A 72,089-nucleotide genomic window follows, 5' to 3' on the forward strand; every position below is an offset into this window, starting at 1 on the left:
GAGCTCGAGCTTGGCTCGTCCCTGAATGAGATGAGCTGAACATGAGCTCGATGGTGTAAAAACATTTCATGTTATTTATACATGGAATATATATATATATATATATATATATATATATATATATATATATATATATATATATATATATATATATATATATATATATATATATATATATATATTACACTTAAAATATATATTTTTATATATTACACATAATATTTCATGTTTTATGTATATATTTTTCATTTATCCTTTTCTTTTTATATATATTTTTTGCATTCTTTTTTATATTTTACACTTAAAATATATATTATACATAAAAAAATTTATCTATAAGAGACGAACCGAATGACCTGTGTTCGGGCTTGAGTAGTTTAAGCTACATGAGATAATGGTGGCTCAGCTCACCAACCATATGAACCGATCACGAACGAGTTCATGACAAGCCGAGTCACGAGCTGCTCAGTTCGTTTATCAGCCCTACTTGCATTCACAGGCACATGACATTGTTTAGCTCATTTAACAGATCCTTTTGAGTGGTATTCAAGGTATACGGACCTAAATGACTCGAAACAGCTACCAAAGTCCAATTGAGATAGGTGTTGAGTCTAAATATAGCCAAACAAGTCTAGCTGATCCATGCAATGCCGTGCCCTACTTGAGTCTTTAACATATTAGGCTTCAAAGTCATTGTCCTCAAATGGGACAAATTGAAATGAACTTACCACTCAAGCACCGGTACAAGGGAAGTCCATTTAAAATGTAGCACAATTGTATTTTTTGTTGAAAAAATCCTAATTCTTTTTAAAGCTACTCACAGTTCTATAATTTACAGAGTTTGAATGTAGAGAAAAGAAATTTTTTTTATAGGCAAGCTGGGGTTAGGCAGATCCCTTCCAGTTATACAACTATAACATTGGGTTTTGAACCTGCAACGTCCTAACACAAGGTGACGTGCACTAGCTGCTCCTACCAGACAAGCGGAGCCCCCATTGGTAAAAAAAAAAGAGTTGATCAGCAGTAAGCCCCAACTCAGCTTACATGTGAGTGTGCATGTGAACACAATTAACAATACTAGAACACAGTCATGGAAATAAATCAGTTAAGGTATGGGGATTTACTTGACATGAGTTTGGTTCTGCTCGATGTCTCAATTCATTCTCATACAACAATTCAATTATTCATCGATTTCCCACCAAGGACTAAGGATGATAATAATCATGTTAGAGCATGTGAGAGTCTGCAGGCATCCTATAGGATCCAAATGCAAACATGATCCACAAATTGCTCTCTTTACAAGTCAACATATTCCCTATAAATACTGAAACAAGGAAGCCTCTGCTTTGAAAGACTTGAGTGAACATTATCACTTCACTATCAGTAATAGCAGCAGTAGTAGTAGCATCATGATCATCAACATCACCGCTAACGCTACGGCCTATACTTTTGCAACTACCACCACTACAACGATGGCTGTTGTTATTATGATAATTATTTTATTTTACTTTATTTTGTTTCATTTTATATTTTTTATTTTACCAAGAGCCACTGGATGTAAACCAAGACTGACTGATCTTCCAGTCTGAAAATCAAGAGGGACACATCCTGATAACTACAATAGGCATTAACACACTGATCTAAAGTTTGTTTTTTGTCATATCACTATCAATTGTATCTCCATATGATAGTTGTCTTATCTTCTCATCATGGAGGGCAAAACCATGCTACCTTGAAGCATAAGATGCCTGTCCATCACGTAATCCCGTTTTTGCTATGAAAATGGCATCTTACTTTACAAAATGCACAATGTGGACATTTTCCAACATCAAGTTGAGGGCCCCTTTGACAACTTCAAGTGTATACTAACTCAAACTCGATGTAAAGTAGAATAGACCAGAAGTTCCAGTCAAGCATCTACACGTGGCTCCACACCCATGAAAAATTTATATCAATGTGCAGTTCATGCACATAGTTGGTCATCATACAGGTGAATTTATTGCTATAAAGTGAACTTTTTCCACGAATAGGACCTCTTTATCACCAATATTGTTTCAATAAATTTCTCTGATAAATTACACAAAAAATCCAAAAATTACTTAGGGTTCAACATGGAAAAGCTCAGATTATGTTTACAACACCCTTAAACAGACGGGCCATTCTATTATTCTAGTCATCACACTGGGATGATGCAATTTGTGTTGATAATACTGAAAATGACAGCATTTACTTATACTCCTGAAAGTTAACATGTCCTGTTGCTTGTGCATGCTCCACAGCTTCCTGTAATTTTGAAAGAAATGATAAGTAGAAGAATGATTCAAGTGACAGATGCAGATACCAGGTTTGGATGATATAGCAGAACCTTTTGGCCAACAACTCCAATTTGGCATACACCACAACGCAGTGTAAAGTTTGAGGTGTCAGTATAATTTCGCTTCCTGAAGTATTAAAAACAAAGAAAAAGTGTAACCATATGAGAGAGAGAGAGAGAGAGAGTGGTGGCAAGCAGTATCAAAGCATGTATAAAATTTTAGTCAAATAAGGCAATGTTGATACCATTGCTGAAACTTATCACTGTGAAAAATAATCATACCAGAGATTGCAGAAAATATAGAAAAGGAAGCAATGAGTTAAATCATGTACAAAAGAAAAACATTAATAGAAGATCTAATGGCCCAATCCAGTAGTCAAAAATTGCAGGGCTCTTGTAAGCTTGACCAACTCAGGTCAAGCTGCTGAATGAGTGCCAAGGTCAAGCTGCTGAATGAGTGCCAAGCTGAACCAAGTGATGGATCTCGACTGCACCCAGTTCATTATTTCTATTTCTGTAATTTATCAGAGAATAGAATGGCTCCAAAAAAATTTACCTTTGTGATTCCTTGACAAGATTTAAAGCAAGTTGTTCAACCGGACCAACAGTGCGATCGTTATAAACTTTAAAAATTGTTTGGTCAAATTCTTCAGGAGCGTCATCAGAGGGTGACATCTGAAAGACAAAAATAAGGAGTCAATGCCCTACAAATGCATAGGAAAAAATATAGAAACATAAAAAAGCTGTTCTTATATGCATAAGATGTAGTTAAAAGCCATTCAGTTGCATCCATCTCAGGGTCCACCTTCTGTGGTACCCCACTTTCCCAACTTTCCCTTTTAAAAGTTGCAGAAAAAGAGTGGCTGAGGTTGGGAGTGTTCAATTCTCTTTCCAGATTCATCTTCCATGGCATCCCCATCAGCAGAGAATGACTCGCTGATGCAAACACCAACTCAAGGCCTACATTTTGATGCTATTCAGACAAATGTAGATGACATAAAACTTCAAAGTGTTTATAATCAACATACAGCTAGTGCATCATAATGCAAACCATCATAAATCAGCATGACCCTCTCTTTATAGTATTTATCCTGTTCCAACAATCCAGTAAAAAAAATCAATAGAAAATAAACACTTAATAGCACAGACTCAGCAATTTTTTCATGAAAATAATCAGAAAAAATGATAGGAAGTACAGCTACAGACCTGACCATACACATCACAGCGTGTAGTTTGTATATCATACGCTGCAATTTCACGTCCATAATAATCCGCTAATATTGAAAGCTCAATAGCACCTTCAAGAAATATGACCACATTAATGACATTAGAGGTGATCCTTTTTCTAAAGGGCATAAAGTCCCACTGGTAAGTTGTACCACAAAGAAACTGCACCTAAAGCATCAACTTCATAAATTCAATATAAGTTACTATAGAAGAGGATGTAATTACGGGTGTATATGCAACAGACATCTAACTTCCAAATCACATCAGCAGAGACCACAGAAACTAGGTAGTGTCATGGTTCAAAAACCCAAAGACTTGGCAGACAACTCATTTAGGTCAGACTCAGGACTCAGGCAGGTCAACCAGGTGATAAGGTTTCATTAATCACATATTAATAAAGAAAAATGTGTATAAGGGTAATGACACAAATGTCTATAGCATCAGAGACTAGTATTAAACTAACAATCAAGCAACATGTGATGTTATAACTTGCATCAAGCTATTGAACACTATAACTGGGCAATTGGACACTGTATAGCATGAACCAAAGAACACATGAATGTTAAGTTTATGAAGCTATTAAGCATAAATTATCAATGTAATTGATCATGGCATCAAGATGTTTGAATCCAATTTAAGACAATAATATCACAATTTCACAGATTTACCAAGTTTTGGGTCCATTCACTGGGCAGAGCAGTAAATGGACAATGTAGGCCAACTCAAGTACCTCAATGCATTGAGTTGTCAGTTTTTTTTTCCAACCACTGATTTTTTTATCACCGAGCTCATTATCATCATCATCAAGCCTTATCCCAACTGCATGGGTTCAGCTTTATGAGTGTCTCCCCATACCTTCCGATCTTGAGCTACAACCTGAGTTACAATTTAATGTCTGGTTGGGTTGTGTATGTTTCTTAAAAACCTGCACACACACACACACACACACACACACACACACACACACACACACACATGTTAAAATGTATCTGCTCCTAAAATCGTTGATGTAAATATAAATATATATACTTATATATACTTAGAGATACATATACATATAATATTTATATGTATATGTATCTCTATATATATAAGTATATATATTTATATATTCTTTTCTTTTTGTTCACCCGATAAGGGTATTATTGTAAATTTCCTTTTTGCGCATATTCCAATAGGAATATGTTGTATCTTTTCTTTTTATTTTTTATCCTTTTTATTTTTATTTTTTATTTTTTATTTCTTTTCACCTTTTCATAAAAGGTGCATTGGGGATCCCCCAATAGAGTCGTTGGGGGGTCCCCAACGGTCACAAAAGTGACCGTTGGGGGCTCCCCAACGACTCCTTTGGGAGCCCCTTTGCACCCTCTTCTTCTTGTATAAATAGGGGTGATCCCCTCTAGTTTTTCCTAAGCTTGAGAGCCTCAAGCATTCGGTTCCTTCTATAAAATACATGCCATTGTGCATGTTTATTGTTTTTGCGTATTTGTTCAAGTGTTGTGAGAGTGCCTTCGTGCACATCTTTTCCATATTTTTTGTGCTCGTATGCGTATTGTCTTTTCATAGACAATTTTACATGGTATCAGAGCAAGGTTGATTATTGAAGATCGTGGGATTCTCCTTTTTTTTGAGTGCCTCGAAAAACGTGCCTTCCGATCCTTAAAGATTGAAGTGGTAGATCTTTCTTCTCAAATATTTTAGAAGAATCTTGTGCAAAATTGGTGTTGGAAATATTGTGTTGGTACGCTTTTTTCTCTATCTCTCTTCTCTCTAATGGGCGAAAAAGAGTCTCATTTTGCTCTTGGTTTCAAATTAAATGGGTCCAACTATCATGTTTGGGCCGGGAATATGGAGGCTCATATAAAAGGGAAAGGCCTATGGGGATATATTCTTGGCACTATTCCGGAACCGGAACCCAAGATTACAATAGTAAAAGAAGGCGAAATCAAGATTCTTGAGGGAGAAGAAAGAACCAAAGCTCTTGAAGAATACTCCAAGAAATACGATGAATGGGAAATGAAGAATTTCAAGATTCTTTCATGGTTTTTCTCATCCGTAGAAACCAAGATTAATGCCAACATTATTAAATTCAAAAAGGCATCGGAAGCTTGGCATTATCTTGAAAAAATGTACACCTCAAGGGATCTCTCTCATAAGTATTACCTTCAAAAGAAGGCTATCTCTCTCTCCCAAGGTGAAATGATGATTAGGGAATACTTTGCCGATCTTTCCTCTATTTGGGATGAGCTTGCAATGCTTGAACCAAAATGGAGTGGAGAGGCAATTGAGCTCCGTCATAAGCAACTTGAAGAAGATCGGTTCTTCAATTTCTTAAATGGGCTAAGGCCCGAATTTGAGCAAATAAGGTCATCTCTTCTCTCCTCTTTCACTCCCCCTTCTCTTGAAGATGTTCTCACCAAGTTAAGTGGTGAAGAGACTCGTATGAATTTATGTAAACAAGGACCAAATGTCCTTGCGGTCCCTTGTAATATTGAAGAACATAGTGAGGTCAATGCCGTATCAAGACCCGAAAACAATGTAAAAACCTATTGTCCCCCTCACTTTAAATTCCAAAATCAAGGTGAAAATGGTGGTCAAAAAGGAAGAAGGGACTATAGCAAAACTATTTGTCATTTTTGTAAAGAACCGGGACACATCAAACCCGTATGTCCTAAATGGAAGAGACTTCTAGCTATGGCTACCACTGGTGTACCACAGAAGGATGAGGCATCTTCAAGTGGGACCCTTTCTATAAATCAAATAGTGGAAGCCCTTCAACCTCTCCTCAAGGGATCTACCTTCGGTGCGGCCGTATCCACTTCTTCTCCTCTAGGTAAAATCTCTTGGCTTTTGAACTCTGGTGCATCTTTTCATATGTCCCCAAACTTTTTGTCACTTTCCGATTATTTGAAAAACCGTTCCCCATCTTATGTCTCCACTGCTGATGGAACCTCTCTTGAAATTAAAGGAATAGGTAATTTTGAAACTCAAGAGTTTTCTATTCCGAAAATCAGATTTATACCTAAACTTAACTTAAACCTCCTCTCTGTTTCTCAACTCACGGACCATGGCTGTGATATTAAATTCTCTTGTGACAAATGCTTAATACAGGATCGTCAGTCCGAGAAATTGATTGGGGGAGGCTTTAGAAGAGGAGATCTATACTATATGGAATCTCTTCAAGTTCCAAAAGTTTTGTGTAATGTTGTCCGACATAAGGATATAAATGTATGGCACAAAAGACTTGGTCATCCTAATATCACCAAGTTATCATATTTACATTTTGCAAAAGACCTATGTAAAAGCTCTTTTTCTTGTAATGACTGCATTCTCGGAAAAATGCGCAGCTTACCTTTTGAGCAAAGAACTATGTTTTCTTCTAAAACTTTTGAAATTGTTCACTCAGATGTTTGGGGACCCTCACCTGTTGTTTCAAAAGGAGGTTTTTCGTATTATGTAATATTTGTGGATGACTTTTCCCGTTACTCGTGGATATATTTTCTTAAGTTTAAACATGAAGTGTTTTCATGTTTTAAAAATTTTCACTCAATGATTAAGAATCAATTCAATAGCAACATAAAGATTTTTAGAAGTGACTCTGGGGGAGAATATCTCTCCAATCAATTTAAGGAATATCTTGAAGATCACGGTATTATTCACCAAAGGTCTTGTCCTAAAACACCTCAACAGAATGGGTTGGCTGAAAGAAAACATAGGCACATTATTGAGACCACTAGGACTCTTCTTATATCTCAAAATATTCCTAAAAACTTTTGGGCCGAAGCAGCCCTTGCTTCTGTTTATTTAATAAATCGCCTACCATCTAGGTTACTAGGTAAAATATCTCCTTTTGAGATATTACATAAACTTGAACCTGATTATAATAGGTTAAGGGTCTTCGGATGTAAGTGTTTCATACTTACGGATAAGAATGACAAGCTTTCACCCAAGGCTATTCCTTGTGCTTTTCTTGGTTATTCCGAAACTCAAAAAGGGTTTCGTTGTTACGATCTTCGAGAGGATAAGCTATATGTCTCTAGAAATGTAACCTTTTTAGAAAATGATAGTGGTTTTGAAAAAAATGTTTCTCAACAAGAAAATTTTGACTACTCCTTATTTGACTTGTTATCTAGTAATGATGACATATCCAGTGATGATGATGTATCATTAAACCATGATGAGGAAAATGATGAAGATATTGGTGAACATAATGATCCAGAAAGTAGAGTTCCAAGTGAGCCTATTACCTACTCTCGTAGAAACCAAGACACCTTTAGAAGTGCTATTGATCAATATAGTGAGCTTTCCACTCCTCTTGACCATAGAAGATCTGAAAGAAATAGAAGACCTCCAACTCGCTTTGTATCGTTTGATTCTTTTTCACCCCGATATAGGGCTTGTCTTAGTGCTATTCACTCTTATTTCGAACCAAGAAATTTTGCAGAAGCTAAAAAATGTATAGAATGGCAAGAAGCCATGCAAAGTGAACTTAATGCTCTTAAAAGGGCAGGAACTTGGGATTTTCAAACTCTACCTATAGGAAAGAAAACTATAGGTTGTCGATGGGTCTTTAAAGTTAAAACTAAGAGTGATGGTTCTTTAGAAAGGTATAAAGCTCGCTTAGTTGCTAAAGGGTATGGGCAAGAGTATGGAATTGATTACGAAGAAACCTTTGCCCCTGTAGCTCGGATGGTTACCGTTAGGTGTCTTATTACTATTGCATCTATTAAAAATTGGAACATTTTTCAAATGGATGTTAAAAATGCCTTTTTAAATGGTGATCTTAACGAAGAAGTATATATGGATGCCCCACCAGGCATGATAATTCCTAAGGATAAAGTTCTTCGTCTTCGAAAGGCTCTCTATGGCTTAAAGCAGGCCCCCAAAGCCTGGTATGATAGATTTACCAGTATAATGTTGGAAAATGGTTTTTCATCGTGTTATACTGACACTGCTTTGTTTACTAGAAAATCTAATGCAGGGATTGTAATTTTATTACTTTACGTTGATGACATGTTAATAACAGATGATGATGTTCAAGGAGTCAAGGGTATTAAGTCCGTCTTGACTTCAAAATTTGAGATGTCAGACTTAGGTTTTCTGACATATTTTCTTGGAATTGAGGTTGCCTATTCGCAACGTGGTTATTTTCTATCTCAATCTAAACTTGCCTGCGAGATTATTGACAGGTCAGGTATTTCTGATGACAAAGTATGCGAAACTCCTGAAGTTGTGGGAGCAAAAATGAAGATTGACGACGGTGTTCCTCTAACCGATCCTACTCCTTACAGGCAGTTGGTAGGGTCTTTAATGTATCTTAGCATTACTCGACCTGACTTGTCACATGCTATACACATCGCCAGTCAGTTTCAGCATGCTCCTACAACCATTCATATGAGTGTTGTGCTCCGCATCATCAGATATTTGAAGGGAACGGTAAATAAGGGAGTATTTCTATGCTCTTCCTCTGAATTGAAATTGCTTGCTTATACTGACTCAGATTGGGGAGGTGACCCTAGTAACCGTCACTCCACCACTGGTTTCTGTGTTTTCTTAGGTGAGTCCTTGATCTCATGGCGATGCAAAAAGCAACAAAAGGTCTCTCTGTCATCCACTGAAGCCGAATATAGAGCCATGGCATCTACCACCATGGAAATTGTATGGATTCGAAGTCTTTTGGAAGATATGGGAGTGTTTATCAGAGAACCAACAAGGTTGTGCTGTGACAATAAAAGTGCAATTTATATTGCCAAGAATCACACCTTTCACGATCGAACAAAGCATATAGAGATGGACTGTCATTATGTCAGAGAAGAATACTTGAAGAAGGTCATTGATCTTCCATACGTAACGTCTGAGTATCAGCTTGCTGACTTCTTCACCAAAGCTCTATGTTCGCCCAGATTTCATTTCCTCCTTGGCAAACTTGCGGTTATCACACCGTAAGTTTGAGGGGGGGTGTTAAAATGTATCTCCTCCTAAAATCGTTAATGTAAATATAAATATATATATTTAGAGATACATATACATATAATATTTATATGTATATGTATCTCTATATATATAAGTATATATATTTATATATTATTTTCTTTTTGTTCACCCGATAAGGGTATTATTGTAAATTTCCTTTTTGCGCATATTCCAATAGGAATATGTTGTATCTTTTCTTTTTATTTTTTATCCTTTTTATTTTTATTTTTTATTTTTTATTTCTTTTCACCTTTTCATAAAAGGTGCATTGGGGATCCCCCAATAGAGTCGTTGGGGGGTCCCCAACGGTCACAAAAGTGACCGTTGGGGGCTCCCCAACGACTCCTTTGGGAGTCCCTTTGCACCCTCTTCTTCTTGTATAAATAGGGGTGATCCCCTCTAGTTTTTCCTAAGCTTGAGAGCCTCAAGCATTCGGTTCCTTCTATAAAATACATGCCATTGTGCATGTTTATTGTTTTTACGCTTTTGCGTATTTGTTCAAGTGTTGTGAGAGTGCCTTCGTGCACATCTTTTCCATATTTTTTGTGCTCGTATGCGTATTGTCTTTTCATAGACAATTTTACAACACACACATATAAGAAAATGGGTATGTGCTTAATGCATTGGTGCTGAACCCGTGCATAATTGCGCGTGTTGATGGATGGTCAGCATGGAAAAAAGCAGAAAAAAAAAACGCTAAAAAGCTGCAGAACACGCAAAAAAATCTTTTAGCGGCACTCAAAACCGCCCTTAAAGGGTCACAAGGACACGTGCGGCATTACAAATTTCTAATGCTGCGTGTGTCCCTGTGACCATTTAGCAGCGCTTCAAAAGCGCCGCTAAAAACCCTTTTTTTGCATGTTTTGGCACTGTTTAGCATTTTTTGACGCAAATTTTTTTTGCTCGCTGAATGTCCATCAACGCAGGTGATCGACAGTCAGTGCAATTAAGCGCAGGTTCAGCACCTATGCATTAAGCACCTACCCATCACTCTCTCTATATATATATAGATAGAGAGAGAGAATAGTGAGTAGGTGCTTGAATGTTAGGTGCTTGATGGGTTTTTCGGCTTCTCCGGTGCTTTTTACAAGGTTCCGGCCCTATAAATGTGTTGGGCATGGTCAATTTACCAAGAATCCACACCTGGATCAAGTGTTTTAGATGGAAAAAATGATGTTTGGAGAATCGAAAATTTACAAAGATTTTGGACCATTGATTTTTCGAACCTTATAAAAACCGACCCATGTGTCGGAATCGAACACTTCAAGAGCTGATCCCTATAAAATCAAGTACATAGATCACATCTGTACGGTCAGAATTTAAAAATGAAATGAAAAAAGGCTGAAAAACCCATCAAGCACCTAACGTTCAAGCACCTACTCACTACTATATATATATATATATATATATATAGAGAGAGAGAGAGAGAGAGAGATGGTTTTCCTATCCAAATGGTACAAACAAATAAATGATGCAGAAAATTTATTTAATGGCTGGTAGCCAAAAAGGATGAAGAGCAATATTTTGTTTTCTTGTGATTCCATCCATGTATAGCACAAAAAAATTAAAATTCTATAGTTAGTTTGGGTTGTTTTCCAGTTTTATCAAGAAAAAATGTTTTAAATGATTTGATTTATCACTTTGACATGACACTTGTATACATATGTGATACCATGAGCAAATTTTGATATAGAGCCCATAACATATATTGGTAAATATTTTCTAAATCTTCATTAAAAAAACATTAGCACAGTATCATGTAATGTAATTTAAACAACTAAATAACAATAACAATCAAGTATACCTAAACAAGACCAAGAGACTCAAAGACTGCAGAAGGACATAAGTTCCAACAAAATGTGGGATGATAGTGAAGTGAAAATTGGACGAAGAGATTTAATTGGAGAAGAAACATTTGCTTTTCGAAAAAGCTATTCAAAAAGTTAGAGAGTGGATCCGGTACAAGGTTCATGACACAAGCTTATGTTTGCATGTCTTGAAGGCCATACCTCCCCATTTCTCAGAATCCAGGATCCAGTCACAATAGTCTTCATTTGGTTTCCCAAGAAATGCTTCACTATAAGTTGTGTGATCACCTGACACAGTTGCTGCTATGACCTATTAGGAAAGAACAAAAATGCAATGGTGATTAAGCTAACAAAATTATCTACACTTGCATCGCAAAAGAACAGAAGAAAACACAAAAATTTGTACTACAGCACTAAATTCTTGAATAAATTAGCATTACTTTCAAATTTTCAAACCAATTTCTACAATCAGCGCTATTAAAAACCATCCCCCGTATTCCACTAAGTGTAAAGTTGATAGGATCTTTTAGTCAATATGTCATGCCCATTTGTATGAGGTAAATAAAGTGAAACAAACACAAGAAAGAGGAAAAAGAAGAGGGATCTGCAGATGTAGAAACTTAATGACATTACCAGTTAAGGGCCAGACACATGGGAAGGTAGGAAGCATGTGTCCGTTTTCATTCCAATCACAACTGAGTAAATGGGATGCCATTGAACCATATTATCTAGAGAATGTTGTTCCGAAAACATAGAAAATGAGAAGAAACAAATAAAACAAAGAAAAACTATAATGGAAGATTCCAGTTTACTTGATTAAGCAACCACCTCAATTAGTCTTGAAGCAATTAACTGCTAAACCCTGACCTGGTGCCAGTTCTCTGCAATCTTGCTTTTTCATGAAATCAGTAAGATGCCAATGAATAATTGTATTATAGCTCATCAGGGATTGTAGTCAACCATCTGCTGAACTAAATCATATTCCATCATTTACTTTCTGTAACACAAAGAGTATGCATGATTCATTCCACAAAGCCCAAGCCTCTGAACCATAAGTTTGGGCTTGGACTTTTTATATAACGGTGGGTCATATTATAACATATATAAATTCATTGTACATGACAGGATGTAAGCCTCTCTCTCTCTCTCTCTCTCTCTCTCTCTCTCTCTCTCTCTCTCTATATATATATATATATATATATATATATATATATATATATATATAGGGAACTTGGCGGAGGTGTTTGTTCCGACTGCTCGAACTTTTTTTGGGTTTGTTTGACTAAAAGGTCTCGATTAAGTCTGATGCGGAGAAGGGGCACTTCTGCTAGAATTGAAGGCCTTGAACCGCCTTCCGAACCACTTAGAAGGGACAAACATCTCTAAGAGGCTCTGATACGTCTGGCTGGGTTAGTTCGTAAGCTTTGACCGGGTATCAATCCCGGTTCCAGGAAGATTCCATTCTGAGAATTCATCCTGGGAATGGATTACATACTTTGGCTGGTCTGATTCAAATAAACCGAGAAGGGCAAGGGGATGGGCATGTTAGAAAATCACCCAGCATCAGCTGCGTCAAGAAGAAGGAGATAGAGCGAGAGGGAGGAGCCAAGACAGATGAAAAAACACAATGCCCAAAAGTGAGTCATGTGAGACTTTTATTCATAATATATACTTTACAATTAGGGTACAAAAATGCCCTTTTTAAATTACAGTTTAATACAATAGTGCCATTAATAAGTGGCGCGACATATAAAATGAATGGATCGGATCAGATCCATTGGATCTGATCCGATCTATATAAACACGTCTTTTCACCCTCCCTCAAGTTGTTCATGGTCTTGAATCATGAACAACTTGCCTTTTAACTTTCAAAATCGATCTCGGGTCAAGCCTTTTGTAAAAACATCTGCAAGTTGTTCTTGAGTCAGCACAAATAGTGGCTTGATTTCCTTTTCTTTAACCTTTTTTATTGACGAAATATTGATCTATTTCAATATGCTTTGCTCGACTGTGATATATGGGATTAAAAGACATACTGATAGCACTTTGGCTATCTCACAATAGAAGTGATTCGACAATCGATTCTCCCACTTCTGTCAATAAGTGTCTGATCCATGTTACCTCAGCAGTGGCTGTAGCCATGAATCTATATTCAGCTTCTGTACTCGACCTAGCAACAGCCTTTTGCTTTTTGCTGCTCCGGGCAAACCAAATTGTTTCCAATGAACACGCAGTACCCATATATAGATCTTCTTTCATCAAGGTCTCCCACCTAATCAGCATCAGTATAGGTGAGAATTTCATGCCCTTTCTTAACTGAACTTGTTCTTCTATAAACAAGGCCATCCCCAATTGTTCCCTTCAAATATCTTAGGATCCTCTTAACAACCTCTATGTGCCCACTGCATGGTTCATGCATGAATTGGGATACCTGGTTGCCTATATATAGACTATATCAGGTAGAGTAAAAGTAAGGTACTGCAACATCCCAACTATACTGCGATACTTAGTTGAGTCCTCATATATATATCTCCGTCTTGAGTGCTCAACTTCTGATGGAGTATACTTGGAGTGGCGAAAGGACAACAATCCTTGAGTAAGAGTCAATGTATCTCCTTTTCTGTCAACTTCCACTCCAAGAAAATATCGCAGTTCTCCAAGATCCTTCATTTTAAACTTTTGATGCAGAAACTTCTTGGTGACATCTATGTGTAACTTGGAATTCTCTGTGACAATGATATCATCCACATATATCAATAGTAAGGTGATCGTCATATCATCTCTGTAAATAAATAGGAAGTGATCCAATAACGATCGCTGAAAACCATTCTTCTGAATCTGAAGCGAGAAACTCTCGAACCATGATCGAGATGCTTGTTTCAGCCGTAAATTGCTCTCTATAACTTACAAACATACTCCTTCGGGTCCCCTTCTGTATACCCAGTGGGTTGTTCCATGTAAACTTCTTACTTTAAAGTCTCATGCAAAAACGCATTTTTAACATCCAACTGATTTATTAATCATTCATGCTCTACAATCAAGGATCACACTATTCTAATGGTTCCCATTTTCACAATTGGACTGAAGGTTTCATCATAGTCTTGCCCATACTACTGCGTGAATCCCTTAGCCACAAGTCTTGCTTTATATCTTTCGACACTTCCATCAGGTTTATATTTTATTTTATAAATCCATTTCAAGCCCACCACATTTTTATCAACTGGCCTAGGAACAATCTCTCAAGTGTTTCACTCATGCAGTGCTTCTATTTCTTCATTCATTGCCTCAATCCATTTCCTTGAATTTACCGCCTGGTAAAAAGTGACAGGAGTATTTTCCTTTTCCAGAAACGATAAAAACAGTTGAAAATCCAAAGAAAAAATTTCATAACTAACCCATTTTTTAATAGGATGTCGAATTCTGTTTGATCTTCTGAGAACAGCTTGCTCTGTGGGACCAATTGACTCTTGACATGTACTATCATGAGATTTTGCGGCTTCATCAATTTCATGACAAGTGTCAAATTTAGGGTCTTGTCCTCGCCTGGTGTAAACAACACCCTTGTATCTATTTGCCCCAATCTCTGAAATAGAAGGTACACAAATCTGACTTTGTTGTGCTTCTTCCTGTCCATTGTTCATCCCCCTTTGATCACAACTAGGAGAGCAAGTTCCATTACAACTCACAAAGAGATCTGCACTCATCCATGGATGATACATCTCAACATTCTTGTCCAATCTAGGAGTCATCTCATACCTGCAATCAAAATTTAACTCATCGAACATGACATTTCTGGAAATTTTAATTCGCTTAGTTGTGGGATCATAACATTTGTACCCCTTATGATCATCTGCATAGCCAACGAATTTGCATTTTGAAGCCTTTTCCTTAAACTTATTTTTCAAAGAACTCTCAGTATGCACATAACAAACACAACAAAAAATTCACAGATTAGTATAATCCGAATGTTCACCAAACAGTGTAAAATGCAGGGATTTATTTTCTAGCACAATCAGGGGCAGTCGATTTATAACATAGACTGCAGAGTGAAATGCCATTGTCCATAAATTCATGGGAAGATTGTTGTCATGTAACATACTCATCTCACTTTCAACAATATAACGATGCTTCCTTTCAGCGATCCCATTTTGCTGAGGTCTATGAGGACAAGACATTCTCCTCTTTATTCCATTACTTTGGAGAAAATTAATGAAGTCATTTGAGGAGAATTCTCCACCTCCATCACATTGGAAATATATGATGTTCTTAAGGAAATTATTTTTGACATAGGCATGAAAATTACAGAATAATTTAAAGACCTCAGATTTGCACTTCATAAAGAATATCTAGGTAAAACGAGAATAACTATCAACAAATATGAGATAATATCTACTTCCAGAACAAGAAGCGATGGGAGCTGGTCTCCAAACATCTGACATATGATTTCAAAAGATTTTGAAGCTCTTTTATTGATTTGATGAAAAGGCAAGACATTGTTAAAACATATGTAATAATATGTAATTATACATCTATATATATATATAAATATAGATGTATATTCACCATAATACCCGATAGGGGTATTATGGTCTTTTCACAAAGTACCCAATAGGGGTACTTATTTTATTTCTTTTATTTCACTGTTTTTTATTTTTGTTTTTGTTTTTTAAAATGTATTTTTTGGATACCGAAAAGGGGCCCCACAATGGAGTCGTTGGGGCCCCCAACGGTCACAAATGTGACCGTTGGGGGCTCCCAACGACTATTGGGAGCCCCTTTGGTCTCCTTTTCTTATAAATAGGGGGAACCCCCCTTGTATGTTGTATTGCTCTTGAGAGCTCCTCTTCAATAATAGTGATATTATTTTTCATGTGTGTAGCCTTTTTATAAGGCCCTTCGTATATCCCTTAGTGGATTTCCTCTCTTGTGCTTGTTGCACTTGTCCGTGTGGGACATAGTGAATGCTTTAGCATTCTTGGTTTCTTCCGCATATTTCATTACATGGTATCAGAGCCATACGATCTTCTAAAGGTAAAATCGTGTCTCTCTCTACTTCCTTTCTTTCTCACATCTTCATTGTGTAGCAATGGAAGTCAAGATCGATCTATCATTCAAACTCAATGGGAAAAATTACATGATGTGGGCATCCGCAATGGAGAATAATCTCAAAGGCAAGAAGCTTTGGGGTTATGTAATGGGAACCGTTCCGGAACCCCAACTTAAGCTCACAAAGATGGAAGGAGATCAAGAGAAAGCACTTGAAGGCGATGCTCGTCTCAAGGCCATTGAAGATTATAATCATCAAATGGAAGATTGGGAGAGCAACCATGCAAAAATCCTAGCATGGTTTATGAATAATGTCGAACTCAAGGTATGTGCAAATATTGCAAAATTCCGCCGGGCAAATGAAGCTTGGTTTTTTATGAAGGGTATGTTTACCCAAAAGGATCTTGCAAGAGCTTATTTTTTGCAAGAAAAAGTAAGAACCACGAAACAAGGTGACATGAGCATACAAGATTATTATAGTGCTCTAAATCCTTTGTGGGATGAATTGACTCTTTTAGAGCCTAAATGGGTGGCTATGAAGGATGTGGTACTAAGACAAAAAACAAATGGAACAAGATAGATTGTTTCAATTTTTATTTGGGCTTCGTCCCGAATTTGAACAAGTGAGATCCTTACTTCTCCATAGAAACACGTTTCCTCCCTTAGAAGAAGCTATTGCCGAGATTACTCAAGAAGAGACTAGGCATAGCATGGGTAAAAGCATAGAGGAAGTTCTTGTCGTATCTAAACCCGGCAATCATGTTAAAACATACAAACCACCTCATTTTGGTAAGCAAGGGAGTGGTGGAAGAAAAAATATTATATGTCATCATTGTTATGAGCCGGGACATATTAAACCCGTTTGCCCAAAGCTAAATGGGGCATTCAAGCCAAAGGTGGCTTCCGTTGAAGAATCCACCACCAAAGAAGATGACGGCAAGAACGGGGATCTCAAAGATACTCTTGGACAAATCTCCTTGGCTCTCCAACAAATGCTAAATGTCACTTCTTCCACCTCCGGTGCCACCATTGCCTCATCATCACCTCCCGGTACGTACTCTTGGATTTTAGATTCCGGAGCCTCTTTTCACATGACTCCTCATGAAAATGCATTAACCAATGTGCACACCAATTCAAAATTATCTTGTGTCTCTACGGCCGATGGAACTTTTCTCAAAATAAATGGTATTGGAACTCTTGATTCTAAAAATATTCAAAATTTTCTTGTTCCAAAAAGTTAGAATAGTTCCTAAACTAAATCTTAACCTCTTTTCCGTTTCTCAAATAGCCGACCATGGATGTGAAATATCTTTCTCATCCCAAGGGTGCTTTGTGCAGGATCTCCGGTCCGGGAAGCGGATTGGGCAAGGCCATAAGAAGGGAGACCTTTATTTTATGGATAACTTAACGCTTCCAAATACCTCATTTTGTACTTATGTCCAAGACAAAAATATTGAAACTTGGCATAAAAGGCTTGGTCATCCAAGTTACTCTAAAATGTATCTTTTTCCTTTTGGAAACAAGTTTTGTAAAGAAAAAGATATCAATTGCAAAGATTGCATTTTTGGAAAAATGAAGTCTACTCCTTTTCCTATTAGAACCTTTGTGACAACAAGACCTTTTGAATTGGTGCATTCCGATGTATGGGGACCATCTCCGGTTCTATCTAAAGGTGGTTATTCGTATTATGTTACGTTTATTGATGATTATACTAGATACGTATGGATTTATTTTCTTAATGTTAAATCGGAAGTTTTTAACTTCTTCAAAGAATTTCATGCAAAAATTCAAAATCAATTTCAAAGTCAAATATCCATTCTTAGATCCGATTCGGGTGGAGAGTACTTATCAAATGATTTTCAATCATATCTAAAACAATATGGCATTTGTCATCAAAAATCTTGCCCAAGAACTCCTGAACAAAATGGTCTAGCGGAGAGAAAACATAGACATATTTTAGAAACCACTAGATCCTTACTCATTTCTAAAAATATTCCTAAAAATTTTTGGGCCGAAGCTGTGTTAACCTCCACATATTTAATCAATAGGATGCCATCTTCATAATTGAACAATATCTCTCCTTATGAAAAACTTTTCAATATGACACCCGACTACAATCGTCTTCGTATTTTTGGGTGTAAATGCTTTGTTCTTTTGCATAAAAGAGATAAATTGTCACCTAAAGCAATAGAATGCGTATTTTTAGGATATGGTGAAAATCAAAAGGGCTATAGATGCTTTGACTATAAGAACAATAAATTATTTGTCTCCAAAGATGTGACTTTTTTAGATGATGAAAATGGATTTGAAATTTTGGAAAAACCAAATGAAATTGATTATATGTTTATCAATGATCTTTTAGAAGACTCAAATGATGATCCTTTGAGTCATCCGAAATCTTTAGAAAATACTCATGATAATGGTGTATCACCAACTAATGGTGACAATCTCCAAGTATACACTCGGCGTGAGGAAGCACAACCTATTAGTGCTTTAGAAAAATTCTTGCGGCTTAATGAACCCCTAGAAGAAACCTCTCTTAGGCGTTCTTCTAGAGAATCCATTCCACCAAATAGGTTTGTCTCATATGAAACTCTTTCACCTAAACATAGAGCTTGTCTAATTGCCTTGCATTCTTACTATGAACCTTCCCACTATAATCAAGCAAAAAATATTCCTCATTGGGTTGAAGCAATGAAAGTTGAACTAGATGCTTTAAATAAGGCTAAAACTTGGGAAATAGTTCATCTTCCTCCAAATAAAAAAGCTATAGGATGTCGATGGGTCTACAAAGTCAAAATAAAAAGTGATGGTTCCCTAGAACGTTATAAAGCTAGATTAGTTGCTAAGGGATATTCACAAGAATATGGCATCGATTATGAGGAGACTTTTGCCCCCATGGCTCGCATGACAAGTGTTAGAACTCTAATAGCAGTAGCATCATCTAAGAAATGGCCTATATTTCAATTAGATGTTAAAAATGTCTTTCTTAATGGACAGTTGAATGAAGAAGTATATATGGACCCTCCGCCGGGAATTAATGTTAACCAAGGTCAAACTCTTCGGTTATTAAAAGCTTTATATGGTCTTAAACAAACCCCTAAGGCTTGGTATGATAGATTTAGTGCTATTATGTTAAAATTGGGATTTCGTTCATGTTATACTGACACTGCTCTTTTTGTTAAACGTGCAGGTAATAGTATCATCATCCTTCTGCTTTATGTTGATGATATGATCATCACTGGCAATGATGAAAGTGGTATTCTTAATGTTAAAAATATGTTAAAACATAATTTTGATATGTCTGATCTGGGTTTTCTCAGGTACTTTCTTGGTATAGAAGTAGCATACTCTCCTCGAGGGTATATATTGTCACAGATGAAGCTTGCTGCAGACATATGTTCCAAATCTGGGATTTCAGATGACAAAAAGGTGGAGACTCCCGAGGTTATCAATGCTAAACTACGACTGGAGGATGGAGTTCTGCTGGATGATCCTACGTCATACAGGCAACTCATAGGCTCCCTCACCTATCTGACTATCACCAGGCCGGATATTGCTCATGTTGTGCACTCTGCAAGCCAATTTCAGCATGCTCCTACATCTGTGCATATGAGTGTTGTGCTCCGGATCATTCGATATATCAAAAATACTTTGACTAAAGGGCTATTCCTATCCTCACTCTCTTCCTTAGACTTACTGGCTTATACTGATGCTGACTGAGGAGGAAACCCAAATGATCGAATCTCAACTACTGGCTTTTGTGTTTTCCTAGGAGATTCGCTAATTGCTTGGAGGTGCAAGAAATAGCAGAAAGTCTCCTTGTCTTCTACTGAAGCAGAATACAGGGCTATGGCAACTACTACAATGGAGCTTGTGTGGCTTCGAAGTCTTCTTCAAGATATGGGAGTTGAAATTACCGGTGCTTCGAAGCTTTGTTGCGACAACAAAAGTGACATCTACATTGTCAGCAACCACACCTTTCATGAGAGGACTAAACATATTGAAATGGACTGTCATTATGTACGTGATGAATATCTTCGTGGGACAGTTACACTGTCATATGTCACTTCAGAATATCAACTTGCAGACTTCTTTACCAAAGCCCTACCTGCTCCTCGCTTCTTGTTCCTTCTTGGCAAACTTTCGGTCATTCCCCCGTAAAGTTTGAGGGGGGTGTTAAAACATATGTAATAATATGTAATTATACATCTATATATATATATATATATAAATATAGATGTATATTCACCATAATACCCGATAGGGGTATTATGGTCTTTTCACAAAGTACCCAATAGGGGTACTTATTTTATTTCTTTTATTTCACTGTTTTTTATTTTTGTTTTTGTTTTTTAAAATGTATTTTTTGGATACCGAAAAGGGGCCCCACAATGGAGTCGTTGGGGCCCCCAACGGTCACAAATGTGACCGTTGGGGGCTCCCAACGACTCTATTGGGAGCCCCTTTGGTCTCCTTTTCTTATAAATAGGGGGAACCCCCCTTGTATGTTGTATTGCTCTTGAGAGCTCCTCTTTAATAATAGTGATATTATTTTTCATGTGTGTAGCCTTTTTATAAGGCCCTTCATATATCCCTTAGTGGATTTCCTCTCTTGTGCTTGTTGCACTTGTTCGTGTGGGACATAGTGAATGCTTTAGCATTCTTGGTTTCTTCCGCATATTTCATTACAGACATGACTCTTACATAAACAACAACTAGAACACTTAACATTATTCCCTCCTGAAATGACTGGGGAATGAGACCATCGACTACAAGTCTTTCAATAAAATGATGACTACAATGACCAAGACGCTCATGCCAAAAATTTGGCTTATTACATTCAGAAACACTAAGAACAGATTTGGATGAGAGCTTCGAAGTGGAAGAACTACTGAAATCAGCACAAGTAGAAGGCTCTTCTCGAATGACATACATGTTTCCCTCTCTTTTTCCTTCGGCAAACGTTTCCCTCGTGCGAAGATCCTTGACATAGACAGAAGAAAGAGTGAATTCAACTGAGGCATTTTCATCATCAACAAGTTTAGAAACAGATATAATATTCTTTTTTATGTTGGGAGCAAGAACATTGAAAAGCTCAATGGACGATTTTGACAAGGGAATAAAAGAATTTCCAACATGAGAAATAAGGTGATGAGATCCGTCTCCAGTGACTATACTACTTTTACCAGAGTAAGGAATAGGATTCGAGAGCTTACCCGCATCACCTGTCACGTGAGTCGCTGCCCCAGAGTCTACGTACCAAGCTCCTTGTTCATTCTGCTTCAAATTCAATCTCGCCAAGGCTGACATTAAAAGCTCTTTTACCTCTCCCCCGAGCCTTGTGGCATCTACTACCTTCTTAGTTTCACTGCCCATACCTTTGCCTTTATTCTTTGGATTGAACCAGCAATTTGCCTTGATGTGACCCTTCTTATTACACAAAAAGCAATTAGGAATGTTTCTTAACCCTTGTCCTCCAACATTAGGATATGGTGAAATACTGGGAGTGGGGAGTATTCCACGACCTTCTTGCCCATTCTTTCCTCCTCGAAAAACATTTCCATTTCCTCGTCCACGCCCATAATCCATTCCCGTTACCAAGACATTTGGTGCACCTGTTTGTATGGTTGATTCTTCACCCAAACCTTTCAATGACATCTCATATTGCAGAAGTTTAGCACGCAATTCTTCAAACTTAGGAAGCTCAGGCAAACACAGTACAGATGTTACCAGAACATGATATTCCTGTCCAAGCCCATTCAAAGTATTCAAAGTCTGTTGCACTTTGTCTTTATCACTTACCTCACACCCAACAACAGTTAGCTGATCTGTAATGCTCTTAACTTTATTCAGATACTCCATAATTCCCATTGTATCCTTCCTCAATAGTGGAACTCGCGTTTGAGGTACATAACATGAGCTTCTGATATTTGTATGTTTGCACCAACCTGTTCTACAACTCCATTGTTGTGCAGTCATCTGGAATCGATATGAGTATTTCTTGTGATAATGTAGATTTAAGCCACGAGCACTTGATCTCTTTTCATCCAAGCTACATATTCAGGATTGCGCACAAAAGTGGTAGTGATGGCCCCTTTATCGCCCTTTTTCTCTTGCACGATGAATTCTGGGAGAGCAGGATCCGATCCATCCAGATGCCCAGAAAGATCTTGACTCCTAATAAAAGGAACAATCTGTCTCTTCCAGATTAGGAAATTGGAGTTTAGTTTTTCGAAGACAAGTTGATTGAGGAAGTTGGATGGAAGGCCAGGTGAAGAAAAGGAAGACTCCATGTACGTACATGTGTGTGTGTGTGTGTGTTTAATATGATCCAATACACACGTCTGAAACTGTTTTGGGGCTAGAATGTGTTCCACACGTTAAACAATTTTGGCCAAGAACTTGAATGAACGTGGACTAAACTGGAATCCTTTGAAAAACTTGGTAACTTAAAATTTGAGGAACAAGACAGAAAATAGATGACAGAATCTGATTTCAAAGAGAAGAAGTTCACGTCTGATCATAAGAAGAAAATGTTCATGTCTGATCATAAGAAGAAAATGTTTAGGATGTTTTTGACTTGAAACTTGATCAGATCTGAGAGAAGAAAACAATCTGATCTAATCTGAACCGAGACTTGATCATATCTGAGAAACACGTGATCAGATCTGATCACGACCCATACACATATGTAGTGGGTTTGTTACAGAGAGAAACCCAGGGAAAAACAAGTAGATAGGTAGAAACGAGCCAAGGAGATAGAGAAGAAAGGAAGAATCAGAGAGTACCAGGGAAGAAATACTGATTTAGGAAGAGGAGACGATCTTGATCTCTTTGGGCATGCCTTCTGGAACTAAAACCCGCTCTGATACCATGTTAGAAAATCACCCAGCATCACCTGCATCAAGAAGAAGGAGATAGAGCGAGAGGGAGGAGCCACGATAGATGAAAAAACATGATGCCCAAAAGTGAGGCGTGTGAGACTTCTATTCATAATATATGCTTTACAATTAGGGTACAAAAATGCCCTTTTTAAATTACAATTTAATACAATAGTGCCATTAATAAGTGGTGCAGCATATAAAATGAATGGATCGGATCTGATCTACATAAACACGTCTTTTCAGGGCAAGGTAGGCTTCCTCAGAAGTCGTTTGATTTAGAAGAGACCAAGGAAGAGGCTTAGATAGATGATGTGGAAGAAGAAACAAAGCAGTGCTAACATAGGTTGGTTCAATCCAAATAGAAGGGCAGCAACACATTTTGCTCTCGTACTCCAAGAATGTGAAGTGCCCTCCCAACCACCAGCTGCTTTTTATCCGCATGCTATGAGGGCATTATCAGCATGCCCGCCATAGACCCTTCTTGTACTCCTGAAGTAATGGACTAATTAGTACTAGTACAACTACAGCGATTAGAGTACGCTTGCACTAACCTTCTCTTGTACGTCCTCCTTCCAGTACATCTTCAATGGATTATTCTATTCTGGTCGGATCTCCTCCTGAAATGGCGGAGCAGCAAGTTCTAATAAAGAGCCATATATAGAAACGCTCGCATGCTCTGAACAGCCAGTTATTAATGGAATCCCTTGTTTGCTTTCTGTGAAATATTTGTTGAGTCGAAGGCTTCCAAACACATCATAAGCTAAACCCGTATTGATGAATGACCAACCTGCAATGAATAGGGAAGGAACAGTAATCCTATGAATGACCCAATATCGAATACAGGTAATAATATACACAAAAGCATGTTCTGACGCAACCCGGTCGACTTTGAGATCAGTTCAATAAGCAGTCAAGTCCACTTGAGTACTCACTTCCGGTTTGCGGTAAGCATGTGAGTCAATTAGCTCCTTGACCACTTTTGTCTCTGAACTCACTTAACAAGTCTGACCTTTTCCCCAAGATCGATTCATCACTCGCAAACTGTCCAGTCAGTGGTTTAGACAACGAAAATCAAGTACAAAAGGAGCTAACCAACCAAGCTCGCCGATTGGATTCTTTTCTTGATTCGGGTGCAACTAATCATATGATTGATTGCAGTTAATACACAATCTCTTGTAACTATACCCAAACACGAACAAGTTAGATGGGAAAGAGAGAGGAAGCGTTGATTAGACGTCTTGTCTCTGATATATCTGTTTTTATTGTATACCTTGTTAGGACCACATCGCACGATGTATTATTTGATAACCTAAGAAATCCTTCCCCCCACCCATGCCGTTCAAGTTTCATTGCAAATGGAGAAATTGCAGGGCTATTTAGAAATAGATAGATACCAAAAAATAGTGCTTTCTATATCCACTTCTTTTTCGGGAGTATATTTATGCACTTGCTCATGATCATGGCTTAAATAGTTTGATTTTTTATGAACCCGTGGAAATATGGGCTCTAGAACAAAGTCCCAAGAGCTCCTAAGAAGGCCTGCCAACCTCGCGTGCCTAAACGCTCTGTGATAGCAAATAAATTACTCATTTGTTTGTTGTCTCAGAGCGAAGTAGGCTTTTGTGCTAAGGTATTCATCTCATGTTGCAGGTAGTACAACCCGAACTTGGTCTAGTGGAACAAAATCTCGATCTCCGTAGTGAATTGGAATCTGGACTCCAACCACTGATTTTGTCCCAACCTTCTAAAGCCTAGACTTATTCGGTGTGGAGATCTGGGGAACAAGCTACGTTAAAATGGGTGTTTTCCCCTTCCCAGATATTTCAAACACCTATATATATATATATATCAGGTTGAAGAAAAGTTATCACAAATTGCGGTAACACCTGAGAAGACATATGTCTACTTTTCCTAAAGTCACTCCAACCTTTTTGATAAGTGAATGTAGATGAAACAACAAGGCATCACCCAATCAAATAACAAGAAAGGCACTTTGTATGTGGAAGAAAATGAGCAATCATTCCTCACGTGTCAAGACTCATGAGCCAATCCAAATAAGTTGCCTTTATCTAACATTAGCCTCAGTAAGAAAGTGTGTGTGCAAAGAAGCCACCCACAACAAATAATAGACCAATTTTCTGTTAAGTTGTGTATATATATATATATAATAGGTAATACCCTCTAGGGGTATTTTTGTCATTTCACATAATTGTAATAGGCTGTGCCCATTAAGGGTACTTTAGTTCTTTTACTTTATTTTGTTCTTTTTGTCCTTTTCTATTTTTCTAAGGACTATTTGGTCAAAGACCAAATAGAGTTGTTGAGTTCTTTTTGGACTAGTCAACATTAGAGCTGTTGGAACAGTCCAACAGCTATATTTATAACTGTTAGAACAGTCTAACAGCTCTATTTGAGACTACCACTTGTGTATAAATAGGGGTGAACCCCCCTCTTGTTCTCCAATGTTCTTCTAAAGCATTCCAACTCCCTTTGTGAGGATATTATGAATAAAATGTTATATATTTTATTCTTACTTTTGTGCTTTAATGCATGGTATCGCCCATAGTGGCTGTTTGTATTGCCTACATTGGGTATTATCCTATGGTGGACTTGTGCATGTGCACGTTATGTTTGTGTTATCGTAAGCCCTTTGTAGATATTGCATTTGTTTTTTCACATATTTAGTGACATTTTTTCCTCTATCTTATTGCCAAAATAAGGTCTCTTTCATGTAACATTCTTGAGAGGATTTTTCTTCACAGACCCAAGCTAACTCGAAACTTTCTAAAGAATAGGAATGTTCAAATGATTGCAATGCATAAGGTGCTATCAAATAACAACAAATCAGAGACCAACTTCTCCTCTATCTTGTTCAAAAAATAGGGTCTCTATAGAGTAACATTCTTGAGAGGCTATTGTCTTTGCCAAGCCAAGCCAACTTGAAATTTTTCAAAGTACAGCAATGTGCAAAAATGCATAGGGAGCTATCAATGCCCACCACTTTTACTAGATATTAACAAGATCACCAAATTAATTTCCCCTTAATGAAGTTCGGAACAAAATGATGGTACATTACTTGAAACCATGGATAGGATCTCCATAAATTTATAAAAAATACAAAATGAAGACTCCTTGTGTTCCCAAAGATGTGGGTGCCAGATTGATTATTTCAAAGGAGGCTCCTCCATATGGGTGCCGTATAGAAGCCTTTCATAGTTATGCTAGACAAAGCATTTGATTCTAAAGTCAGATAAAACTTTCACATGCTAAAGAAGACAAACCAAAAGCAGAAACAAAACCAATTAAACAAGAAAATTACAAGTAGTCAATCTACGATTAGCTAAGATCCCACCAAAGCATTACGTAAGCCTCCTCTTAGAGAAAAACAAACTGGAATGGTCAGCTCATAATATTCACTAATAGTCATTCAAAAGGTCATAACGGTGCACCTAAACTAAAAAAGTATCATATATTAACCAATTTATGATATACATTTTGTATACTAAAACATTTCAACAATAATAGTAAACGTGTTTTCCATTAGTTATTTGAGACAGAGAACTAGACTTGTCTTAATCTCACACATTCCAAGTTTGCAGTAAACAAAGGACAGCACAGACAACTATATCTGTGAGGAAATTAGACGGTAGCAAGAAATAGAAGGAAAGTAACCACAAAATAAAAAGTGAACACTGCCAAGCTGGAAAAACACAATTGAACAGAAAACTGTCAGTAACTGACACCAACTTAACTTTACAGGTATTCAGAGGAGGTAAAATATTTTGAAAAAGTAACTTGAGCAACACCAAACATCAACCGCAGCTCAGTAGGATTTGGCAAGACCGTGAGCAGAACAGTATTGTTGTGGCAGTTGAAAGGGAACAACACCCAAAAATTCACGGTTGAGTGGAGGCAATCACAACGCCAATTTCAGGGCAGTAATTTCTAACTTTTACTACTGCAAACTTTCAGATCTCGAATTTGGTAGCATGCTGTTTCAAAATTACAGCATCAATCGATGGAATGCTAGTTGCCACCGAATGTGTAAATTTCCCATTCAATTTGAGTAAAAAGAGGGTACTGCACCGTGACAACTATGAGAGTAGTCGTGTGTGTCACAGTAACTGTACAGTGCAGACAAATGTATTTCCTTCTGCAGTAAGCAATCATGGTTGCACGGGAAATCAGCAACTTTCAGCTGATGCTCACGCCTGATGCCTCACCGACAAGGTTGCATACGTTGGTTGACAGGAAACCAACACAGCGACTCCCTGTTATCATGGCAGACTCACACACACTTCGTCTGTCAGTCACCAAGGCATTTGCAGCTCACTTTACTGCAGACACCTTAGAGCTGCAATTTAGAGCACTCACCTGCACGCGGATGCAGCACAGATTCAAGAACAGGGTAGCACCAACAATGCTGATGGTTGATCAAATGTTGCACCCTCCCCAAGATCCAGTTTTGAAGGCTCGGAACTTGGACCCTGATGCAGGGCAGGACCCGACTGGGTCTGTACCACGTGACCCTGATTTGGCCCCGGAACCCGATCCACTTCAGAGAATGGCCGATCGGACCCAGAAACTGGATCCAATCGCAGGTAAGGTGACTCGATGTAAGGAGGTGACGCGTACACCTCAAGTCTTGTAGGATAAAGATTTCGGTCGCGTCTCGGGTCCATCAGATGCCTTTAAAAACCCATGTCTAGGGTTTCGTGCAGGGCAAAGATTGAAGACAGCCGCATCTTTTCTTTTCATGTTTCTTATTTCTTTCCCTGTTATTCATTTCATTGGTTTTCCTTGTTAGGTTAAGGATTAATTGATTGTTTTACATCTCATTAAGTCGAGTCATGTGTTAGATTGATTCCTATTGAAAATAAAAGAAAAATAAAGCAATCAGTTTACACCACCGAGTTCGGTGGTCTGTTCATTTCCTGTTCATTGCACACGCTGAGATCGTGGATCGTCAGAACCGACTCCAAGCACTCAAGAAACCTGGCACCTTCGCTGCATCAAAGTGGTATCAGAGCGCCAGCATCTCCTCCGTCGTCAGCGATATGGTTCAAGAGGCGAGGTGCGATCCGACGAACGGAAACGAGCAGGAGGTTGCCGGCAACGAGGGTCCAATGTTGCGTATGATGGAAATGATGATCAGGATGGAGGAAAATGTCGAGGATGAACAAAGAAATAGTTGGCATATCAAAACGACCGGACGGGATTGAGGATCGACTGATCGCCCTCGAAACACCGGGAGAGGGGCGTGCAACGTCAACCCAAACGCAGGGGGCAGATCCGGGTCGTCAGTCGATGCACGTTCATCCTGTCCAAGACAAAGGTCCAACTTCGGCTCTCCCTCCCTATTCTGATCTGCCTCCTCTGCTCCAGACGAACCAAAGTATCCACGCAGGTATGCCGCCTCCCTCGGGTGTACCCCTTTCACTGCAGCAGGCCCTTGCAGCTGCACCACAGGCCGAACCTGCTCTGCAGGACCCCAGCTTTACGCTGGGTCCTGCCGAAGGTCCAGGCCCGTGGTTGCGAGCTGCTGGAACGGTCCCACTGGGTGGGCTGTGCCCGCAGGGTCCCAACATCACGCTGGGCCTGGTTGTCGATCCAAGCGTGGCGGCCGACCCGGGAAGGCGATTTTTCTCAATGATTCTGTGCGTGGAAGCAAGAAGGTAGCAAACCACTGGCCGGGTTCGGACCCGAGAGGGTCCAAACCCGAGTTCGCGAATACAGGGCCCGGGTTTCAGGGACCACCCTTTGGGTCTCCGGGAGCAGGTCCGAGTGTCGAACCCTCTAACCCGAATTACCCAATTGGGTTTGGTTCGCAGGTCACCCCGAATCTGACCCAACCCATTAATTTTGAACCTCAAAGCGGACCCCTTACCGACCCAAACCCATATCGGGCCTCGATGGAGCTCCAGTTTGGATTTGAGTCAGGTCAGGACCAGACCCATACTCATCTGGATCGTGGATCGAGTTCAAACCAGAAATTTATTCCCCACAACTCGATCCCCGATCTGACCTATCCATATTTGGGTCTGACGCGTAGTTTAGGGTTAGACCCGATCCAGATCCAATCGGGTGATTCGTCCCAATATTACACCACCCAATCCTGGTACCATCACCAGCCCCAAACCTATAACCGAGTCCCAATCCAAAACCCCATACCAAACCCAATCCACTACCTTTATCCCAATCCAACTGCTAATCCAGACCCATATTACCCCGTTCTTACCCACCTAGAGCCCGAGATCCGACAAACCTATTCACCTTACCTTGGACCCCCTATCATCCCGATGCCACAACACCGACCATAGATGACTACCCTCCACGGGCAAGCCAGACAGAGGCAGACTCAGCAGGGACCAGCAAGACTTGAGCGTCGGCCAGCCATCGGAACACGTCAGCACTAGCAGCCAGGCGAGCAGAATCGCGATGATGAAGCAATGTGGAACGATGACACTTTCTGGAACGAGCATCCTGCAGGAATGGTGGAGGCCTGACAGCAGAGGGCACTAGAGCGCCCCTCCACGTACGGGGTGAAGCTGGAGCTTCCAGAGTTCGCAGGTCGGTTCGATGCGGAGCAGTTCTTCGACTGGTCCTATATCGTCCAGTTCTTCTTTGACTACCACGATGTAGCTGAACACCGTCGTGTCTCTCCAGCCTCCACTCGATTGAGAGGCTTAGCACAGACATGGTGGGTGGAGCTGCAGAGGTTGCGGGAGCGGCAGGGCCTAGAGCGCGTGTGAACATGGGAAGAGATGCAAAGGTTGATGCAATCCAAATTCGTGTTGTCAGATCACGCCGAGCGAGCCTACAAAGAGTACCTCACCTTGTGACAGGGCACCCGAACTGTGGCGGAGTACACTGCTGAGTTCCATCGTCTTTCTCTACGAGTGCAGATTGAGGAGACCACCCGCCAGCAGGTCACGAGGTACGTTTCTGGTCTCCGTTCTGCCATTTCTGATGATCAGGCAAGCAATTATGCCATGAATGTGGAGGAAAAACTGAAAAGGAGGCAAGAATATCGAACCACCTATAGTGACCAGTCTAGTCGACTCAAGTCGAGTTTCTCAAACAGGGGAGCGAGCTCCCCTAGGAAGGAGGACTCAAAGTTCACTCCTAAAACTGACCCTAGCAAATCCGACCAATCTGGCCCCGCTTATCACACCAGATCCCGAGCCAAGCCCAGTGAGCCTGCCATTCGTTGTTTTAGGTGTCAGGAGTTAGGTCATGTTGCGTCCAAGTGCCCCACCGTGAGCAAGAATACACATTTCATCGAGGGCATCGTCGAGTCAGCGTCTGATAGTGAGAGTAAGGGTGAATCGTTTACTGAGGGGAATGACGAGAGGGAAGTTGTGGAGTTCGACGACAATGTCGAAAATTTGTTTTCCATTCGTCATGTGTTGACCGCACCCCGAGAATCGGCCCCATCGAGATGGTTGAGGAACAATATTTTTAGAATTCGGTGCAACGATGAGGGTCACGCGTGTGATGTTATTATTGATACCGGAGCATGCGAGAATATGGTGTCTGAGAGTGTCGTGACTACCCTGAGCCTAAAAACTAAGAAATTGTCTCAACCCTACAAGATGGCCTGGTTCAAGAAAGGCAACGAGGTTTTTATTACCCAATGTTGTTTAGTCTGGTTTTCCATTGGGGAACATTACCACGATGAGGTGTGGTGTGATGTAGCCCCTATGCACGTGTGTCACATCCTTCTAGGGCGTCCCTGAAAGTTTGATCGCAAGACCATTGACGATGGTCGTAGGAACACGTACTCGTTCATATTCAAGGGCCATAAGATCATCCTTCTCCCCATCAAAGAGATAGGTTTTCCCACGGTGGATAAGCCTGAGCGAGTTCCCCGACTTGCAGGCCTATCCTATCGGTCGTTCTTGGACCATTGTCAGGAGGATGGTTATTGTTATGCCCTTGTGGCAAAACCATCAACGAATATGCCCGTGCCCGTTCCCGCGCACGTCACACCCCTTATTGATGAGTTTTGTGACATTATGCCAGAGGACCTCCCAGATGGCCTTCCTTCCACGCGAGTAGTGCAACATGCTATTGATTTTGTCCCAGGGTCGAGTCTCCCTAATCTTCCCGTGTATCGCATGAATCCATCTGAGCATGCCGAGTTATTGAGGCAGGTTCAGGAATTGTTGCGAAAGGGCTTTAATCGTTAGAGTGTGAGCCCTTGCGTTGTGCCTGCCCTGCTTACCCCTAAGAAAGATGGGTCCATGCGCATGTGTGTTGATAGTCGGGCGATCAACCACATCACTGTCAAATACCGTTTTCTCATTGCTCATTTTGATGATATGTTTGATATGTTGTCTGGTGCCTCCATTTTCTCCAAAATCGATTTAAAAAGCGGATATCACCATATTCGTATCCGGAAGAGGGGTGAGTGAAAAACGACATTCAAGACACGTGATGGATTGTATGAGTGGTTAGTCATGCCATTTGGGTTATCTAACACCCCAAGTATTTTCATGAATATGATGACCCAAGTGTTGCGTCCCTATATAGGAAAGTTTGTCATTATGTATTTTGATGATATCCTGATTTATAGCTCGTCCGTGTCTGACCATTTGGGTCACCTGCGTCAGGTTTTAGAGATCTTAAGAAGGGAAAAGTTGTACGTCAATGCCAAAAAGTGTGAGTTTCTGACGTCCAGCGTCGTGTTCTTGGGATTTATTGTGTTATCTAATGGAGTTAAGGCAGATCCTGCGAAAGTTCGTGCGATCATAGATTGGCCAACCCCAAAGACTATAGGAGAGATCCGTAGTTTCCACAGGTTAGCCACTTTCTATCGTCGATTCGTGCAAAATTTCAGCACCCTCATGGCCCCTATCATGGAGGGCCTTAAGGGTACTAGTTTTCATTGGATGCCTGCCGCGGGAAAGGCTCTTACGCTCATCAAAGAAAAAATGACTAGTGCCCCTATCCTTGCCCTTTCGGATTTCAATGTCATCTTTGAGGTGGAGTGTGATGCCTCTAAAGTGGGGATTGGCATCGCCTTGAGTCAGAACGGCAGACCCGTTGTTTTCTTTAATGAAAAGCTGACTCAAACCAGGTGCCAATATTCCACTTATGATATGGAATTCTATGTCATTGTACAGGCTCTTCGTTATTAGAGACATTATCTCATTTATAAGGAGTTTGTCTTGTACACGGATCATGAGGCTTTGAAGTACCTGAATAGTCAAAAGAAGTTGAGTGTTTGTCATGCCAAGTGGGTCAGTTTCTTGCAAGAGTACACCTTCACGATCCGCCATCAATTTGGTACTTTGAACAAGGTAGCTGACGCTCTTAGCAGGAAGAACAACCTCCTAATGACTATGTCCGTGCAAGTCCTTGGGTTCGAGCAGTGTAAGGAGTTGTACTCATCGGACCCTGACTTCCAGCAGGTCTGGGAAGGTTGCCTCTCGTCTCATCAAACAGCTGACCATCGTTTTAGTATACACAACGGTTATCTCCTTCGCGGTAATAAGTTGTGTATACCGGATTTTACCCTTAGGTTTCAGTTGATTTTCGAGTTACATGAGGGGGGACTAGCTGGGCACTTTGGGCATGATAAGACATTTGTTTTGTTAGATGAACGATACTTTTGACCCAAGATGCTCAAAGATGTTGTCAAGTTCGTCCAGAGTTGTCGGGTGTGTCAAGCGTCTAAGGGTCATCGTCAAAATAGTGGTCTGTATACCCCGTTAGCCATCCCCGAGCGCCCGTGGGAGCATGTGTCCATGGATTTTGTCGTAGGTCTTCCCAAAACCCCGCGTCGTTTTAATTCAATTTTAGTCATTGTTGACCGATTCTCTAAAATGGCTATTTTTGTCCTGTGTAAGTGAACCACTGATGCATCATTAGTAGCCTCCTATTACTTCAAGGACGTCGCCCGTTTCCACGGTTTACCCCACACAATCACCTCAGATCGTGACGCGTGTTTTATGAACCATTTTTGGAAATCATTATGGGCCTTGTTGAAGACCAAGCTCCAGTTCAATAGTGCGTACCACCCAGAGACCGACGGCCAAACCGAAGTTGTAAATCACACTTTAGGGAACCTATTATGAAGTCTTGTAGGGGACAATGTCAAAACTTGGGACCTAGTATTTCCTCAAGCTGAGTTTGCATATAATAGTTTCATCAACTAGTCCACAGGCAAGTCCCCTTTCCAGGTGGTTTATGGTCAGACACCCACTCATGTAGTGGACTTAGCCCCAGTGACTAATGTCTCAGACCCAACCCCGGATGCATTTGATGCCATTAAATACATGCGTGATATCCACATGCAGGTCCAAACCAAGTTAGTTGAGAGCTACGACGCCTACAAAGCTTTCGTAGACCAGGGTCGTCGTGATATCCAGTTTCAAGTCGGTTAGTTAGTGTGGGTTTACCTACGTCCCGAGCGTTTTTCAGTGGGTACCTATAGCAAATTGAGTCCTAAGAAGTACGGCCCTTTCAAGATTCTTCTCCGACTGGGACCGAATGCCTACCTCCTTAAGCTGCCTGATGATTGGCATATCTCACCCATCTTCAATGTGTTTGATTTATATACTTACTGTGGCAACAACAAGTCGTCAAAGCCAACTTCTTCTCAACCAAGGGAGAATGATGCAGGGCAGGACCCGATTGGGTATCTACCACGTGACCTTGATTTGGCCCCGGAACCCGATGCACTTCAGAGAACGGATGATCGGACCCAGGAACTGGATCCGATCGCAGGTAAGGTGACTCGATGTAAGAAGGTGACGCATACATATTCCAGACGAGCGCAAATCCGATCACCTCAAGTCTTGCATGATATAGATTCGAGTCGCGTCTCGGGTCCATAGTTGGACCCGAGACCAGGATCCATCAGATGCCTTTAAAAACCCATGCCTAGGGTTTCGTGCAGGGCAAAGATTAAAGACAGCCGCAACTTTTCTTTTCATGTTTCTTATTTCTTTCCTTGTTATTCATTTCATTGGTTTTCCTTGTTAGGTTAAGGATTAATTGATTGTTTTACATCTCATTAAGACGAGTCCTGTGTTAGATTGATTCCTATTGAAAATAAAAGAAAAATAAAGCAATCAGTTTACACCACCGAGTTCGGTGGCCTGTTCTCTGTTCATTTCTTGTTCATCGCACACGCTGAGATTGTGGATCCTCATAACCGACTCCAAGCACTCAAGAAACCTGGTACCTTCGTTGCATCAGACCCAAAGGGAGCCTCGGGTTGGCAACAAATAGGTACTCTAATTGGAGCTCGACAGAAGTGAGAGGATCGTGCCTACGATTCTAGGCCCTTTGGGCCTATAGCTGACATGTCTGGGTGGTTCTACCCTGGTTGACACAATGTGGTAGGGCTTTGAGGCATCTAATGGCAACGGTTTAAGAGATATGGGTAAGGGTGTCAACGTGTCGGGTTTGGTTCAGACCCATGTGGAACCAGACTTAGACCAGATTTTCAGGTATGGTATCAGGTCTGAACCTCAGGTCTGGTATAAAATTTCACAAACTATACACTAGTCCATGTATTAATCGGACCTCCAGGTCCAGACCCGGGTCCTAATCAGATCTTCTTATTTATCATCATACCCGGACCCTATAGCGTTTGGCTCGGGTCGAGTCTGAGTAAAACAGGCCTGTTGTCACCCCTAGATACAGGAAGCTACCAGGTCGGGACAACAAAATCGGGTAAGTAAAAACTGGGCTTAGTAAGCAATTCGGCCCAGATTTGCAAGGCAAATATGAGGGTCCTAGGGTCACCTAAGGTAGTGGAGTTGGGTCTGGTATAGGTATTGGGGTTCAGAAAAATTCGTTGGGTCGTTGGATGGCTAGAGAGGTCAAGGCTAAACGGTGTACTCTGCCGGGTTGGCAGCGTGCGATTTTGGGTTTCAAGGATTCCAAAAAATAAATAGGGACTTGGTTAAGGCTGCAGCTAGGGGTAGGGATGAAGTAAACGGTCTACAGGCTGATAAAATACTTAGGATAAGTCTGGAGAGGTTGATCAGCATAACCTCAGCTGACAAGACTCCCATGCGATTTACTGCATAGGGATGGCTTCAAAACGATAAGGGGGTTTCGGGAAGGGCTTGGACCCTCTGATGATTCTGGACCACTAGCTAGGGACGTGTCGAGTGTGTACCTAAGAGAGAGAGAGAGAGAGATGTCAAGGGGTAGGGACGTCTGAAATAGAGAGAGAGAAGGGAAAGACGTCAAGGGGGTAGGGACGTATGAGAGAGAGAAGAAGATCCAAGAAGGAATCAATATTATTCAATGAATATCAAAGACGTCTCAGCGTTCTTATATAGAGTAGTGTTAAAAATGTGTATATATATATAATATATATACATATATATATATATACTTTTATATATTTTTTCCTTTTTTTATTTTATTTTTGTCTAGTTCCTTTTGAACTAGATTCAAACTAGTCAACACATTGTTGACTAGTTTGATAGCGGTTAGACAATAGAGTCGTTCTAGCTCCAATGACTCTATTTGAGTCTCTTTCTTGAGCTTCATTTTGTATATAAATAGGGATGATCCCCTTCACATTGTATTCAATGCTTCTTGCATTTTATAGATTTAACAAAATATTTATTTTATATTCTTGAGTCTTTCTTGAGTATGCCCTTTTGTGGGCTTTGATGGTGTGCCCTTAGTGGACACTTGATATGCTTACCTACTTGGATCATTGGTGAACTTTTGTGTTCTTGATTGAAGGTAGAGTCTCGTAACTTTTGAACCATTGGAGATTAGTTACCTTGTTTTCTATGCTTGTGAGAGCAATAAGAAGTCTCTTGGTCATTGGTGATTCAAGTGTTCGTGTTCTTGCGCATTTGGAGAAAAGAGTGGTTTGTTAGCTCAAGTACTAGTTGATTCTACTCAAAGTTCATGGAATCGTGATTGTGCTCTTGTTTCTTTCCTACATTCTTTTCTTTTTCATCTCATCTTGTCTCTCATCTTTTCTTTATTCCTCTCTCTCTCTCACTCTTTGTAAGAATGGATTACAATGAAAAAGTCATTATCATGCCCATGAAACTCAATGATACAAATTATGTAACGTGGGCTTCAATTATGAGGACTAGTGGATGGTTTCGATATGAAACCAAAACTAATTCTTACCAAGGTAGAAAATGAGAAAGAAGTACCTCTCACGGTTGGTGAGAGGACTAAGGCATTAGCCACATATAAGAAAGAATAGAGAATGGGGCATGTCAAGATTATGCCTTGGCTACTCAATAGCGTTGATATCAAAAAATGCTCTAGCCTTGCAAATTTTGAATGTCAATAAGGCATAAAAATACCTTAAAAATATGTATTCCATTAAAGATATTGCACATGTGTGCAATTTGCGAGACAGTTTGTATTATGACCCAAAGTGACAAAAGTATTAGGGAATATTATAATGAGTTGTTCGAACTTTAGGAAGAGTTGGCTTTTCTTGAACTGAAGTGGCATTGCTTCGAAGATAATGAGCTCCACCAAAAACAACTTTCTGCGAAACATTTCTATCAATTTGCAAATGGTTTGAGACCGGAATTTGAAACCACCAAATCAACTCTTATATATAGAGGTAAAGTTCCCTCTATTGTTAACACTATTGAGTTAAATATGGAGGAAAATAGGCTGAATAGGCATACTTCAAAGAATGAAGATGATTCTGTTCTAACCATCTCTAGACCGAGAAATTACATACGTACTTATAGACCACCTCATTTTGGAAGACAAAGCAATGAATATGACGAGAAAAGTTATTTGTCATTATTTCCATGAACCGGGACACTGTAGACCTCAATGTCTAAAATTAAGAATAAAAGAAAAGAAGGTGGCTTCGATTGGCTCACCACAAGAGTCAAATGACACAAGTAATTGTGATTCATCTGCGTCCTTGGCTCAACTAATGGAATTAGTTGAACTTCTAGGAGCCTCAACTAGAACCGCAGTTTCATCCTTCTCTGATCTAGGTAAATCTCTTTAGCTTCTTGACTCCGATGTTTCTTTTTATATGACCTAAAATAATAATATTTTATCTGAATAGTATAACCAAAGTTACCGGAAGCGCCTAGGCATATGGGGAAGCACGCTTCCCCGATACGCACTTCGGAAGCGCGAAACATCGCGCTTCTGAAACCCGTGGGGGGAGCATCCCCTTTTTTGGGAAGTGCGCTCCCATTTATGGGAAGCACACTTTCCCCCACGCTTCCCCCACGCTTCCCCCACGCTTCCCCATTTTTTTCATTTTTTTTCGCTTCCCCTTCGCTTCCTAGGTCGCTTCCAGTTCGCTTCTGAGACGGTTCGTAATTTTCTTCTAAGTAGTCCCACGCTTCTCTGCTTCCTAAATTTTTTAAAGTGCCTCGCTTCCCGCTCCCGCTTCCCGTATCGCTTCCCGCTCCCGCTTCCTCGACTGGTAACTCTGAGTATAACAACTCAATCGTGTCAAATGTTTTTACAACTGATGGTACATCTCTTAAAATAAAAGGGGTAGGAAATTTCGAAAGTATTGTTAAAAGTTCCAAAAAGTTTACTATTCTAAAAGTTAGATATATTTCTAAGTTAAATTTAAATCTTTTATATGTTTCTCAAATATCTAACCATGGATGTAATGTCTCCTCTTTTGATAGTTGTTGGGTACAAAATCGCTAGTTAGAAAAGCTGATTAGGGAAGGCCATAGAGAAGGAGGTCTCTACTATATAGACTTTTTGGAAATACCTAAGGATACCTTTTGTTGTAATGTTCAAAAATTAGATTTGGGTTTGTGGCACAAAAGACTTAATATTATCTAAAATCCTATATTTTCTAAGTTTGAAACAATTTTGTAATTCTGAAAATTTTGTTTGTAAAATATTGTATTATTATTAAAATGAAGAGATTACTATTTCATGACATAATTTTTGTTTCTTCTGACCGCTTGAGTTAATACATTTGGATGTTTGAGGTCCGACACCAGTCGTATCAAAAGGTGGATACGCATACTATATAATTTTTGTTGATGACTTTTCTAAGCATACTTGGATCTACCTCCTTAAACATAAATCTGAAGTTTTCTTAAATTTTCAACAATTTTACAACTTGGTCAAAAATAAGTTTCAAAATGATATTTTTATTTTTCATACTGATTGAGGGAAAGAATTTTTATCACAAGAATTTAAGGATTATCTCAATTTATATGGCATCACACATCAAAGATTTTGTCCTCATACACCACAACAAAATGGTTGAGGCAAACGAAAACACATTATGGAAACTACTAGAACCTTACTAATATCAAACCAAATACCAAAAGATTTTTGGGCTGACACCAATTGAAAAACTCATTAAATTAGTTCTTGATTACTCCAGATTAAGAAATTTTTGGTGCAAATGCTTTGTTTTTACTAACAAGAATGATAAACTTTCTCCTCGTGTCATTCTTTGTGCCTTTTTAGGTTATGTAGATAACCAAAAAGGCCACAAGTACTTTGATTTTAAGAATAAAAATTTGTATGTTTCAAGAAATGTATCCTTCTTAGAAAAGGAAAGGTCTTAGTAATTGAAGTTGCTTCCTTTCCTAGAGGGTATTTACTATCTCACTCTAAACTTGATTTTGACATTGTCTCCAAATCTGAAATCACAGATGATAAGAGAGTTGATACCCCTGAGGTTGTCAATACCAAGATGCGAATTGATGACGGAGAACCTCTTAAAGATCTACCCCTTGTAGACAACTTATTAGAGCACTCTCTTACATCTCAATTACTAGACTTGATATAGCACACGTTGTACACACAGCCAATCAATTTCAGAACGCTCCCACTTCTGTTCACATGGGAGCTGTTTTGAATGTTATTAGATATATTAAGACTTCTCTTTTTTGAGACATTTTTTTGTTTGCTCCATCTACATTAGATTCAATTGCTTACACTAATGCTGACTGGGAGGTGATCCCAATAACAGGCACTCAACCATTGATTTTTGTGTCTTTTTAGGTGAGTCTTTGATTTTGTAGCAATGCAAGAAGCAAAAGAAGGTCTCACTTTCGTCAAGTGAAGATGAATATAGAGTTATAGCTACTACAACGATGGAAGTGGTTTGGCTTAGAAGATTATCAACCGATATGGGAGTTAAAGTAACCAAAGTCCCATGCATGTGTTGTGACAATAAGAGTGTGATCTATATAGCCAGCAACCTTACATTTCATGAAGGAGTATCTACATAGGACTATTGATTTGCTTTATGTTACATCAGAATACCAGATAGCATATTTCTTCACCAAACCTCTCATTGCTCCCAGATTTCACTTCCTCTTAGGCAAACTTTTGATCATTGTACCGTAAGTTTGAGGGAGAGTGTTAAAAGTGTGTATATATATAGCTATACATATGAAGTATATAATATATATATATATGTGTACATACTAATGTATATACATGTATTATATAAATATATATATATATAAGAAATCAATATTATTCAATGAATACAAAAGTATGTCTCAACCCTCTTATATAGAGTGGACGTCTGGCGTAATCCATATCCAACTATAGCTAAAGAAACCAACAAAAAACACGAAACAAGAAACCAAACAATAGAGAGAGACCTACACTAACCATAACTCCCTAATCATCAAAAAACAAGATTAAAGAAGCTTAAAAGAAAATAACCACCACTAACTAATTTGGGTAGGGCTCTCTCGAAAAGGGGGACGTCCCTTGGGACTTTACCAATTCACGCCCCCCATGGCCCCCACCTGGTGACTCAGCCAGCTTATTGGAACGTGAATATTGATCTATTTAGCATCCATACCCATATTCACAAACAAGTCCATAAAACGTGTTTTGTTGTGTGTATTTTATATTTGTGTATTAACCCCATCTGTTATTTTAGTGTTGTATTTAACATGGGGTCAAATGTGTAAATTTACATTTCTGGAAGTTATAAAATATAGAGTAGTCCACACGTTTTCAGATTGAGGAAACGTGATTTCTGAAGGCCTGTCCATCTTCTCCTCCCTTCTTCCTGCAGTAAACTTTGTCAACATATTGCAAACTATATTTTAACATGGTATCAAAGCGGAGCCAATTGATGGGATGTCTCTAAGGTATGTCCTCACAGATCTCAATCTACCTTTTGATTTGCCTTTTCAAATCTTCAGCTTTCTCTTTCTCTTTCTCTTTCTCTTTCTCTTTCTCTTTCTCTTTCTCTATTTGTGTTATCTGATTTTCCACTCTATTTCCTTCTTGTTTTTCATCTTGCTTTCTCTCGATTAATATAATATCAGATCTGACTCTCTCACGTTAGATCTGTCCCTAACACATTGTTTCCCCCATTAAGTAAGTAATATCAGGCCTGATTCGTGAGTTATTTCTGGTTTTATTTTTCTATTCTCTTCTTGATATTTGGATATATATATATATATTGAGTTTTCTCCTTCTCGACCGACTTCATTCATTTGAATTTTCATAGTTAAAAAAAGGAAGGAATTTTATCTCAACCAAAGAAGGTTTCGTAGATTCGTAGATTCGCAGTTTCTGGTTCCTGAGATCCAAAAAAAAAAGGATCTCGTAATCTGGTTGATATTTGTTTTGATTGAAGTATGTCATTTTATCTTTCTATTTCTGACATTGTTTCTTTCTTGAACTTGTCCTGTTCTTTGCATAAATAGTCATATCATGGATTCCAATTTTCCTTCTCTAAATTTGTTGTCAAATTTTCTGCCTCAATTGGTTTATGAAAAACACAATAATTTCAACTTTCTTATTTAAATTACTCTTTTTATAAAGAGTCAAGATCTATGAGGACACTTGGATGGGTCCTTCTCAAGGTTGCCAAACTAGGAAGCGGAAGCGAGAAACAATACGGGAAGCGGAAGCGAGGCATTTTAAAATTTATACGAAGCGGGAAGCGAAGTTTCAATTTGAAAGCAAAATATGAATAAAAAATGAAGCAATATGGAATCAAACAAGAAACAAATAAAAACTAAAATAAAATTGATCATTCTCATATTTCATGATTTTTCTGTGAAAGAGTTAATTTTTTTGTTAAAATCTAACAATGATGGTTACCAATTTAAAGAAAGTAAATGGAAAGTGAGTGAAAGCGTGAGAGAAAATACATGAAAATGATGAAAAGAAATGTGAGAAAAGTATATAGTATGCATAGACCATGTTTATGAGAAGCATAGAAGAAGCGTGGGGAAATCGAGCTTCCCATGAAGTTTCGGAAGCGAGGAGTATCGCGCTTCCGAAGCAAGTTTTCGGGAAGCGAGCTTCCCACCTACCTAAGAAGTTTCTGGTAACTCTGGTCCTTCTTGGTTCCATCAGAGTTTATTTTGTAGGATATAAAGGATGGAAATGGACAAGTTATTTCGTCAACCCAGATCAGAAATCCAGAATTTATCAGTTGGGTGAGAAGAGACCAAGCACTAGTGGCATACATTACTTCAACCTTTTCGCAGGAGGTTCTGATTGGTAGTCCAGATGATTGCACACAGCCATGCAGTTATGAATGCATTTGGCACAAACTTATTCCCAGATATTAGTCTAAAGTTATGTACCTGAAGCATGAATTTAAAATTCGGAGAAAGGACTGCAGCACCAATATCATGGACTACGTGAACAAGATCAAGAGCATAACTTATCAGTTAGCTCTAATTGGATATGAAGTGTCAGACAAAGATAAAGTTCAGTAAACTCTTGACAGATTGGGTGCAGAGTATCATGTGCTTACTACTTGGGATGTTTTGAAGTTCTCCCAATGTTTGAACATTTGAGGCCAAAATTGTTTGACTACAAGATGTCTATTAAAGGTTTGTCTGATAGTGAAAACAAAAATCAAGGAGATTATATTGCAAATATATAAACAAAAAAAAATTGATCTTTGTTTCTAGACTTGTAGATGACACAAATTCAAGCATCTCATTTACCCCTAATTCTATTTATATGAAGGATCTTCTCACGAAGAAGACGTTCGCTAAAGGAGAAAGATGTGAGAATATGTACATCTTCAGGGAAAATCAAATCAGATCTGAAAAGCATGTTTCAAATGTGCTGTCAAAGTTGAAGTTGTTGTTATCATCATCTTATTTTGTCTTTGTCTCCAATATTGATGAGTCCAATAAGCCTGAAATATGGCACAGTCATTAAGATCATTGAAATAAGTCCTGTGTTGAGGAACTTGTTTCTAGTAATCTTATTCCCATTAGATAAACTATCTGAGGATTATTTATGTCCAAGCTGTCATATAAGAGTCTTGTTTTATTTTTCCCTCTGTCAAATAATAATGCTTCAAGACCTTTGGAAAGACCTTTGGAAATCCCTGCACCCAAGAATTCATTATCCAAAAGTAAATACTGTATTATTTTTGTTGATGACTTTACCCGTGACACATGGATATATTTCATGAAACATAAATATGAAGTCTTTAATATCTTTCATAGATTCTATGTGTTTGTTAAGAATCAATTTTCTAATCTTGTTCTTAATTTTTGCAATGTGATGGGTTGGAGAGTTTTGTTCAAAGGAATTCATTGACTTTTTAAATGATAATGGAATTAATCACATAATATCATGCCCATATATGCACCTCAACAAAATGGTGTAGCAGAGAGAAAGCACCGCCATATTGTGGAGAGTAGTCTTGCAATGATTATGCTAGCAATATGGCCTATTTTTATGGACAAAGGTTTTTTACTTCGTTGTTTTTGTTATAAACAGGTTGCCTATGAATCACAAATCTACATGTTATATGGGAAGAATCCAAATTATGATAAACTAAAGTCATGGGTTGCACCGGATATGTTCATATAGACAGGTCCTTAAGAACAAAATTTGATAAAAGGGCTCATGTGTGCAGGTTTGTTGGGTATGCAGATGACTATAATGGGTATCGTTGCTATGATCCATCTAAAAAATGCATTCGGATATCCCGAAATGTGGTGTTTGATGAACTGTTATACCAAGATGTGACTAAGGATAAATGAGCTCAAATCAAAGCCAAAACCGCAACTCAAACAGACTTTTATCATCCATGGATTAACACTGAACTTTTTGCACTTCCTAATCTTGAATATTCTCCACAACAAAATGCCAAAGATTTGTCTAATCTGAATGTTGAGGAATTGTGGTCTCATATGCAAAGTGTTGAATCTAATAATGGACCACCTTTAGCTTATTTTCAAAGATACAAAGAAGGGGTTGTATATAGTAGAAGACCAAGAGAATCAGGTATAGAACTGGCAATAGAAAAACTCCCACATGTTGCAAGTGATAACGTTGAGCCAAGGAGATCAACCAGGATTCGACATCAAGTTGAAAGATGGGTGAGTTATGACAATTTTTCTGCAAATCATCAATTGTTTCTAGCTGAAATAACTAAGCATGATAAGCCTAAGTTTTATAATAAAGCAGCTAAACACAAAAGATGGGTTTTACATGAATGTTAAATATGGGAAGTAATGCCAAGGCCTAAGGAGAAAAATGTTATTGGCTCAAGATAGGTGTATAAGATCAAATATAAATCAAATGGTTCAATAGAACGATATAAAGTTAGACTTGTTGCAAAGGGTTACACTCAGGAATTTAGCTTGGATTATGATGAGATTTTTTTGTAAATTGAAGATAGCCATATATGGGTTGAAGCAAGCCTCAAGATCTTGGTTTGAAAGTTTTTCCTTATAGATGCAAAAACATGGCTTTCAAAGATCATCTTTTGATCATTTACTATTTATTTTCAAGAAAGAATAAACAATAACACTTATTTATGTTGATGATATTATAGTTACAGGGAATTCAGAAGAGTGCATTAAAGAAGTCAAACTTCTCTTGAGTATGAGGTTCCACATGAAAGACTATGGACAATTGAAGTATTTTCTCATCTTTCGTCGTTTTCATGCCTACGTTAAAACCCAATTCTCTCAAAACATCCAGATTCTCCAATGCGATGGAGGTGGTGAGTATTCCTTCAAAGAATTTTTAGATTTTCTCCAAGATAATGGGATACATCGTAGAGTTTTTTGCCCGTACACTCCACAATAAAATGAAATTGCTGAACGTAAGCAGAGACACATTGTAGAAAGTGCAATGAGCATGATGCATGGTTCTAATGTGCCTATTAGTCTTTAGACAAAAGCCTTTTATACTGTCACTTATGTGATAAATCGTCTTCCTATGCCTATTCTTGAAAATCAGTCTCCCTATTATGTTCTCTTTGGTGACCATCCTGATTACGATGAGTTACGAGTTTTTGGATGCATATGTTATGTTTGTTAGAAAATGACATATATATGTATATACTTGAATATATATATATATATATATTTATATATATATACATACTTTTCGTAATACAAGAGTATGTATATGTATATATATGTATATAACTATATATTTAAAGTATATACTTATATTCTTGTAATACTTTTTTATTTATTTATTTTTTTAATTTTATTTCTTTCTTATTTTTTGTCTTTTTGTCAAACATTCATAATTGACTAGAGCTGTTGGACTGTCAAAACAGTCAACAGCCTTTTTATCAGGTTCTGTCAAACAGTCAAAATGTTGACTGTTTGAATAGAGCTGTTGGGCTACTCCCAACGGCTCTAATTAGAGTTGTTGGGAGTAGCCCAACAGCTATCCCAACAGCTATTTTAATAGCTCCTCTCATGTAACCTCAATATAAATAAGGGCATGCTGCCCATTGTAATTTATATACAAAGGTAGAGGGTTTTACCTCTCACATATTCAGATTCAAGTGCATTTATGCACTATTCTTATGTTTGTGTTGTGGAGCATTTTGTATGCTATTTTGGTTTACCATATTGGGTGAATGTATGTTTTGTCAAGTTGTTTGTAGACTTGATTGTGTGAAAGACTCTTTACATGGTATCAGAGCTTGGTGTATGATCAACCGTGCATTGGTGAGCTGCCTCGTAAAGCGTGCCTTCTTTCTTTCGTGATTGGTGGTTCCTTTTTTTCTTTGGATTCATCATGGGTGAATTTTTTCCGCACAATACAAGCAACTCCAACTTCATTCCGCCATTCAAACTTGAAGGAAGCAACTATAACATTTGGGCGGGACACTTGGAGACATTCATCAAGGGTCAAGGTTTGTGGGGATTTGTAAGAGGTACTATTCTTGAACCCACTCCCAAAATTACATTAGGTGAAAATGACGTTGAGACTAGTCTTGAAGAAAAAAAACAAAGCCATGTAAGAATACTACAAAAAATTAGATGAATGGGAAATGAAAAATGCCAAAATTCTTTCATGGATGCTTAGTGGAGTTGAGACAAAAATTGCCTCAAACCTTTTGTGTTACAAAAAGGCAAATGAAGCATGGGAATATCTTAGAGGTATGTTTACCGAAAAAGATATGGCTCACAAGTATTATCTCCAAGAAAAAGTTAAAAACATTAAACAAGGAGATAAGAATATAAGAGATTATTTTATGGAGTTATCTTCCATTTGGACCCAACTTGCCCAATTTGAACCCAAATGGGAAGGAAAGTGTATAGAAATGCGGAGAGTTCAAGTTGAAGAAGAGAGACTTTTCGCTTTTCTCTATGGTTTGAGACCCGAGTTTGAACAAACAAGGGTCTCCTTGCTATCATCTTCATCACCTCCTCCTATTCATGAGATTCTCACTAAACTTAGTGGAGAAGAGACTAGGCTAAACATGAGTAAAAATGTTAGTGTGCTTGCTACTTCTAGCAATGGTCAAGAAGAGTATTGCGCACTTGCCGCATCAAAACCAGGACACTATATCAAGCCATATAAACCTCCTCATTTTAATAAGAATCGAGGAGAATCAAAAATCATTTGCCATAATTGTAATGAGCCAGGTCATATTAGGCCTCAATGTCCTAGATACAAATATAGGCCTCAAGAAAAGCGTGTTGCGGCTGCACCATCAAAACAAGATGAAGATACTTTAATCTCAAAGACCTCACCAAATCATTATCTCAACTGACGGAGGCATTACAACCACTGCTTAAAGGATCTACCTCAGGAGCGGCTATTGCAACCTCTTCTACTCCTGGTATGTGCTCTTGGCTTCTTGATTCAGGAGCTTCTTTTCATATGACCCCACATAGATCTATACTATCCGAATGTCAACCTAATTCAAATGCATCATTTGTTTCCACTGCCGATGGTACTGCCTTGGAAATAGAGGGTGTTGGAATTTTTAAAAATGATTTGTCAAAACATAACAACTTTTATATTCCGAAAATAAGACTTATACCAAAACTTCATCTTAATCTACTTTTTGTTTCTCAAATCTCGGATCATGGATGTGATGTCATTTTCTCATCAAGTAAATGTTGGGTGCAGGATCGCCAGTCCGGGAAATTGATTGGGGAAGGTTCTAGGCAAGGAGATCTCTATTATATGGATTTCCTTTGTATTCCAAAGGAATCATTTTGCAACACTGCCCAAACAAAAGACATACGGACTTGGCATCATAGACTTGGGCATCCAAATATAAGAAAATTAAATTTTGTACCTATTACCAAGAATCTTTGTAAAGATAATTTTGAATGCAAAGAATGTTTACTTGGTAAAATGAAAGTCTTGCCTTATGGTCAAAGAACTTTTTACTCCTCAATGCCTTTTGAATTAGTTCATTCGGATGTATGGGGTCCTGCTCCTGTAGCCTCTAAAGGCGGATTATCCTACTATGTTGTGTTTATTGATGACTTCACTAGATATTGTTGGATTTACTTTCTTAAGTATAAATCAGATGTATTTGCAACCTTCAAAACATTCCATAATATGATTAAAAATCAATTTGAAAGTAAACTCAAAATTCTCAGAACTGACTCTGGAGGAGAATACTTGTCAAATGAGTTTAAACAATTTTTAGAAAATGAAGGAATTTTACATCAAAGATCATGTCCTAGAACCCCACAACAAAATGAAGTTTCAGAAAGGAAACACAGACATATTATGGAAACTACAAGAACTCTTCTTATTGCTAAAAATGTTTCAAAAAATCTTTGGGCTGAAGCTGCATTAACCTCAGTATATCTTATAAATAGGATGTCTTCCAAAACTTTATCTAATGAAATTCCTTTTGAAAAATTATTCAAATATCAACCTGACTATCAAAGACTGAGAATCTTTGGTTGCAAATGTTATGTTTTGAATGATAAAGGAGATAAACTATCTTCTAAAGCTATTTCCTGTGCGTTCATTGGTTATTCAGAAACACAAAAAGGATTTAAATGTTATGATACCAAAAATGATAAACTTCTCATTTCAAGGAATGTTAATTTTGTTGAAAATGAAAGTGGATTTGAAGAAAACATGTCGGAAGACATAAACTCTGATTATTCTTTCTTGTTCAAACTATTGTCTAATGATGAAAATATTTATGTAGAACCTCTTATTGAAAATAGAACAATAGTTGAACCAATAGTATACACTAGAAGAAATCGAAATGCATTCAATGAAGGTGTAAATCAAAGTAATCATGAAGCATCAGAAATTCCTTCAGAACAAACCACTATTCGTAGATCAGAACGAACCTCAAGAATCCCAAATAAATTTGTGTCTTATGATTCATTCTCTCCTAAACATAGAGCATGTCTTATAGCTATCCACTCATATTTTGAACCCTCATGTTACAATGAAGCAAAAAATTTACCTGAATGGATAAAAGCTATGCACATAGAATTAGAAGCTCTTAAAAATGCTAATACTTGGGAAATTCTGGATTTACCTATAGGAAAAAAGACAATAGGTTGTAGATGGGTTTTTAAAGTAAAAACCAAAAGTGATGGATCTTTGAAAAGGCATAAAGCCAGATTAGTTGCCAAAGGATATTCTCAAGAATACGGAGTAGATTACGAAGAAACTTTTGCTCCTGTTGCCAGGATGACCACTGTTCGAATGCTTGTAGCTATTTCAGCTATTAAAAATTGGAATATATTTCAAATGGATGTTAAAAATGCATTTTTAAATGGGAATCTCAATGAGGAAGTATATATGGATATTCCACCTGGATTAATAATTCCTTCAGGTAAAGTGCTTAAATTAAAAAAGGCATTATATGGCCTCAAACAAGCACCTAAAGCTTGGTTTGATACTTTTAACAATGTTATTAGAAGGTATGGTTTTAAACCATGCTATACTGATACAGCTTTGTTTATCAAGAACTCTTCTGCTGGCATTATAATTTTACTTTTATATGTTGATGATATGTTAATTACAGGTAGTGACAAGGAGGGAATCAAGAAAGTAAAACAATTTTTGAAAAATTCTTTTGAAATGACAGATCTTGGGTTTCTAACATACTTTCTTGGTATAGAAGTTTCATACTCTAACCGAGGATACATATTGTCACAAACAAAGTTTGCTTCAGATATTATTGACAGGTCAGGACTTTCAGATGATAAAGTTGTTGATACTCCAGAGATTGTTGGAATGAAAATGTGAGCCGATGATGGAGTTCCTTTGGACAATCCAACTCCCTTCAGACAGCTAGTGGGATCTCTTATGTATTTAAGTATTACAAGACCAGACATAGCCCATGCTGTACATATAGCCAATCAATTTCAACATGCTCCAACATCAGCTCATATGAGTGCAGTCATGAGAATTATTAAATACATCAGAGGCACTATAAATAAGGGAGTCTTTTTGTCATCTTCTTCCTCCTTAGATCTTATTGCATATTCTGATGCTGATTGGGGAGGAGATCCAAATAACAGGCGCTCAACAACTGGTTTTTGTATATTTCTAGGTGAATCTTTGATTTCATGGAGGTGCAAGAAACAACAAAAGGTGTCATTATCATCTACAGAAGCTGAATATAGAGCAATGGCAACTACTATTATGGAAGTCGTGTGGCTCAAACAACTGATTTCATATATGGGGATTCACCTTCAGAATCCTACAAGATTGTGCTGTGACAATAAGAGTTCGATATACATTGCTCGAAATCATACATTTCATGAAAGAACTAAGCATATAGAGATGGATTGCCATTTTGTTCGTGAAGAATATTTGAAGAAGACTATTGATCTTCCCTATGTGACATCAGAATATCAACTTGCTGACTTCTTCACCAAGGCACTATGCTCACCAAGATTCAACTTTTTACTTGACAAACTTTCGGTGATTTCACCATAAGTTTGAGGGAGACTGTTAGAAAATGACATATATATGTATATACTTGAATATATATATATATATATATATATATATATATATATATATATATATATATATATTTATATATATATACATACTTTTCGTAATACAAGAGTATGTATATGTATATATATGTATATAACTATATATTTAAAGTATATACTTATATTCTTGTAATACTTTTTTATTTATTTATTTTTGTAATTTTATTTCTTTCTTATTTTTTGTCTTTTTGTCAAACAGTCATAATTGACTAGAGCTATTGGACTGTCAAAACAGCCAACAGCCTTTTTGTCAGGTTCTGTCAAACAGTCAAAATGTTGACTGTTTGAATAGAGCTGTTGGGCTACTCCCAACGGCTCTAATTAGAGCTGTTGGGAGTAGCCCAACAGCTATCCCAACAGCTATTTTAATAGCTCCTCTCATGTAACCTCTCTATAAATAAGGGCATGCTGCCCATTGTAATTTATATACAAAGGTAGAGGGTTTTACCTCTCACATATTCAGATTCAAGTGCATTTATGCACTATTCTTATGTTTGTGCTGTGGAGCATTTTGTATGCTATTTTGGTTTACCATATTGGGTGAATGTATGTTTTGTCAAGTTGTTTGTAGACTTGATTGTGTGAAAGACTCTTTACAATGTTCACATTGATAGATCCATGAGAACTAAATTTCAGGACAAAGCCTCTATATGCCAGTTTGTAGGTTATGCAGATGAACACAAGGGTTACAGATGCTATGATCCCGCCAATAGAAAGATCAGAATTTCCAGAAATGTTATTTTTGATGAAAATAGTTTTTTGGGAAATAAAGTAGATCACAATCATGAACATATTGACACCAATGATAATTGGTATGATCCATGGCTCAGTGTTGAACTTATTTCACAGGCTAGGGTTTATACCACTTTGACTCCTGAAAGCACCAATCATGAGATGGTTTCAGATGAGGCATCGAAGACAGAATGTCTGAGATACAAAGGAAATGTCTATACCAAAAGACCCAAAGAGCGAACGGATATGCCTACTGAAGAACAAGTGGCATTTTCCAATGACAGAGAGGCATTAAGAAGATCAGGCAGGATAAGGCATCCTATTGAAAAGTGGGTGAGTTCTGATAATTTTTCAATGGATTTTTAGATTTTTCTATCCAAGATTGAGAAACACGAAGAACCACTTGTTTTTTGTCAAGTCATTCACTCTAAGAAATAGATTGAAGCAATGAATGAGGAAATTGAGGCATTCCATGAGTGCCAAACATAGGAGATAGTTGGACGTCCTCTAGATAAAAATGTTGTTGGCTCAAAATGGGTTTATAAGATTAAATATAAGCCGGATGGTAGCATTGAATGTTATAAAGCACGTCTTATTGCCAAAGGTTTTACCCAAGAATACGGTCAAAATTATGAGGAGACTTTTAGCCCAGTGGTAAAAATGGGAACTATTCGTATCATTCTTGGCTGGCAATTGAACACGGGTGGACCCTTAGTCAGCTTGATGTTAAAAATGCATTCCTGCATGGGGATTTAAAGGAAGAGGTCTACATGGAGCAGCCTCAAGGTTATGCAGAAGGAGATCCAAAGGCATATGTATGCAAATTAACCAGAGCATTATATGGCTTAAAGCAAGCCTTCAGATCATGGTTTGAAAGTTTCTCCTTAGAAATTCAGAACCACGGTTTTATCCGTTCCCAACTAGATCATTCTCTATTCATATATAAGGATGATACCACTATAGTTTTCTTACTTATATATGTTGATAATATTGCAATCACTGGCAATGCTCCAGACCACATTCAGCGAATTAAGGTGCTTCTAAGTATGCGGTTCAAGATGAAAGACCTTGAGAACTGAGATATTTCCTTGGTGTAGAGGTGGACAGGCAGGATGGAAAAATGTCATTAACCCAACACAAATACACTCTTGATCTTCTAGCCAAAGCAAGAATGACAGATTGCAAACCTCTGCCTACACCCAGCATTGTCAATCAAAAGCTCAGCATTTGTGATGGAGAGTTGTACCATGATGCAAGCAAGTACCGCAATATAGTGGGCATGTTACAGTACCTCACTTTTACCAGACCAGACATAGTATACTCTGTAAATCAAGTATCTCAGTTCATGCATGAACTGAAAACTGGTCACATGGATGTCGTCAAACGTATTCTTCGTTATCTAAAAGGCACGGTGGGTGATGGACTCACATATGTTCAGTCTTCATAGGGGACACCAAAACATGATATATTGGCATACACAGATGCAGACTGGGCAGGGGACTCAGATGAAAGGAGATTTGTTTCAGGTTACTGTGTTTTTATTGGAAAAAATCTTGTCTCATGGAGCAGCAGAAAACAGAAGGTTGTAGCAAGATCTAGCACCGAGGCAGAGTATAGATCTATGGCAGCTGCCACAGCTGAAGTGACCTGGATTAGACATCTACTTACAGAAATGAGAGAGAGTGTCTCAAGTTCAACTTTTATGTATGATAATAGAAGTGTCATACAAATTGCGATCAATCATGTTCATCACAGTCGAACTAAGCATATTAAGATCGACCAACATTTCATCAGACAAAAGATAGCAGACAAAGAGATTGAACCAGTTTATGTATCGTCAGAAGACCAAGTCGCTGATGCGTTCACAAAAGGTCTCACAAGTAACTATTTCTAGTATCTGAAGAACAAGTTGCACATGGTTTACTCCCATGCACAACTTGAGGGAGGGTATTAGAATATAGATCGGATATGGATCCAATAGAGATCCATATCCGATACAGCCTCTTATACATATATGTAATATGTGTTTCTTATAAAGGGCAATTTTGTACATGTAAAGTTGTTTGTAACCCTATTAATGTTAATGAAGGATTAGTGCAGCATTAAGAAAACAGTGGCTGCCGATTCCAAGCAAGGACTCGAGTTCTCTCCTCTCTCCCTCTCCTTTCCCTTTCTCGATTTATGAGACAGTTTATCACATACCCATATCCACAAACAAGTCCATAAAGACATGTTTTGTTGTGTGTATTTTATATTCATGTATTAACCCCATATGTTATTTTAGTGTTGTATTTAACATTGGGTCTATGGGTGCTGCCCTAGGTCCAGTCAAACCTACGTGCTGCTAAGCTTGAAGAACAGGTGTGCTCCTGCCGTTCCAAGCCTTCCCTAGTAAAGTAGACCTTACCAAACTAGTACAAACCCTTTTAGGAGTCCCCCACCTAGTCCTTGAGGACTGAGTGAGTCTGCATCACATGCCCTCTTCACCCAACCAAGATTGAACCCACCAAAACCCAAGTAATCTTTACCAAGATTTTGCAGACCCGAAAAACCCGACAGACTTAAAAAAATCTCCTAGACCAAACTGTGAAGAATCTGAGCCTGATTTTTGGACCTCAGATAGCAACCCACCAAATTTCGCGGATAAGTGAGTCTCCAGTATGGAGAACTAAATTTTTTAGTCCAGACTGCCTGCACCAAAACCAGCTTGTCCACGCACAGGCCTGAAAATTCCAAACACTTTGAAAACCCGTATCTCCATGTTCCCGCGTCCTCTGAACCTAAATTTTGGACAGAACCTACCTTAGGGTCTCAGGAACCAACTCCCAAAAATTCGGATTTTTCTGCTGCACCATTTGGGAGAACCGAGTTTTCGACCAGAACCTAACCACCCTGTCTACCCGAGTTAGCCCACTTAGCCCTTGACTTGACTCGTGTCCTAATCCAAGGCCCAGACACGCATCACCTGCGAGGTAAAACTCTGGGTTGAGGACACAACCACCCAGCCTTACATGCCCCAACCATGATAAAGCAATGGCAGCCCCCATGCACCAGCGGAATTTGATCATGGAAATTCAGCTTGACACAGGATCCAACTGACCACATCGGTAACCACTGCAGTGGTTGTACAAAAGCCTATTATATGAAAGTTTATCACAGAATTTAACTAATGAGACACAAAATTCCTTTGGGTAAGATAAACATCAAGGCTACCTAAAATGCTGGAATTTAGGCATCTTTTTGGAAGACCTGTTAATGGCTTACTGTAGTTATCAACTATAGAAATTAATAATATTGGCAACATATGAAGAGAATGCATAAGCAACAGTGAGGAAAATACGTCTAATTAACAACAACATAACAGAAAGTGGTGAACCACAATTTTAGCAAGTTGCCTTTTATGTCTCCAGTAACATGTTCTACAGGGAGAAATTATTTTGGCATTTTGGTGAGTTGATATTTACATCTCCAGTTCCATGTTGTACAAACAAAAGTTATTTGGAGAAAAACTATTTAATAAGGGTGAATGAGTTGATGCCCCTAACTTACGAGTTGGGAAGGTTAAGATGAATTTGTTCAAGCTGCTCAATTAAATTACGGAATATGCAAAGCCTCCATGAGGGGCATACCTATAGTAGTAGCATGAAACTGATGACATAACAAAGGCAATAAAGTGCAGAATATCAGTAAGAATACACAGATAAACAGTGAGGAATACAGCCAAGAATCAAGGAATAGGAGTATCAAATAGTGTTGCCGGTATATGAAGGAATTTACCGATCTAAGGTCATGTGCTTTGTGTTTGTTATTTTCCATCACGTAACTACAAACAAAAGAACCCAAGAACACAAATTACTACCAAATAATTAACACCAACAACAATAACCACGCATCAGTAGGAAAACAAGGAAACTCACCCAACAGCATTGAACAGGCAACTGTTGTCCGAGGGTATGACCCTTCTGACAACAACTCCTTCCATTTCTCCAAACACCCACCTGAGAAAAAACCAAAAACAACTCAACAAAAGAAACCCCTGAATCTCAAATCAACAAATATTGCCCAGAAAACCAAAAAAACTCCAACATCGCACAAATCCAAATACGTATAATGCAAAAATCAGAAAACCCCAAATACCCGCATAAGGAAACAGATCCAAATACACCAAAAAAATTACAGGAAATTGCAAAGATGATGTCAATAACGTTACCTCTTTGGAATTTGAAGAAAAAATGATAATGGGTCTCAAATGGCCTTGAAAATGGACACCAAAAACGATTGTGTTATTGAAAAGTCTTTTTGGGAGCTGCTTGGGCTCAAATTGGAAGAGAAAACCCAAACCAAAAGACACTGTTTGGAAAAACCTTATAGAGAATTGTAGAAGAACAAATTAGAAGGGAACAACCTGGGTTCTCCTGTTTTTTCTCTGTTTATTTATTCTGTTGGCCCTATTTTTGTTATCCCATTTATTGTTCTTTACCATGTTCTTTGCGTGAACGGTGTTAGGTTTTGAGTGAAATCCGGAAAAGTTGGATTCTGGCAAGTTTTTTGTCCGAAAGGATGCATCGACATGGGCTGAAAACTGAAAACGGATCGGGCCTCATCTTATTAGATCCAAATCTGAAATGTATACATTAGATCCGGATCCAAATAAAATCCGATATGGTAGAGTTGAATTCTGATTTGAAGTATATGTGGTAATGCTGGATCAAGTAGCACAATCAGAAAACAAGCTATTTTACATGTGAATGAAATGCAATGAAAACGAATCTTGATACAAATATGAACTAAATCCGACCTAAAATACTAATCTAAATCTTATATGAATCCAAAAGAAATCTGGTCTAGTAAATCTCAATCCACATTTGGATCTTATTGTAAGAATCAGAACCTGGAAATAACAGGTTGGATTCAAATTGAATATCTGACCATATCCAATCTGTTTGCAGTCATGTTAGGATGGGTGTTGGGGATCCAAAGAATCTCATAAGCTATCTTGTAAATCTAGGCATGTCAAACATGTCAGGTTTCACCTGATCCTAACATGGAATAGGCCCTATAGGATGGGACCTGAATTTGAAACCAATAAAGTAGGTCCTATTTGTTAGTTGGGTTGGATCCATAGGGTATGAGTAGTATATATATTGACCCAGATCTGCCTTTTAAAACCCTTCACCAGACTCAGTTCTAACCTTATTTAGGATTAGGAACCATAATTTTTCAATAAAAAATAAAAATTTAAGATTTTACCATCCATATCCGTATGCGGGTTTGGTTTCGCTTGTATTAGGCTCGATAGGACTCAGAATTAGAGCCTCAAAGTCGGACCTAGGTCCAGTTCGACATGGGCCCAACTACGGGTGGCAATCGGGTCGGGTTGGCGGGTTGGCGTGTCAGCATACCTCAACCCGAACCCGACCCGTTTAATAAACGGGTAACCCGACACGACCCGCCAACCCATTTAATAAATGGGTTGGGTCGGGTAAACGGGTTTTCAGGTTCGTGGGTCAGGTTGGCGGGTCAGGTTGACAGGTTTACCCACCCGCCTAACCAGTTTATTAAACGGGTCAGCCGGGTTGGCGGGTTGGCATACCCCCAACCCGAACCCGACCTGTTTAATAAACGGGTTACGCGGGTCGACCCGTTTATTAAATGGGTTGGCTTAAGCCCAACCCGAACCCGCCTAAGAGGCGGGTTGGCGGGTCGGATTGGCGGGTCGTGCCAGAAATTGCCACCCCTAGGCCCAACACATGTCCGACCGGTTGACAGTAGGGATGCAAACGGTTACATGGAGATTCAGATTGAAATCATATCCAAAACAGTCAAAATTTGCAAAACCTCTATCTTGGATATCACCCATTTGCATTCCTAGTTACCAAGCCTACCTAAGACCAATCACATGACACTAATAAGGTGGGGCCCACATTCATGTCTTGTGGGAGCCCACGTGGTACTGGCATGTGATTGGATCCTAAACCAGTTGTGTGGAGAACTTGGATTGGTACGTAGTTCAGCTTATAGTGAGCAATATGCTGAAATAGCAAAAAATTGTTAAATACTGAATAAGTTATTTGAAAGGCTTCACATTAAAAAAGAAGACTGAAAAATACGACATAAACAAACAAGCCGCAAAGAAATTGGCAAACAATACATAAGGGTTTAATTCAGTTTTAATTTTATCATTGGAGTAAAATAACAGACATATATATAAGATTTTTCTATGAAAAACAAGACAGGATATATGAACAATGAGATTCAAGAATCATTATGATGCGACCCAATTGGATTCTTAATTGAGTTTTTTTAAAAGTAAATTTTTTAAAAATAAATTTTCATGTTTTAAACGCTACGCTCAAAAAAATGTGTTTTTTGGCCAACTTTCTGAAAATGATGGAAGTTTGCTTGTGTTTTTTTCATTTTCAAAGTTTTGTTAAAAGGAAAATGTTTTAAACGGAGTTTTGCTAATTATAGTTCAGCTGCCTTGTATCCGGGTTGGGTACTGTAAACCTGGACCTGTATCTGTGTCAAATGCTTGGTTCTTAGTTGCTCTTGTTACACTACAAATTTCACAGTTGGTAACAAATATTGCGATTTTCTTGAAAATATCATGAATTATCACAATGTTTTATCACTCGTTTTAAACATACAAAACATATCATAGTATTTTTTTAATGAAACTATCGTGAGTACCATGATATTTACATTTTTTATCAGCAAGAAACTCCAGAAAATAATTTCATATATATATTTGTAAATTTTTGGTTTGTATTCTTTCATAATTTACCCCAAGTTTTTAAATATATCTTTTTGCCGATAGTATGTTTGTAACACTTTTTGTCACTCCAGCTGAAATCAAAATTATTACGTATTTGTGTAAGTGCATGTGCATGTCCATGTGCATGTGTACGGGCGCTTCTTGTTGTGATATTTTGTCTAATTTTCAATGCATGAGATAGTTCATTAATCATTATTTACCACACAATGATTTCCTTTTATTCAATTGTGTTAATATGCAAATTTGCAAACAAAGTTCTTCAATGGTTGCATAAAAGGTGAAAGTTTGGCACAATATAGGTCATTGATTTTACAATTTTTAGAAAAAACGGATCTAGAAAATAAGATTTAAGGGTCAGCTTCTACTAAACCAAACAAGTAGATCACATCTAAAGGGCAAGATGAAAAAAAAATGTTTCACTTCTGAGTTTGGAACCTATTAGTGTAGCCAAATTTTCCTGATCTATATTCAAGTTCAATATTGTTCAGATAGCAAAAAATATGTGTGCTTCCTTCATCAAAACTAAAATACTCATTGAACCAATTTCAAGATTAAATGTGTGCCAAAATTAATTGCCAACCTAACAATCAAAGATCAGTTAAGAGTCATGTTTATAGCTTTTTCTTTTGTTGGTTGGATGTTTTTTTTTCAGCATTTTGTTTTCTTGGTTGGCTTTGTCTGCCATCTATTTATTGTGAATTTAAATTATTTGTACTCAGTAAGGGATTTTCTCTTTTACTTTTTTAAAATTTCTAATTAAGAGTTTAGACCAAAATTAATTTTTTCTAAACAATACAACATATTAAGTACTAAAATAGTTCTTTTGCTCATAAGGGCTCATCGGACCTGGTTAAGTGGGTCAACTAAAGTGTTTAATTGGAAGGAAATTGCAAGTGCAATACCTTGGGTGTGTGTCCCTTGTCATAAGGCTAAAACAATGGGAAGACTTTTCAGTGAGAGGGGCACCACAATGAGTTTTGCATACAAACTCCAATATAAGGCCATTAACAATGTGTCGAATCAAGTATCTCAGTTTATGCATGCACCATGTGAAGGGCATATAGAAGCAGGAGAAGAAAGGGACAGAATAAAAAAGATTCAGACGAGATTGGGGAAACAGAAAAAAAAAAATTCTTGACTTAGAAGAGAAAATCGAGAAGAGTCAGATCTTTCAGACGTACCTTTGAGATCGATTCCAGTTTCAGCTCTCACGCGTGGAAAAATTTGAACATTGGAAATCTTTCATGGTATCAAAGCTTATTGTTGGAACAACCCACTGGTTACGCAGAAGGCAATCATACAAAATAGTATGTTATTATAAAGGGGTTAATACAGCAGCCGACCCTGTGAAAAATAGAGGGCATCGGTTTTCTCTCTCTCTCTCTCTCTCTCTCTCTCTCTCTCTCTCTCTCTCTCTCTCTCTCGCACGCGCGCGCGGAAGGATTTGAACATTGGAAATATTTCGCAATGTGGCACCTCCTTATTTGCATTCAAGAAGTTGGAACCATGTGTCTAGGCAAGAAAGTGTAGCCCTGTGACATGGATTTATTTGGCCACTTGAACCAGGTTTGGTGTAGCTCCTCAAGTCATTTCTCTTTCCGGAGGATATGATAATTAAATGACTCCTCTCTCTAACGTTATTTTGCTTCCTAAATAAATAAAACCAGGCAAAAATTATGCGCACAGCAAATGTAACGGGTTATTTTCAAGTAAGTAATTTTAGTTTCTTGAAAAATCTGACGTTCCTAATCGGTGGTGGGAAGGTTATATTTGGACTACGAAGACTACTACTACGCAATCAAGAGTCACGGAGCTTGAATTGGTAGTCAAGAGAGTGTGATATTTCCCTATTTCTCCAAGCAGATAAGTCAAAAAATCGGCTCTACAGTTATTTTTTGGCCTTCAGATTTTTTTCAAAAACTTTAAAAAATATTTTCAGCTTTCTATAAAAATAATTCTTTTTTGGTTGCTAATGTATCCATAATCCTAAAGCACCATATATTACAATACGGTTACAAAATTATAATCCAACTTCTAAACTCTTTCAAATAATTATTTAAGCAACCTCAAGTAAGCATATCAATATGTTGGAACATGTACATATCTCAATGACCTATCATATAGTGCATCATTCTCTGCCCAAGATGGCAATCCAACTGCATATGGGTCTCTTTGTTACACTTGCAAATGACAAGGCACCGGGTCCAGATAGGTTTAGGGTAAACTTTTATAGATTTTTTTGGAAATAATGCAAAGAGAATCTATTTCAATTATTTTCGGAATTGTACCTTACTGTTAAGTTGTTGAATATACTTTCTCATTGGCATCTCATTTTAATTCCCAAAGAGCAGGATGCAAAGGACATTATGAGGTTCAATTACCCTATAGCACTACTTGAGAGTATATATACAAAACAATGACCAAGGTTTTGTTCGATCAGATTACGGTCATTCATGTAGTAGATTCTATCACCCTCACAATGTGAATTTACAAATGGACGACGCATACAAGAATGCATCATAATTGCCAATGAATTCATTCATTATGTTATGCACTAATTCCAAGTAACCAATCTTTCTCCTCAAACTCGATCTTAGCAACTCATTTAACACATTGGACTGAAAATTTTATTCTCCATTTTGGAACTCATGGGATTCGACCCTCGTTGAATGTTGTGGATGAGAGAAATTGTAGGGGTGGCAATCGGGTCGGGTTGGCGGGTCAGAATACCTCAACCCGAACACGACCCGTTTATTAAACAGGTCGGATGTGGCAAAAACGAACACGACCCATTTATTAAATGGGTAACCCGACGCGACACGGTTAACCCGTTTAATAAACGGGTCGGGTCGAAATGACCCGTTTATTAAACGGGTCGACCCGATAACCGACCCGACACACAAAAAAAATACATATTATAGTGGAGTTTGCTGCATAATATTACACGATAACTGGGTGTTCATGATTCGATACTAACCAATAGGGACCTACTTGCCAAATGATAGTGGAGTTTGCTGCATGAAGACTTACCATGTCGCCTTCTGCGAGGTAAATACGACATGCATCCTAATCTAGATCAAACGATAGGAAGTCATGCAACAAGTGGAAACAGGGATCAGTGATATATATGGCACTGATGGATGTCAGTGCTTCATGAATTTAAGGGGTTGCTTACATTCAAATTAACTAGGCCAAGGGAATAAAACCTAATTCTAGTTGGACAACTGACTATGTTTGGAGCAGCTCTCCCAAACTCACCAGCGGTTGTATAGGATAGTTGTGTTAAAAAACTGCTTTATTGTTGGATAGAAAATATGGGTTGGGATATTCATTTTAGCTAAAATTTGTGATAGCATGAAATTACCCAATTGTGGGCATTGCTACAATAACTAAGTTTGGTGTCAATACAAGCTAAACTGTATTGTTAGTCATGGAAGTCTAGCAAATCTGGTGTCTACACGTTGTCCTTCTTTATCACAGCCATTGGAGCAGCAGTTCTCAATCCTTCCCCAAAGAAGGTAATTTGAGGTTCAGGGTCTTTGCCGAGGGCCAAGACATTTTTGTGGATACTCTCAGTCAATCAAATAACCACACAAATCCACCTGAAAAATAGAGGGTTTTAGCTCGCTAGCATGTGTATCATGTGTAATACTACCTATGAATCATCTGAACATTTATTTGGACATTGTTTGACATTCTGTGGCCTCATACATATGGCATGTCTACATCTACAGTGGTTGTCTCCCTAAGGATAATTGTATCAAAAGACTCATCTTCGAACCCCCTTGTATCCAAGGGAAGCGATGATGGACGGTATGGAGATCGTGGATCGCCTCGGTTTGGTGGTACCTTTGGAAAAAATGCAACTCAAGGATCTTTAGTGACACATCATCTACACTGTTGACAATCCATTTCAACACCATGAATGACATATGGGCCTTTGCTTCTATTAAGTGGCCTAACGATGACCTTGTTTGGATCAACAATGCCATCTCTTGGTCAACAAGATTTAACCATGTTGATTGAATGAAGCTCTGTATCTCTTTGAAACATTTTTGTTGTATGTTGATGTCTCATCATCCTCACCTCATTTCAATCAATGAAATTTTACGTTTTGTAAAAAAAAACTTACATTTTTAGCTTGAGCAATAGAATATAATAAGGTGTCACCAAAACATAGAATAAAAAATATTAAATGCATGGTAAGCAAGAAATTAGGTTTGTCAATCTAATTTAAAAAAATGAAAAACTCACTCACTCACTTCAAATGCATGAAAAATGACAACAATGAAGAACTGGCAAACCATTACTTGTTTTAAAACCAATGCACAACCCCAAAAAGGGAAATAAATAAGCACCCGTTACTATTATAATGAAACTTACTCCATTTCCTTCTTTAACTAATTAAGAAACATAAATTTGTCAATAGAAATAAATCATCATATATAGTCTTTTCTGAAAGGGACAATCTTGTGCATCCATTTATATGTAAATATAAATAAGGAGAAAATAAGTGCCTCATGGAATATCAAGCCATAAGCTGTCACAGGTACACTCCAATTTGATCCCTTGTCAATAGGGATGGCAGTGGACCGGGGGATAACAACCCCCCCCCCCCTCGCTCCATTTGGACCGGGGATGAAGGGCATGAAACGAGGATGGAGGCGGGGATGAAGGTTAAAATCTATCCCCGTGAGGGGATGGAGGTGGGGATGGACTTACGCTTTCCCCCGCCCCATCCTCGTCTTCCCCCGCCCCATCCCCGTCTTGCCCTGCCCCGCCCCGCCCCATCCCGTCCTCAATCCTTCAAGGAATGACTATAGACCGAGGGGAAACAGGCCCCCGTCTCGCCCCCGTTTCGACCGGGGATGGAGGACTTGAAACGGGGATGGAGGCGGGGGTGGAGGTTAAAATGCATCCCCGTGTGGGGATGGAGGTTCGGATTTTGAGACGGGGTGGGGGTGGAGACCTTGTCCCCCACCCCCCGCCCGGTCCACTGCCATCCCTACTTGTCAAGACCATTTATGTGACAATCAGTTATTTTAAACATGCATATTAACATAGTTATGATGCTCAGTTGTTAGCCTGATAAGACACTATTCAAGTAGGGATCTTCATGGGATTCTAGACTTTTGTGGAAGTTAATTCTTCGAAGCCTAAAGACAAGGCTCACCTTGAGAATCCTATCCCCTCTTAACTGGAAAGAGAGAGAGAGAGAGATTGGTTCCTCCTAACTGGTTCAAGGATGGACCAATTCAATGTTGTGTGGCGTGTTTCTTAAATTAAAACTTTGCACATTTAGATAACTTTTAAAGAAATGCAAAGATCAACTGATCATACTGAGGCCACAAGGACTCTGCGCACCTGGCCAGGTCGATCAACTCAAGGCTTTCAAGTTGAAGGGGTCGAGAATTCGATACTGGGGCTGTGCATCCTTTCGCCCATTCCTAAACTGGTTAGTAGGACCAATTGCTCTGTCACATAAATAAATGTTAAGTGAAACAGATCCCATGTGTATTTCTAAATTTATACACTCGAGACATCCAGAAGGTGTTAAAAATGATATAATAAGGAGTTTTGGGGTTTTTTCTTTTTCTTTTTCTTTTTCTTTTTCTTTTTCTTTTTCTTTTTCTTTTTTACTCGGAGAAACCACCCCAGGCACAGAGATGTAGTCGCGCTGGCCTAAGCCTGCCATACTTACTGTCGTTGTTCTGTCAGCATAAAACTTTGAGGGCTTATCCCTCAACCCCAGGGAGTCACCAAGATTTGGCTTACTCATGAAGGGACGCCCATGGGATTTGAACCTAAACTGCCCCTAAACGGTCTAGGCCCCCATCCCACTATGCCAAACCCCTAGGGTCTGTTTCTCATTTATTACACAAAAAAAAAGCAGCCCGCACTGGAAAGTCCTGCCAAGCTATGATTGTCATGCCTAGTAACAGTATATCTTTTTTAGGAGCAAAAGGCTCACCGTTCCTAATAATAGTGGGAGCAGTATCCTTGCTTTTATAAAAGCTTTTGGCTGTGTTCTAAATATATGCTTTTTTTTAGCCTTTTGAGTTTTTTTCTACTCATGGGATCTATGTGTTTTATTTCATAGGGATCGGCTCTTGGATTGTCTGATTCCAAACACGAGTAATTTTTATAGAGTTTGTAAATCAAAAGCCCATATTTCCATAGATTTTCAAGGCTCAAAAGGTCACATATTTTCATCAAAAGAACATGATTCAAGGTTCACATATTTTCAATTAACATATTCTAGTGACCCTAGTAACAGTATATCTTTTTAGGAGCAAAAGGCTCACCGTTCCTAATAATAGTGGGAGCAACTATCCTTGCTTTTATAAAAGGTTTTGGCTGTTCTAAATATATGTTTTTTTTAAGCCTTTTGAGTTTTTTTCTACTCATGCAGATGTGATCTATGTGTTTTATTTCTTAGGGATCGGCTCTTGGATTGTCTGATTCCAAACATGAGTAATTTTTATAGGGTTTGCAAATCAAAAGCCCATATTTTCATAGATTTTCAAGGCTCAAAAGATCACATTTTTTATCAAAAGAACACGATTCAAGGTATGATTCCTAACAAGTCAACTATGCCAGACACATCTACCGGGTCGGAAAAATCCATTTAGATGTATTCGGAATATTCTCACCAGTCCAGCCCGCAATATTACAAATACGCCTTGTGTGGAGATGAGTTTGGTGATGCAATTAGCATGTATATTAGTTTTTTATTGATTAAAAATAAAAAAAAATTCATGTCCTCGTGTCATATATTCTGAAAAAATTGAACTTGCAAGTCAAACTAGTGCCATGCATCCACATGTCTTTGTGACAGGTTTTCAAACACGCCCAGAGTTTCTAAATCAGAAAAAATAAGAACAAAAAGGGAACTCTTCCCAGGAGAGTCTTGAAAAGGATATACTGGCTGAAGCAAGGTCATATTCCTGGTACATGGTCATTTTACAAGTCTTCATAAACTTGCAATTAAGAAAAGCAAAGGTGGTGATCAATTGTTAAGAACAAAGTAATTCATTTTTTTGTTTCTTTTACACAGAAAAATACAAGCAGAAATGGAAGGATGAGAGAGAGAGAGAGAGATTGAAGACGGATTTCAAAACATTAGTTCCTATACACCCTTTCAATACATATTGACAAGTTTTATTTGCCCACAGGAATTGAGGCACACTTGGAAAGTGATGGAGAAAGCTTAACACTTGACATGCATAGGAGCAGAACAAGATCAAAGAACAAACAATCAATGCAGTGTTGATGTCACTACACCATTCATACACCTATTCTACAAGATGGGAGGCAAGGGATACTAGAAATTGGAGGAGACACGTCTGTATTTATTCTTAGATTAATAAAATTTGCATAATCTTCCTGAGATAGCAACTCCATGTTCACCAGTCAAAGCATTCAAACATCCAACAAGTTTATCTTCAGAAACTGAGAACAAGTAAAACACACACTCAAATATTAAAAGCATTGAATCCAGATGTCGCAGTCATGATAAGAAAGACATGTTTCAGCCTACATGCCCTCACCTGTTTCCAAAAGATACATTCTCCATCTTACACAGAATAATGCATACCCATCTCAAAATTCTTGTATAGGTGAACAATATCAAATCAAATAGCAAAGGCCTGATTCTTTACTAATCCACATGCTCAGATTGAATATGAATTATCAACCTCTAATTATCAGTGGCATTACAATGTGTTGAGGTAGTGGAATTGTTTAGTGCTGCAAGTTAACAACTCTCTTACTAATTCTGTCATTAACATCAGACTGCTGGTGACAACATGATTTTTAAAGCTTCCAAACTATTTTCTAAAGGATGGATAAGCCCTTTCCCCATTGGATACCTCTTCTAGAATGAACTTGTGATGTCACCTACAACAATATAGGGTTGAAGGCTTCCATCTCAATAAAGAAAATGAACAAAGCAAATAATTGACGTTAGTTAAAACCATCGCCTTCTCCAGAAAGTTAGTGGGACTATGAATCATAAGGGGGTTGGATGCCTATTCGATAAGAAAACTTTGATGAATGCTGATAAGAGAATCCCATGTCAAGCCTTCACCCCGGGGAGGAGACAAAAGGGCCTGGGAAATCCTTTGACAACGTGTACAAACATCTCATAAGTGCATCTGTAAGATCAGGCAGCCAGAAAATGATTTCATGAATCATTGAGTAGATTTATGCCCAAACAAAGTGACTTACAGCAATCTAAATAACAAGTGGTTGAAATCTTCTAAAATTGAGGAACAATACAAGCCCTTTACTGAAAATCAAATATGCACATGGTTTGTTTAGAAAGCCCTTATACAAATAATTGTTAGCATGAATGAGCTTGATTTGATGATGTTAATTTTAAATGCATGCAGGGAGAAAAAATGAAAAGAACCAAGAACAAGAAACGAGAATAACAATGACAATAATTGCTTAGAAATTTAGACAAAAAGAAACAATGGGGGATGCTGGCAGGAAGAAGAGAGGCAAGAAAGGGGAAAAAACTGACAGCTGAGCATGATGAGATGAATACCAAAATAAACAAATATGGCGAGAGTAGAATGATGGAGAGACTCCTGATACTAACCCATAATACTTTTACATTCCTTTGGATTGAATAGATTCAACAACCAAAAGTAGATACAACCAGAGAATATATTTGGCATGGTGTACTTATGAATCTATGATTCACGTAGGCTTGATCATAAACATGTAACATGTAAGATTCGAGTTTCAGGTGTAAGAAATCAACAGCCAAAAGACAGCCTTGTCCAAGTAATAACCAAATTTTATCATTGAACTCAAACCAAGTACAGAAATATAGTAAATAGGGCATCCCAAAGGAATAGTTTTTAGCCTTTACTAGCTAGATTTAAGTAAACAAAATTCGTAATGCAACAAGATATCATGGTACATTAATATAATCGAACCTGTGCGTGTGTGATGTGAGATGCAAGTGATACTTTTCATAAGAACAACACAGAATGAAAAAGTATACAAAAATGAAAATAGGTTGAAATATAAAAGAACTAGAAAATAAAATAGTTCCACAATCCAAAAGAAACAAAAAAATATATAAGAGGAAAGGAAGAAGCATAGAACAATTCGATCTTGACCAAGGACAAAATCAAATTGGCAATATTCAAGTGCAAATAAGGTGCTGAAGGCACATAAATATCAAATAGCAATCCTGTTGGTAAAAAGAATTATCTCTGTTTTTTTTTTAAAGTTCCAATATTATAACTAAGCTGCACCAGTTTGAGGCTTACACTTTACCTAGGGGACCTTAGTGCCACCACCTTGTTAGAAATACATGTGAGGGCATTATGGGTATTTCTATTTCTCTGTGTTGTAAATAAGTTCATACCAAAAGGGTATTATTGTATTTTGTCATGTATTTTTCTCAATATACATTCAAGAGAGGCTTCCCTGCTAGGGCACGACCATAGTTCATCTCCTATTCTTTTCTTTCTTCTCTAATTTCTTTGTGCAGCAGGACACACAAACCGAGGGATGCAGCAGTCTTCACATGGTATCAGAGCGGGTTGAGGCACAGCCATCAGGTCGTGATTTTCTTCTTCTTCCTTTCTTTCAATTCCAAATCTGGTCACGTCAGATCAGATCTCCTTATCTCTCCCTTTTTCAAAAATTGATCTAATCATACTAGATTAGATCTCATCATTTTTCTTGCCCCTTTGCTAAATCAGATCTGGTCACATCAAACCAAAACCAGACCCTGTTCTCTTCATAACCTTATTCCAGTAACGTCAAATCTGATCTGATTTTATCACATCTGATTTAACGTCTCTAAATCTTCATTGTTTCCTTCATTTATTTCAAATTAATTTAATCATTAATCATATTTTTTTCCTTTCCTCTACCTAATTTGTTACATCAGCCTTTATTTCAGAGTTGTTTTATTTCAGATCAGTATCAAATCTGAGTCTACAAATCTCAGCGTGAATACCCACCTTCCTTCTATTTCATGTTTTTCCTTAAACACAAATGAGTTTTTGGACCCAACAAAGTCTCTTTCAACATTTGAAAATATCGAGTAGTCATCAAACTACATACAACTTTTTGAATCCAACGATCCCAAAATAAAATAAAAAAACTGGGATCCGCTTTGTTATTTCACATTCAGATTCATATTCAGACTTTGTTTTGGTTGGGCCTTTATCAGATTTATATTTAGTTTTGTTTGTTTTGAGTCATTATTGCATTACCTTCTCTCCTCTTGTTTCAATGTCTTCTTCTTCTCAGTCACTCACTTCCTCCTTTCTCAACCAACTTGTGACTGATAAGTTGGATTAAACCAATTTCATAACCTGGAAAAAGCAGATTATCCCCTTCATCTGCAGTCATGACCCGATGGAACAACTCGATGGATCCACGATTGCCCCCTTGGAAATTGTGCCAACCAACAAAGAAAAATCGAGGGAAAGGAGAAGGAAACAACAAAAGATGGTGACTCCGATCAGATTATCTATGTCAAAAACCCAGTATATATTGCTTGGTTTAAAAGTGATCAAATGGTTGTAGCATTCATCATATTGACTCTCTCTAGACAAGTTCTTTTGCACACTCCAACCGGAGTGACAGCAAAGGAGCTTTGGGATGTATTGCACAAATGGTATAAGCAGATTTTCACTCCTAAAGTATATAATCTCCAGTCTGAATTTGGATTACTGAAGAGAGAAAATAGCAATGTGACAGATTTCTTGATCGAGTGAAATATATCACGGATCAGTTAGCAGCCATAGGGAGCCCTATGACAGATGAAGATGTGTGCAGCTAGACTCTGTGGATTGGGTGATGAATACAATATGTTCAAGGCCATATATATGGGTCTTGAAAAAAGAGGTAATTTCAACAAACTTAGGTCCATGCTACTTGAATTCGAATCAAATTTTGGCATCTTAGCAAAGAAATAGGATTCTAATCCAAATCATGAGGTGATCATGACTGTCACCTCAAATTGTGGACGAGGTCAAAATCAATATGATAACATAAATGCAGGGCTTCTTCCTAATCTTAATGCTACCAATACAAGAGGAAATCATCAGAATATCACATACCAGATGTGTGGAAAGCAGGAACATTCGTGCTCCAATTGTTATTGGAGGTATGTTCTCACATACCGTCCTACAATTACCTATCCAGCCCAGTTTCACCAATTTGCACCAAAGGCCAGCAATATGAATGTGGGAAGAGGCACACGACCAGCTATGTTCAATGCAACTACTGGTTCGGGTTCTTCTTTTCCTCAGTCACACATTGAGCGCATCCTTTTCTTAGATTGGCATGAATGACACTGGAAATCCCTATGGTACATCGTGGACACCCGGACAGAATCAGTAGCTCATAAATTCAGTCAATCCAACATGGCCTATCAATTCGGATCAACCCATTTGGTCAGCCTCTTTGACATCTCAAAACTCTTAATCGCTTGGTTTTTAGATTCGGGAACCGTACATCATGTCACAAGTGATGCAGGTAAACTCACGCATCTCATTCCTTATCATGGTAATGGAAAAATAGTCACTAGTGATGGAGAAGTTCATCTATTACCCACACTAGAACTGCCACCATCCACGCTCCTCATGGTCTTTTTCATCTTTTTAATACCTTTCTTGTTCCAAATATTAGGCAAAATCTTGTTTTTGTGTCTTAACTTTCTAATCAATCTAATTCTTGTATTTTCTTTTCTTCTTCCGTTTTTGTGAAGGACATTCACACGAAGTGAAACTTCCTTGAAGGAAAGATATGCGGAGGGTTATACATCCTCAATGAAGCTCCTGTTGGTCGGTCTCAGATTCTAGTATCATATGAAATTGTCTTTAGTAATGATGTCTTACTACGGCACAAGCGATTGGGTCATTGTAATTCTGTTTTTCTTGAGATATTATGTAATAAAGGGCTTATTCCTTTAAAGAACAAGTCCATCGTTTGTTTTATGTCGTGTTCAATGTCGAGTTAGTAAGAGCCATGAGCTCTCATTTGGTATTTCTAATAAAAGAGCTTACTTTCCTCTTGAGTTGATGTATTCTGATGTTTAGGCTCTTGCACCCATGATGTCCTTGTCTAAATCTCGTTTTTATGTAATTTTCGTGGATGATTTTTTTCGCTATACTTGGATCTATTTTTTTAAATCGAAAGATTAAGTATTCTCGTCTTTCAAAAGTTTGAAACCCTTGCTGAAAATCAGTTTTCTCGCAAAATATTGTGTTTTCGTGATGAATAGTGGTGGTGAGTTTGTGTATGTGACCTTTTCCAATTATCTTGATGATCATGAGACCAAACGTGAGTTGTCTTGTCCACGAACCTCTCAGCAGAATGGGGTGGCTGAGAAAAAGCACCGGCACATATTCGAAACAACACTCGCCCTTATGGAGGAATCTAAAATTCAACTGAGTTTGTGGACCGAGGCCTTCCACACCGCTACCTTTTTTATTAACCTTATGCCACTTACTCCTCTTGGAGGATACTCTCGTTTCTTTATGCTTTATGGGCAGCAACTTGATTACTCTATCTTAAGGACCTTTGGGAGTAAGTGTTTCGTGCATATTAACGATTTGTTGAGAGATAAATTTTCACCTAAAGCCCTTATAAAGGATACTGGTGCTATAATCCCATTACTGGTAAATTGATTATTTCACGGCATGTTATATTTCATGAGAATGAGTTTGATACTCCCAACAATGACAGCAGCCGCATTAGCCCAGTCAGCTTACACGAACAGTCATTAATTTTCTAATCAACAACAATCACATCGTGCCCAGATGCAGCCAAAGCTTTCATTATCAACCCCATGTATTGATCTCATAGTGCTGCAATGAACTTGAGCACAACATATTCCTCGCAGCAACGTGCTCCTTTCACCTTTTATACATACATGTATCACAGGCGTCATCATAATACTCCCAAGGAAGATACGGTTCAACCTCTTACTACTGATCTGACTCCTAATGTTGATCTGACTCTCCCTGCTACCATACCTCTTTTATTATCAGAATCTCTATCCCTTGCTACAGTTAAGCCAGGACATGTCTCATTCTGATCAGCCTAGTCAGCTCAAGTTAGACATCAACTACAACGTTGGGTAAGCTATAATTCTTTCTCTGTTGAGTTTCATGTTTTGCTACAGCCCTTGACTCTAGTCAAAAACCCAAATTTTATCGTGAAGCTCGACATCATCCTAAGTGGAAGCCATGACAGATAGAAATTTCAGCGCTTCATGAGTGTGATAGTTGAGAAGTGGTGCCTAGGCCTATCGATAAGAATATTGTTGGATGTCGTTGGTTCTACAAAATTAAATATAAGGTTGATAGCAGCATTGAGTAGTACAAGACAAGACTCATGGCAAAAGGGTATACCCCAGAACATGGCCTAGATTTTGATGAGACATTTAATCTTGTTGTGCGCATGGGTACTATTTGTGTAGTTCTCTCTCTAGCCACTATATATGGATGGAACCTTAGTTAGATGGATGTAAAGAATGTGTTTCTACATGGTTCATTTACATTACATGAAGTGTTCATGGAATACCCCCTGGGTATCCTGAGGCCGATCCCAATCCCACGGTTCTTCCCTTACGGAACGCCATTTGTGGTCTGAAGCAAGCCTCTTGTGCGTAGTTTGAGACTTTTAGTGTTATTGTCCGATCTTTTGATTTTGTTTGAAGCCAGTGTGATTATTCTTTATTTGTACATTCAGATCAACTTCACATTACCATCATTCTTGTCTATGTAGATGATCTTGTTATTACAGACAATGATGTAACCAGAATTACGGAGGTGAAATCCATGCTTAGTAAGTGGTTCCATATGAAAGACTTGGGTCCCTTGAGGTATTTTCTTGGTATTGAGGTTGATCACACAAGTAGTTCTCTTGTTCTCTCTCAACGAAAATATGCTCTAGACATCTTTTCTCGCTTTGGGATGGCAGAATGTAAATTGGTTCCTACTCCCACAGCAGTCAGCATTAAGTTGGTAGATAATCACCCTTAGGACCCTCTCATGTCTCATCCCGAACAGTTCAAGAGTCTAGTTGGAGCCCTCCAGTATCTCACCTTTATGAGGCCTGACTTAATATTTGCTACCAATCAAGTCTCTTGTTTTATGCAGTCTCCTCAACACAATTACATAAAAGCAGCAAAACGGATTCTGCGTTATGTGAAGAGCACTATCAGTGATAGGTTGGTTTATAAGAGGCACACTCATAGCTTTCATGATGGGTTGGATCTTGTTATCCTTGCTTACTCAGATGCGGATTGGGCTAGTGATCCTTCTTCCCAGCGATTTATCACAGGTTATGCAGTCTTTTTAGGACAACACCTCATTTCTTGGTATAGTTGGCGACAGAAGACCGTTGTCCAGTCCAGTACAAAAGCAGAATATTGTGCTATGGCAACCACTACAACCGAAGTTTTGTGAACTAGGCACTTGTTGATTAATCTACGCCAGAAGATCTCTCGCTTACTTCTCTATTGTGATAACCGGAGTGTCGTAGCCATTGCCACCAATCTCGTGCATCATGAAAAAATGAAACATATGTAGATTGATCAACATTTTGTGCAGAAAAAGATACAAAGTAAAGAGATCCAACCGATGTTTATCCGTAATGAGGATCAAGTGGCAGATCTCTTCACCAAACCCCTCTCATCCTTGTATCATTGGTTTCTTAAATGCAAGTTGTCCATGGTCATTCAGCAACCATGCATAGTTTGAGGGGGGTTGCTAGAAATACACATGAGGGCATTATGGGTATTTCTCTATGTTGTAAATCAGTTCATACCAAAAGGGTATTATTGTATTTTGTCATGTATTTTTCTCACTTAATATATATTCAAGAGAGGCATCCCTGCTAGGGCACGACCGCATTTCATCTCCTATTCTTTTCTTTCTTCTCTATTTTCTTTGTGCACTAGGACACGTAAACCGAGGGATGCAGCAGTCTTCACACACCTCACCCCTAAGCTTTCACAACATTGAGGATGAATGAAATGCAAAACAAAAGAGACTGTCCACTTCTACATATATTTGAGAAAAATACTAAAACAAAATATGCTTGTTCAAACACAATTCTTTTTTATTTGAAACAAAAGAATTATTTACTTCCCCACTTAGAAGGAGT

At 38.3% G+C, this 72,089-nt stretch overlaps 1 protein-coding gene across 3 annotated transcripts; it reads right to left on the reverse strand.

The window, feature by feature from the left end:
• Positions 1–2,023: 2,023 nt before the first annotated feature.
• On the reverse strand, positions 2,024–54,640 carry LOC149822888 (OTU-like cysteine protease family protein). 3 transcript variants are annotated; one of them, XM_089980144.1, is made up of 9 exons: positions 54,372–54,640; positions 54,079–54,159; positions 53,939–53,984; positions 11,524–11,632; positions 3,521–3,612; positions 3,343–3,405; positions 2,871–2,989; positions 2,366–2,441; positions 2,024–2,283 (listed from the first exon to the last, which is right to left on the reverse strand). In XM_089980144.1, the coding sequence occupies exons 2-9, from the start codon at positions 54,141–54,143 to the stop codon at positions 2,227–2,229; spliced, it is 627 nt and encodes a 208-aa protein (XP_089836270.1). In that variant the 5' UTR covers positions 54,144–54,159; positions 54,372–54,640; the 3' UTR covers positions 2,024–2,226. The 3 variants fall into 3 exon arrangements, with proteins under 3 accessions (XP_089836270.1, XP_089836271.1, XP_089836272.1); XM_089980145.1 differs by having other exon boundaries at positions 54,567–54,581; XM_089980146.1 differs by lacking the exon at positions 3,343–3,405.
• Positions 54,641–72,089: the final 17,449 nt, after the last annotated feature.

The sequence above is a fragment of the Nuphar pumila genome, chromosome 11 (assembly GCF_984573655.1).
Source record: "Nuphar pumila chromosome 11, dmNupPumi1.hap1.1, whole genome shotgun sequence".
NCBI classification, from domain to species: domain Eukaryota; kingdom Viridiplantae; phylum Streptophyta; class Magnoliopsida; order Nymphaeales; family Nymphaeaceae; genus Nuphar; species Nuphar pumila.

What these genes read in the sequence shown, in the direction of transcription:
- LOC149822888 (XM_089980144.1), bottom strand. Translation starts at nt 54,143, where the DNA reads ATGGAAGGAGTTGTTGTCAGAAGGGTCATACCCTCGGACAACAGTTGC. An exon ending in AAGCACATGACCTTAGATCG is followed by an intron (nt 11,633 to 53,938) that starts GTAAATTCCTTC and finishes CTTTCCTAATAG; the next exon opens with GTCATAGCAGCAACTGTGTC. An exon ending in GGATTCTGAGAAATGGGGAG is followed by an intron (nt 3,613 to 11,523) that starts GTATGGCCTTCA and finishes TATTTCTTGAAG; the next exon opens with GTGCTATTGAGCTTTCAATA.